The 54,504-nt window shown below is 44.2% G+C and overlaps 3 protein-coding genes across 3 annotated transcripts in view; 2 read left to right on the top strand and 1 right to left on the bottom strand.

The window, feature by feature from the left end:
• The first annotated feature begins 6,366 nt into the window (after window positions 1-6,366).
• TMEM37 (transmembrane protein 37) lies at window positions 6,367-10,530 on the top strand. The gene is made up of 2 exons (XM_063161654.1): window positions 6,367-6,393; window positions 7,222-10,530. Exons 1-2 carry the CDS (start codon window positions 6,373-6,375, stop codon window positions 7,792-7,794), a joined length of 594 nt encoding a protein of 197 aa, XP_063017724.1. The 5' UTR covers window positions 6,367-6,372; the 3' UTR covers window positions 7,795-10,530.
• Window positions 10,531-12,996: 2,466 nt separating this feature from the next.
• SCTR (secretin receptor) lies at window positions 12,997-34,568 on the bottom strand. Its single transcript, XM_063161354.1, is given in 15 exon segments — window positions 12,997-15,131; window positions 16,107-16,148; window positions 16,326-16,464; window positions 16,558-16,649; window positions 19,274-19,343; window positions 19,868-19,928; window positions 20,017-20,170; window positions 20,995-21,127; window positions 22,105-22,202; window positions 22,497-22,600; window positions 26,493-26,603; window positions 30,732-30,858; window positions 34,344-34,442; window positions 34,445-34,501; window positions 34,503-34,568. Coding segments are annotated over 15 exon segments (1,530 nt in total). The 3' UTR covers window positions 12,997-14,954.
• A 4,003-nt stretch (window positions 34,569-38,571) lies between these two features.
• The window catches only part of CFAP221 (cilia and flagella associated protein 221), a 19,558-nt gene continuing 3,625 nt past the window's right edge, over window positions 38,572-54,504 (top strand). The window contains exons 1-20 of the mRNA XM_063161355.1: window positions 38,572-38,702; window positions 40,209-40,390; window positions 40,813-40,913; window positions 41,903-41,989; window positions 42,095-42,190; window positions 43,075-43,175; window positions 44,112-44,215; window positions 45,114-45,273; window positions 45,727-45,847; window positions 45,934-46,045; window positions 46,265-46,373; window positions 47,076-47,163; window positions 47,664-47,753; window positions 48,614-48,709; window positions 49,925-50,015; window positions 51,589-51,716; window positions 52,171-52,251; window positions 52,656-52,763; window positions 52,877-53,038; window positions 54,498-54,504. The exon at window positions 54,498-54,504 is cut by the window's right edge and continues 152 nt beyond it. Coding sequence (XP_063017425.1) covers window positions 40,255-40,390; window positions 40,813-40,913; window positions 41,903-41,989; window positions 42,095-42,190; window positions 43,075-43,175; window positions 44,112-44,215; window positions 45,114-45,273; window positions 45,727-45,847; window positions 45,934-46,045; window positions 46,265-46,373; window positions 47,076-47,163; window positions 47,664-47,753; window positions 48,614-48,709; window positions 49,925-50,015; window positions 51,589-51,716; window positions 52,171-52,251; window positions 52,656-52,763; window positions 52,877-53,038; window positions 54,498-54,504 — 1,978 coding nt within the window. The 5' untranslated portion in view covers window positions 38,572-38,702; window positions 40,209-40,254. The remainder of the gene's footprint in view (window positions 38,703-40,208; window positions 40,391-40,812; window positions 40,914-41,902; window positions 41,990-42,094; window positions 42,191-43,074; window positions 43,176-44,111; window positions 44,216-45,113; window positions 45,274-45,726; window positions 45,848-45,933; window positions 46,046-46,264; window positions 46,374-47,075; window positions 47,164-47,663; window positions 47,754-48,613; window positions 48,710-49,924; window positions 50,016-51,588; window positions 51,717-52,170; window positions 52,252-52,655; window positions 52,764-52,876; window positions 53,039-54,497) is intronic.

The following is a 54,504-nucleotide window of genomic DNA, read 5'->3' on the forward strand; positions in this document are numbered from 1 at the left end:
GAAGCAGCAAGCCTCAAACCAAAATATAATCCAGAGCCATTGCTCAAGGTACTTGTGGAGGATCAGATGCTTTTGATGGCTGGGCAGTGCTGCAAAACAGGGGATTGTTCTGACACCCTCTCAGGGAGTTGCTGCTATTTCCTCTTGGTTAGATCAAAGAAAGGCCAGCTACATCCTGATGCTTGCAGAGCTGGGGAAGGAGGAGGGAAGGAGACGTGCACTGAAGCCAGCCCAGCAGGCAGGAGGTCAGAGGCCAGCTGGCACACACACACTCAGCCCTGCTCTGCTGAGTCTGCAGAGTGCAGGACAGAGCCTGGACTTTGGATGGGGCAATAATAAATGTTAACTCTGTGTGTGATAAGGCAGTGTTCCTTCTATCACGCTTCTATGATTAGCTCTTGCACAGAGCACCACAGAGCTGAATGGCACCCACTGCAGGTAGAGATAAGAAAGGGGATGATGTTTTCCTTGGAAATCGCTTTCTGATGGGTTTTGCTTGCTTTTAACAAACATGTGGAGATATAACGCTCATAGCACAGATTTAACAAATCAGTATTGGCGTGTTGCTTAAGGCCCATAACAGACTTTTCAACCCTGTGAGGTAAATTTTTCACTTTGGTTAAAAGGCCCTCCAAGGCTGACTGCAGTGTGCAACTGACTCAAAATTCTTCAGTACTCATCTGGAGTGATCCTGTTTCATGATGGAAGCATTTTAACCTTTGAACTTATATGACCCTGCTGATACTGCTAAAAATAAATGACAATTGCATTTGCTGCTGTTCAAAACATTTGCTCTTCCCCCAAGTGTTCAGAGAAAACAGTATTGGGCAATACTACTTTGGGGTGACTGACCATCATCTAAGCCATTTTGTGAGATTGATTATAAATTAGGGAAACAGAAAGTGTATTTTGGTTGGGACAGTTTTCTAAATGCCACAGCTGTCACCCCAGAAGTAGGTTACACAGTCTTCCAAGTTGTCAAAGCTGTGTAGAAGTAAGACAAGTTGATACCACATTGATAGAAGACATTTGAGTGCATTCACAGTAATAAACTCAGAAGGGTAAAAGTTAATGGAACAAAAATAGAATCTAATTTTTTTCTCCCCCTCACAAGTCTATAAAGTACCTTCCAATCTATGAATTAGCCAATCAGGGGCTCACTTAAAGTGCAAATACCATCAATCCATTTTAGATGGGTCTTCATCATTTATAGAATGAGCTTGTATTTCTTCTAGAATCAGGGTATCTGTGAAAGTTAAATGCAGCTTAGTTGTGTTATCTTTAGAATACAGAATTCACAGGGAACTTGTCTGCAGTGATCTTTTAACTTTCATTCCCAGCTAGTCCAGTACACATGAGCTGCATCAAAAGCAGCATCACCACTTTCTTTCTACACCCTGGAAAGAAAAACAATTACATTACTGGGCCAGTGCAGCCAGGCAGACACCTTGTTTGTCCCCTCCAGCTGTGCAAGGCACCAACTTGTGTTTCCCAAAAAACTGAGGCAATGGAATGTCCTCTCCTCCTAATAAACACTGTTCCTTTGAGTAAGTTCTGAGCTTGGGAGACAGGCTAACCAGTTCAATGTACTTGCTACTTTTAAATCTCCTGATATGACTTTTTACTGATAGAAAAAATATGTATGTGACAGCTGAGAAACGGAATTATTTCCCCCAACTTATGTAGTATTGAAATATGGAGCCAAGTTTTTCTAGTAGTGCTAAAGACTTAAAATTGGGTTGGGTTTTTTTTCAGTTTTGGATTTTTTGGGGTTGTTTTGTTTTGGTGGGTTTTTTTGGGGTTTTTTTGGGGTTTTTTTTTTTTTTGGTGGGTGTGGTTTTGGTTATTTTTGGTTGGTTTGGTTTTTATTTTTTTTTGTATTTATTGTGTATTTCAAAGGAGATTTGTCAGAATGGTCAGATGCAAATATTTTGAGGTATTTCCTAAGCCAGTGTAACATTAACAGACATCCCTGAGAAAGGCTGATTCTGAAGCAGAATGAGTGAGCACCCAGTGCTGGATCTCGGCAATGTGATCTAAGGTAGGTCCAAAAACTGATCAGAGGTGAAAACACAACATCTATTCCTTCAAGCCTGTCCCACTTAAAGTCTCTCTTCTTCTTAAACTGAACTGAGCTGGGGGATAAAATCACTAATGGAATCCCATATTATCAGCATGTTTCTAACCCAGCTCTGAGTCCCTCAGCAAGCGCTGCTTGGTGTAGGTGGGCAGTAGGACCTAGGGCTGGGGATAACTGGGTATTTCACCATGGGCAGCAGGACATAGGGCTGGCTGCTGGGTATAACTGGGTGTGATCACCATGGGCAGCAGGACCTAGGGCTGGGGATAACTGGGTGTGATCACCATGGGCAGCAGGACCTAGAGCTGGCTGCTGGGTATAACTGGGTGTTATAACCATGGGCAGCAGGACCTAGAGCTGGCTGCTGGCTATAACTGGGTATTTCACCATGGGCAGCAGGACCTAGAGCTGGCTGCTGGCTAAAACTGGGTATTTCACCATGGGCAGCAGGACCTAGGGCTGGGGATAACTGGGTATTTCACCATGGGCAGCAGCCCAGGGCTCTCATGCACAGCCAGCAGTGAGTGGGGCTGCAGGGACACCTGGTAGCCCCAGTCTGGTGGCCAGTCTGCCTTCCTGAGGCACAGCAGAGGTGTCCAGGCAGGAGGCAAAGTAAAACCATCTGGCCCAGGAGCTTTTTCCTCTTTAGTGCTTTTACATGCCAGGATGAGTTTGTCCGCTTGGCTGCAATAACTTGCAGGGATGGGAGGGAAATCCTGAGGTAAAGTAGTTGTGATAAGGGGCTGGTCTGAGCTCCGTGGGCCTTGGCACAAGCCAAACCCCGTTTTGGTAGATATGCTGCTGCCTGGGGCACCATTCACCTAGGATAACTGCCTGAGTTCCCAGAGGCTGCTGGGCTTGAGCAGCTTGCCAGCAGCTCACTGACTTTTTGCCCTGTTCCAGAAGCTCTGTTTTGGCCCAGCTAGGCTGAACCCAGCCTGAGCTGAATGCAGCTTCTTCAACCTGGATTTTCAGTCTACCACGGGGTAAAAGAGAAGGCAAGAGAACAGTGACAGGAGACAATTAGCCTCTTCCTTCCTATCATAACCCTTTCTACATGCTCACTGCTTTGGGAAGATACAAAAAAATAAGTAAAAAAAAAAAAAACATTTCCCCCCCCATACAGACCTTGGACACCTAAAGTCTCAGCCTGCAAGACACTCAAGATCTATTTGTTTCAAAGATCAGGTCCACATCTCTCTGCAGAGATACCTTGAACTGGGGATCTGACAAAAATGAGGGTTTAAATACCTCATCAGGTGAGTTGCTATGCCAAGAATTGAAGATGTGATCAGAGAGGATGTTATTAAATAGTAAAATGCATTTACAGAAGTAACTGGCTTCAAGGTCAGATGAAGCTGGACTGGTCACTTGTGTTCTGCTTCACTTTTAAGTGATTTCACTTAATTGGGCAATTGTTCCCTCAGCCCCTAGTGACACTCAGATTTCGGTCCTGAACCTTCTGCAGGAGAAAAGCTGGAACAGATTCTTCAGTGTTAAACTTTGCATAGTTTTAAATGAGCCAGATGAACCTATTTCTGTGTGGTACAACAGTCTCTGGTAATTTCCATTATTTATGAACACATTTCCCTGAAAACTTTCTCTCCAGGGATAGGATGTGAAATGCCTATTTAAACAATAGAGAAAAGGGACTTTCTAAACAAAATAATGAAACTGGCAAGATACCAAGAACTCTACATTAACACAACCAAAAATACTTCTACAGTGCTTTAAAGGTCATTTTTTTCTGTTGTTATTACACAGGTGATGTATTTTTCAGACAAAAAAATGTTTTTCTTTTACAGCACTGAGCTCTTCTTATTGCAAAATACCATTTTCACATATGATTTTCACAAATAGCATAGAGACATTTTCCCACTTTTTTTTTTTTTTTTTTTGTCTTTTGAAGTGACATAGTATGTTTGGCTTGTTTTGTAATGAGAAATGAAGATAAACTCATTAGATTTGAAAGAGGTGCAGAGTTCTCACAGGCTTTCTAAACCCAGACAGCTTTACCAGAAGCTATCTCCAGCCAGGCAAGAGCAGAAATGAAGCACTCACTGTTACAACCATCCTCTCGGGGTGACTTCAGGAAAGTGACTCTGAAAGTGCCTGTTCAATGCTCATTAAAATTCCAGATCCAGTTTCATTCTCATTTATATTTGGGGAAATTAAATTAAATACAAAACATTAAAGCAATTTCTCCTTTGTAGTTTTCTAGGGTTCCATCCCCTACCACCCTTTTTCCTCGAAGAACAGGCTTGGCACATAACTCTACATTTACTGAAGAATACAAATATGACAGGGGAGCAATTTTGGTTCCAAAAGTAACCACTTTAATTTCCTCATTCATCAAAGATTTTTATGCACGTGTTTACTCATGTGAGCCTTACCAAGGGCTTTTACAGGAAAAAAAAAAAAGATCTTGCCCAGCAGAATACCCCTCACCGTTAAAAGTTAAGATTTTTAACTGCTGAAGTCATTAGGATGACTCAGATGTTTTACATGCAGATCTATGCTTAATGATTTTGCTAATTGTGGGCCAAATTGCGTAATGCTTTGCAGCATCGAGCCAATGTTACAGAAAGCATAAGTTAGTGAGGTTTTTGCCAGATAAGAGGTGGTATATTTTGTCAGGTCCAAGTCTGCATTTGCTCAGCATGACTACATGCAAGCAGCATTTATTCAGCTCATGCAACAAGTGAGACAACAAGACCTGTTTGTGCTTTTTGAGCAAAAAAACCCATATATATTGTTGAATTTTGAAGGTTGAAGTGGAAGGGTATAACAGCAAATGCATGTAATCAGTCTGCACATGCAATGCAGAAATGCTGTTTAACATGTGGAATAAAGAGCTTAGGATGTTATAAGGATCTTCTATCAACTCATGAACCTAAGATGAAAGGGATGTGGCAAGCATCAAATTTTCTAGCTTGGATAACACATTCAGAAAACAAAACATGTTGTTGACCACAAACCCACAAAATAAGTTTTGACAACAGACCTTGCAAAGATTTGCCATGAGTTGCAAGAGGAGAAAATCTCAATTCTGTGTCGGATAGAAATATAATCTAACATTGTATACAACTTTGTAGAGAAACATTTAAACAAAAGATTCTGCAGGAGGAGAGAAATAAAAAGGTTAGCATTTATCCTTAAAATTAAAATTATGAAAACTAAAGTAAATGTTGTTGAGAACTCTCACTCTTGCTAGAAAATGTTACAGAAAACACCCCAGAACAGATCACAGCCGACATAAATGGTGTTTTAAAGGAAGCACAGCAAGCCCTTATGAAATTGCATAGACATTAAAATAACGAGACAATCTATATAGACAGATGATTAGTTCTAGATTTTTGGCTAGAAAGGGAACGGCCAAATTCTGACCCCTGTGAACATGAGGGAGAACAACGACCCGTGGGGCTGTCCACTGGACCTCAGACTCTCTGCTGGAGTCAGAATCAGATTTTGGCAGTAAAACACGACTTGCTGATGACACAGCAACACCCAGCTTTCTTGGGCTTCTTAAAAGCTGCATCAGACAAAAAAAAAAAAAAAAAAAAAAAAAGTAGAGAAGTAGAGTAGTCAGTAATTCATTAGAGGATGGCACAACATGAGTGAGAAAAAGAGCTAAGGCGTAAAACTTTATGAGCAGCGAGGTTTTTGCTGACAGTACAGGTAGAGATAGGTAAGGCAGAGCAGGCTGGTGGCGATAAGAGCCGCACACAGCCCAAGGTGCGAGGCCATCGCCGAGCGGCCCCGGGAACAAGCGAGAGCAGCGAGGGCAGCACGGGCTGCTCCTGCACCCACGGGGCCCTCCGGGGCCGGGTGTCACTCAGCCCATCGCTGCCGGGGCTCCGGGCCGGGGCAGCCTCCCCGTGCCCCAGCGCTCCTGGCGGCAGGGCACACACGCCGCGAGCCGCCGGTGACACGGGGGGACACGGGCCGGGGCGAGGCCGCAGCGCGGCACCGGCACCGCCCGGCGCACCTCCCGCCCGCCCGGAGCCGCGCTCTGCAGCGGGCTGGGGCAGCTCCGTGCCCGGCCAGAGCAGCGCTGTCCCCGCCGTGCCGGCTGTGGGGAGCACCCTCGCTCCGCTGCGCTTCGCTCGGCTCGGTTCGGCCCGGCCCGGCTCCGCCCGTCGGGGCCGCGCTGCTGACTCAGCCGCGGGGGGGCCCCGAGGGCGCCCCGGCCCCGCGGGCGTGGCGGGCGGGGGGGCTGCCCTCCCTCCGCCCTCCGGGAGATAAAGAGCGGCGGCCGCAGCCCGCCCGCGCCTCTCGGCGCCGCCGGCAGCATGACGGCCATCGGGGCGCAGGTACGTCCGCCGCTCTCCGCCGCGGGGCCGCTGCCCCAGCCCAGCCCGGCCCTGCGCGCCGGGGCAGCTCCCACCCTGCCCGGGGCAGCGGGGCGCAGCCGGCCCGGTTCCCTTTCCCGCCTTCGCCGGCCGGCGGCAGCTCCGCGGGGCCGCGGCTCCCCCTCCCCGCCGCACGTGGCTCTCCGAGGGGGCTGGGGGCTCTCGGCTCCGCTTTCCATCGCATCTCGGGTCACTCGGAGGGTGTCGGTGAGAAGGGGAAGTGCGCTGCCCAGGCGGCTCCGCGGGGGCTGCAGCCGAAGATTCCCCCCCGCTCTCCCCTCCCACCCCCCGGGGCAGCTGAGCCGTGAGACCCCGGGTGAGGAACGAGGTCCGGGCCGCCGCTGCTGCCGGCGGGAGGAGGAGAGACCGGCTGGCTGCAGCTCAGGAGGGCAGTGCTGGGAACCAGGAGCCCCCCCCAGCCCGCTGCTGCCGCCTCCCCCGTCCCAGCCACCGGGCTCCATCCTCCCAGGGGCCGGTGGCTTCCTCCAGCCCTGCCACAGCAGGAGGCTGTGCCGCAGGACCTGGGGCAGGGACCTGCTTCAGCCAAGATCTTTTGTGATCCCGGTCCCAAGCCTTGACGTGGGAGCATTGTTTGTGCAGCCAGGGAACTGGGAGAGCTTCACCCACCCTTCCTTTCTCCTGTGTACAGCCTTCCCCTGCGAGGAGTTTGATGTACACAAGTAAATATTTTCAAATACTGAATCCCACAGCTTTGTCCCGCTGGCTTCATTTCACCCCGAAGTAGCACTGTTAACTCTGTTACATTTTTTCCTCACGCTCTCCTTTCAGGTGCAGCAGCTGCTGGCACACCGGAGACCACAGAAATCCTTCTTTGAGACGCTCATCAGGAGCCTGATCATCCTGTGCGTGGCCATAGCCGTGGTCTTGTCGTCCATCTCCATCTGCGACGGCCGCTGGCTCTTTGCGAGGGGGCAGCTCTTCGGACTGTGGCACTTCTGCACCCTTGGCAACGACAGCGTCCTGAGGTGTGTCACGGACCTCAGGCTGGCCCAGGTGGAGGGGCTGAGCGTGGGGGTGATTCCCATCAGGAGCATGGTGTCCTTTGCTGTTGTGGTTGCCATATTTGGGTTGGAGCTGCTGATGGTGTCCCAAGTCTGCGATGATGCCAACGCAAGGCGGAAATGGGCGATGGGTTCCGTTCTCATCCTCGTCTCTTTTTTGCTGTCAGCCACCGGTGTTTTGAGCTTCTCCATCCTGGTGAAGGATCACCTCACCTTCACAGGCTTCACGCTGACATACTGGTGTGAGTTCATTGCTGCCTTCCTCTTCTTCCTTAACGGAATCAGCGGACTTCACATCAACAGCCTCACGCACCTCAGGAGTGGGGTAGGCAAAATCTAGGCACAAAGGATGTACCTCTGCCTTTGTGTAATCAGCTTTGCCAATTAGACTGGAAGAAAGAGAGTCTAATGAAGTTTGAAACGGATGCCCTGTCTTAATTTGTGTGCAAGGAGGGGAAGCGTGAGTCAGTCTTGGTGCCTGTAGAAGTTGTACCCACCCTCTGGTCAGCGTGGAGAGCTGAGCAGCACCAGCCAAGCAGAGACTGGGACTGGCTGCTCCTGCAGTATGGTTTTCTGGAGAAGTGGATCATAGCAGAGGGTGTCCTGCTAAACATGCAGAGATCTGGAAGACTGCACCCTATCCCACATATTGACCTGAGGCTTACACAACACCGGCACTGCTGTGGATTTGGTGTTGCTGTGCTTTTCCTCATATTCTGGAGCCTGTGAAGAGTGTGATACAGCTTTGGTGTGTCTCATGGGTTTGTTTTGCCTCAGGGACAGATGATTTCTGCCTGGCAGTGCTCACTGGTGTGGAGCACTGAAACTCTTCACTGCATCTTACTTCTTCATTTTTTTTTCAAAAGAGAAGGCACACAGAACTTGATCTGGTCACAGGTTTTGTTTCCTTCAGTCACGTTCCCTTTATCTGTTCTGTTCTTGGTCAGTTTTTTGGGGACACTTCAGGCAGAGTTGCTGACCTGGGACCAGGGGTAGGTGTTGGGTGATGCAGGTGTAGAGGGAAGGGATGTGCTGCTTTCCTCAGGCAGCAGTGCATGTCCCTGTGTTTGTGGCCTCTCCCCAGTGTCACCACTCTCCTGCCACCCCTGAAGGACATGTGTCAATTGGTCAACCAAACTGGCTGTCTCACAACCCTTGCACAGTTTACAGTAACAGGGCATTGCTGTTGGGTTTTTTGGGGCAAGAGGGACAAGCTCTGCTGAGGTTTCATGGGCTGTGGTGGTTGGGCACACCAGGCAGAGACCACCACAGCTTCTGAGATGTGTTTTGGTTATCACGGTTTCCAGTGCTTATCCTGTAGCTGTCTCTTGTAGCATTTCTTGTGGGAGGAGAAAGCCCTAGATTCTCCTGAGCAGATCAGGTCCTTTTCTTCCTCTAACAGTGAGCCTGGGAGGAGAAGCAGCCGTGATTGCCTAAGGAGGGGCTGATGGGTGCAGCTCTAATCTGTCACCACTGGTAGAAACGTTGAGAGACCTGGCCAAAATGATTATACTAAGGCTGGCCTTCCTCCTGCCAATGTCTGAGTCAAGATCCCTAAAATTGCTACAGCTTTTAAGTTCTCCATGGTGTCTTATGTAAAAGGAGACCTAATTTGTAGAGAAGGTTGCCCTACATGTGTTCTCCCTGTCCAACACACAGCACTGAGTTGCTCACAGTTAAAAATGTCTTCAGAGTATTTCAGGGTTTCTGGTTTACTGTTTGCTTTGTATCCACTGGTAAAGCTGCTCATATCCTTGTTTTAGAACAAATGTTTCTACATGTTTCATCCCTGTACCTTGTCTATTGAGCAAGGCTTTAGTTTCCTGTGCAACAAGTTTGACACAGTTTTTCACCTGAAACAAATGCATCATAGCACAGAGGTCAAAAAGCCTGTGTATGTGAGCCATGAGTAAACAGCTTTGTCTGTGAAAGCTAAGACTCTCAAGCTGTGCCTGAGCTGGAATGTATCACGCTGATAAATGTGCTCCTGTGCTTGCATTCAGGACAGTCTCCATTCCTCCTTGGACTTCTGTAACTTCTTAAGACAACACTCCTGAGCCCATTTTGCAGTGCAGGTTCAGACTTGGCCTGCTGTGGACAGTGCCAGTTGTACTTTTGCACATCAATCTGCCCATCTTTCTGTCAGCGTGATGCAGAGCTGTGCTACCCAGACAGCTCTGAAGCTCTCGTGAGGTTTGGGGCTTTGATGGGGTTCCTTGGCCCATTCTCAAGGAGAAGGACTTGTGCCCTGTCTCTGGAAAACCTCACTGTGACTGTGTCTGTGTGTGAAGGTGCCTTTGATTTGCTGAATGGCACTGTTGAAGACATTCTGCTGGGCTGAACTTGCACCTGCTTGTGTGAGCTGGTGCTGTTGGCTTCAGCAGAGCCATTTAGGCCAAAGAGACCCTGCAAGTTCTGGTGCCAAGCTGTTGCACTTTGGTGTTCCCAGGTGTACCAGGAGTACCTTAACTAGCCAATGATTCAGCTGTGGTGCCTGGGGGTGCCCATGTCAGGCAGGGCAGTTCCCCTGCATGTAAGGGTGTTTTTGGCTTGTCTAGAAACACGAGTGTAACTTCAGAGTGACACTGTGGTGACATCCAGACTTGGAAATCACTTCTGAGTGTGCATTCCCTCATGGTAGCAGGAGGCTGTGCCTCCATCCCTTTCCTTGGAAGGCAGCCACAGCCAGACTGGGTTCCAGGCTGGTGCCTCCTGCTCTGGTTAGAGGGACACTGGACAATTGGCCATTGAGTTCACCCTGGACGTGGTGCAATTGTGAAGGATTTTTAGGATGCCCTCTGCCAGCTGAAGAAGAGGCCCTTTTGTTGGGGGTAGGGAATCCTCTGGGGAAAATGGAGTGACTTTTTTTTCCAACTGTTTTTTTGTATAGTACTGCTCAATTATGCTGGGAAAAGATGCATTTTGACAGCTAAATATTACAAAACAGAGTTGATTGTCTTGGAGATTCTTATATAGAGCAACCTGTGCAGCAGTGGGTCACTGTTCATTTTCTGAAACGTTTAGAAAGTGTCAAGCAATATTCCTGAAGTTTGTTAAATAAATTGATTTGAAATAAGAGCTGTAATTCACTCTTTTTATCTTTCGATATTGGGGTGCAGATTTAAGGGGATGAGGGAGGTTTAACATAATCTCTCAGGCACCATTCTATGTGTTTACCCAGCTAAACGGATGAAGAAATGACTGCTTGGTGCTCTGCCAAGCTCTGACCGAGGAACTGCGGCCACTGCACACTCCCCTCTCCTTTTCCCTCCAGTGTCTGCGCCAGCCCCAGAAGCCAGCACTGCTTTCTTCTCTTGCAAAACAAGAAGGGCAGTCAGCTGTGTTTCTTCGTGGGAATTTGAGATAACCTTGTAGGCGCTTTAATGACTTCCTGCTGTTGCATGTGCTCTGTTTACCAGCTAAAGAGCTCTTTCCTGTGTCCTTCACCTTCCTGTTCCCACACTGCGCCCCGTGCCTGAAGCATCCTTGCTCTTTTCCTCAGCTCTGATTGTTTGGCCTGCAAGGAGTGGTATCTGAGTACAAATGTATTTGTTTTTCTCAGAGCTCACTGCATTAGCAGGTTTGGTTCAGTGTCAGGAAAAGAGCTTCCCAGCTACACCACTGAATTAGTTTATGTAATCTCGAGTTAATTAGCACCTGCTGTTCTCTTTCCAACAGGAGAGGTCGTTGGCCTGTCTCAGTTTAACATCTCTTAAAAGCAGGGTAATGAACATCACTTCTTGTTAATGAGCCGTTTAGACTTAGCTACTAACTTTAATTGGACACTTGTACACAAGCCATTGCCTGTGGGTAGGAATAAGGAAATGTTGATACAGGGCATGCCAGCTAGGGAAATTTCCTGCCTGGACTGTGTTTTTCCAGAATCACAGAATGGTTGAGGTTGGAAGGGTGCACTGGAGGTCACCTAGTCCAGCCTCCCTGCTCCAGCAGGGTCCCCTAGAGCGTGTTATTTTGATTTTAAGTCTCCAAGACATTCATCAGCTGTGCTTGTAGGGACACCAGGAATGGGGTTGAGCCTTGCTTGTTTTGCAAGCCACAGGAAGGGGATTACAAAGATATATTACATGACTGTCCTCACCTGCTTTCTCTTTCCCTCTGCTGGGGCCTATGGTAAGCTGATAATAGCCCTTTTTCTCAACCTTGTAGCACAGCTGGCATATGCAAGAAGGGCCTCATTTCTGGGTAAAACAAGGTCTGCCCCAGGCAGTGTCCTGGAAGGGATGTTGCCCGAATTCCTGAGGCCTCTCACCTTCACTGGACCCAACTCCACAAAATCAGTACCAACCCTTCTGAAACAGCCCATTTCAGCTCCCCTGGCATTGCACAATGTAATTATTCACTGAACAACTATTGGTTTTTGCTTCTGACAGTTTTGCTGGGAACTTCCTTGTTGCCAGTGTTGGAAAGAAAATCCATTAATGACTTCCTCTTAAATTCACCAGCACTTAGGCTGCTGATGCTCCGGCTGGCTGGCAGAAGGACAGCTGGCTCCTCGGGGCATCTGGGCTGAATAGCCAGAGGCTGTCACCAGCGTCCCTGAACAATGACAACTGCTTGTGTGAAAGGTGGTGCTCAGGCCCTGTTTACTGGTAAAGCCACCCTACCACATTGAATACCCAGGAGCAATTGCAATGAAAGGAAAGTGGATGGGCTCTGTGAATATGCAGTTTGTGTTCGCCCTCTGTGCCTTCATCTGCTTTTGCATTCCTCCCTGGGATCTGCTTTCCTGCTCCTCTTCATCTGCTTACAAACACGTCCGTGTCCCCAGAGGGAAGCAGCTCTTCCCTCCAGCATCCCTCAGCACAGATAAACAAGCAAGATCCCCAGCAGGGCAGGGAGCCTTTGTGGTGCTTGCCCAGGAGATGGGGGAGGTAGGAACCCATTCCCCTGGGGTGCTGGTTGGCAGCAGCTTTTCTTCCAGGACAGAAGAAGTTTTCTTGCCAGCAGAAACCAGGACAAGGTCACAGCATCTTAACTCCAGGGGCTGCCTGCTCCTGGTATCTTCCAGAGTGGATGTGCTCTTCCCTAAGAGCTGAGGACTCCAAATTCCAGCTGACATCCAGGAGTTTTTATGGAGTTGTTTAGCTCTATATGCAAACAAAGCTTGTGCTTGATGCCTGAAGTGAACACGTTTTACAGAATCTGGGAATAATTCATTTTTCTTGGTAATTTCAGGCAAGATTAATAAAACCAAAATGGCCATGTAAAACCAAAATGGCCATGTAAAACAATAATTTATGCTAGAACTGGGGGGTTTTAAATATAAAAACCAGCAGTATTTTTTTCTGGGGCATGTGGCATGCCCCTTTACAGATAGGGGTGTCATGCTCAGCCTGGCCTCCTCCCAATCTTATGCTGGTCCTAACTATGCACTGCAGGGCTGAGCTCCCACAGTGGCTCATGTGAGAGCCAATAATTGCATCAGATCTAATTAATTACATGTTATTGTATCTCTGAATCTGTATTTCTTCATTTATGCTGGATGGAGGCACTTGCATTTAAAGCAAACAGCTGCTTTGGCTTGAAGGATGAATGTTTAATTCTCAGAGAGGGAACATACAAGTTGTTTCACCCTCCTTGGTCTCATTCTTAGGCCAGAGAGAAAATTTAAGGTTACATTTTTTCGGAAGTATCTGACTTGCTAAATGCACTGGGACAGAGTGAACCCCTGACAAGTTTGGAGGCTCTGCTTGGCTTGGTGAGTCAGCAAAAAGTGAGATCTTCAATTCCAACCTTCAGGGAGGGGCTTTCACTTCTCCTTTGGTCATGGGACTGATCCTGCTCCTGTTCTTCCTTCTACTTGTTCTGGTTGATTTTTAGAGGACAAAGCCAACTTGAAATCCTGCTATTTCCAAAAATATAAGTTTAAAGTAATTCCTTGCCAGTTTACAGCTTTACATCTCGTTGTTTTTTTCCTGTTTGTGAAGAGGCTCAGCTCTCCTGCTGCTGGGTGACCTGCACGAGCCAAGAAAGCCAAGCAGGCAGGAGCACCCACCAAGCTCTCCCTGCTGCTGAGTGCCCTTCCTCCCCTGGCTGCCCTCTCTGGCTGTGGGATAACTGTCAGCTCTGCCAGTGAAAAAAAACCACTTTTTTCCTGACTCTCAGAGTTTCAGAGAGAGCTAACATCGCTCAAAAACCTCCTTCAGTGCAGGTAATTTAGGCTTGAATGTATCCTTTGAACTTCTCTGCATGTTTGTCTTCTGATAAAATGGCAGAAGCCTGCCGTGTAGGCATTTGGTGTGATTAAAAGCTCGTCGGAGCAGTTTTGGCAGAGGGGGTTGGGGAATGCTGCTCAGGCAGCATTTGACATGCCATGCATGTTTTGCCAGTGTCTTGGAGGTGATCGGAAGGAGGGAGAAGTGATAAACACCATTTGCTTTCAGTTCAAGCATCTTTGCCCTTGAAGAAACCCAGCCAAAAATCACCCCAGCTAGGGAGATGTGGATACAAAATCAAGTAGGAGATTTGATTTCATTTGTCAGATGAATTATTTTATCCCTTTCCCACTCAAAACAAGGAAATCTGCTTAATTATGTTCTTAAGAGCATAAAGCTGTGATAGCTCAGATACTTTTTGACAGCTTATTACAGTGCACAGCCTTGCAGATTTCGGTACACAGAGGGACTGTAGACTCTAAAGAAATTTTTGGTAGCCACTATGGTATGTTTTTTCCCCAGATAGTTTCTACTGTCCAGTTCAATTGACCTTCAGATGTCTCAAGAGCTTTCATTTCTTCCTTTCAAGTACAAGCTGGTCAAGTCTCCGAGGTACAGACACAATAGGGATGAGCTATTTTACTGAAGTTTTTTTGGTCACTCTTGGACTATGTTGTAATAGCTTTGTTACCATTTCAAAATACAAATATCCAAACTGGACCACCGTTGCTAAAAGAGGCAAAGGCACAAACCTGCCTGAGCCTGCCACTGTCACTGGAGCAATGGATATGAAGAGGATATGAGTGCAAACTAGAGCTCAGCTGTGCCTTGTGTTCTCAGTGTCCATCATCCATTCATCCATCACCACAACAGAGAGGCTTTGAACCTTGATAAATGCTAGGGATTAATTAATTGTGCATTTCAAACCCATGGAAGCTGGCATGTAACCTTCATCATACAAAATTCAACGTCCTCCCAGCTTCTGCAGCAGTAAAAATAAAGAACATTAAAAAAAACCCCAACCTGACTTAGCCTGGAACATGCTGGAGAGCCACATGGAAAAATGGAAGGTCACATTTAAGGTAGAACTAGCAGCAGGTGTGGAAAGAAACACAAATTACTGTGAGCAGAAACTCAAGGAAGAGCATAATATTCGGGCCCATTTTGCTTTGCAGAATAGCCATGGTGCTGCACAGGATATACACGAAGAGATGTGCTCCAAGAACCGCTGATCCACAGCCAAGGCCCGCTTTGGACATGGACACAGGGCTCCCAGCTCAGCCCGTGTGTATCTGAGCGTGGGGGCACCCTCAGGTGCACAGAGTTACAGCACACTTGACCTTTGGAGGGTTCCTCTCCTGTGCTCTGCGGGGCTGCACCTCACCATGTGCATCTCCTGGGTCAAGCCGCTGCCTCCGTTAGTCGCCGAGGTGCTGAGGTGCTGTCGCCAGTGCTTGCTTAAATGCCACTGCCTCCACTTTCTCTGAACTTCCAGCTGAACCTAGGTAGGAAGGCCACAAAATACTTAGCTCAGCTAGTTTATGTTGGAGCCCTGCAGTGCAGAGAGCAGCGTAACAGGGAAATGAGAGTGGGTTACCTTTGGCAAGGTTTGGGCTTAGTTATTTAAACCCCAGGGTTAAGGTAGGGCTGTTTCTTGACACTTCTAGTGATACTGTTGTTCCAGCCAAACTTTCTATTTAATTGCAGGTGAAACTGTTCACAGAATCTAGCAGGCCTTAGGAAGGCTTTGGTTTACGTTTTTCCAGAATTTTAATTTTAGATATAAAACCAGGACATTTTGGCACTCTAAAGTAAAAAAAATTAAACATGTAGATTTCTTTTCAAAACCACTTTTTTTTCCTGAACCCTGTTGACAGATCAGTCAGAGTATTTCAAAACACTCCTTTATTTCAAAGTGACTTTTTCTTAGGCACTGGCTTCCTTTTTTTTCCCCTTCCAATTAGCTCTACATCTTTCAGGTTTGTATGTTTCCCCCCACCTCTACCAGCAGCAGCATTTCAGAGTGCCAGTTCTGGCCCAGAAGCCTGGGAGCTGTCATGCAACTACAATGGAAACAATCCCTCTACCAAAAGCTTTACCTTATAAGAATCCTAATAAACTTGGACTGGGCCTAGCTTTTGATAAATTCCCTCCTAAGGACTGAGTAAATAAAGCAGCCATGGATGGGGTGGCAGATAATGGTGTCATATGTGAGGGACAGGGCTCCCACCCTCAGTTCCCAGACACTAATAATGTTATCTGATTTATGAAAGGGTTGCAGTAGTTGAGAGGTGAAGTTTGCATCTGGCATACAATTACCTAGGCTTGCCTGGTCTAGGAGGAATTTCAAGAGTGATGTTAGGTAGCTGGGAAGAGAACCCTCAGACAAAACATGTAATTCTTTGGGGGATGTATCCCACTGATTAATGAGGCATGCTTCAACAATAAAAAAGAATGTTATACACATGAAACTCACCTCACCATTAAGAAAACAATAAAGTACAGCCACAACAAAGCCCTAAAAGATAAAAGAACCGTGGTCACAGATTGCAGTTTCAGCTTTTGAATGGGGATGAGGCATCTCAAGGGAAATCAGACAGCTTGGCTTTGCCATTGGAAACCCAAGTCTGCTGCAGAGTTGTATGTTCTACCTCTTTTTCTTATTTTAAAGAAATAATAACTTGTCAAATATTACCTGGAATGATCCAAGAGCCAATTCAAAAAAGAGCTGAATTTCCATTGTGCCGCTGCTTGCATCCTCAGGGAAAAAAGCAAAGATGATATAGTGGACTCCAAAGAGAGGGATGAGAAGGAGTGTTGACTTTGCAAGTCTCCTGAGAATGAAAATAGAGGGAAAAGCTGGTGTAGAAGGAGCAAGAAATGCTCAGGTGGCCTTGAATGTCTTATAAGGGATGTAAGGGACATACTTGTATTGGTTGAAATCACTGCTCCGTTTTTCAGGGGAGCTGAGCTTCCTCATCAGGATTCTTAAAATGTTGACAAAGAGAATGAAATTAATCTGAAAAAAAAACAAAAAACAAAAAACAAAAAAACCCAAAGTAAGAATACAAAAGCAACCCACCAAACAACAAACCTGTTATCCACTTAAACTGGCAGGTATCAGCCGAGCCACTTTGGGGAGAAAGAATAGAGGGGTTGGGTCTGGCCTGCCTCAGTCCATGTTCCCATCCCAGCCTCTGTTCCTGCTTCTCCACCCTGAGCTTGGACGCTGGCTGCTTTCCCTGCTGGTTTGCTGCAGCTTTAGTTATGGAGATGGTCAGGGCTTGTTATCCACGCAAATCACCAAAGTGCAGCGAAACGAGGAGCATGGGTTTGGTTCCACCTGGCTGTGGGGTTCTGACAGCCTCTGCACAGTCTGGCCCCACTTTGGATGCCAGCAAAGGGCAGCCCTGGAGCTGTCACTATCACTTGCTAACTGGGACTACGAGTGCTCTTTGTTCCCTGCTCAAAACACTCCCTGTGGTTTGGGATCACGAGGCAGAGTAGTTCAAAGTGGGGAGAGGAGAGAGTCGACACTGGAGTTCTTCCTTTTGCATTTTCCCCCTCTCGAAGGGTGGATATCAGATAAAAATGCTGATCTGCTCAGTTTGGGTGCAGATGAGGCAATAGCTGTTGCTGCTCGTTGGACCCTCAGGCAAAGAGTGGGAGTTGCAGGGGAGGTAGAGCCGCCTGAGCGTGTCTGTCTGTCTGTCCGTCCCGTGGGGAGCGCCCTGGGGCTGATCTGCCCTCGGCTTGCACAGCCTGCAGAGCTGTACCCCTTCTGCAGCACCCTGCTCTGTGGCTGGCCCTTAGCCCTTCCCTGGGCCGGCAAACACCATTGCAGAGGTGCATCCTCTTCATGGTGGGTGCAGCGTGCTGGGGGCATGGCAGCAGGGCCTGGGGTATGGGTCCTAAAAAACCTGGGTCTCCTGGAGATGGGACAGACACAGCAGGTCCCTAAGTCCCTGAGCTCTTTAAAGTTACCGGATGGAAAGGGGGCAGCTGTGGCCGCTGAGGGTGTCTGGAGAGGGATGGAAGTTTGGGGAGGCTGGGAGGGAGGAGGAAAGCAGAGCTGGGGGGAGCTAGAGGTGGGGAGCACGAAGGAAGGAAATACTTCAGGGGTGGTGGGGAGAAAAGGGGGTTCAGGTCAGGGTATGCTGGGACTTTTAACGCATTAGGCCAGGGAAGAGCCGTGTAGGTTGAGCAGGGCTGTTCCCTGATAAAACCACAGGGGAAGGGGGAGCGTTGGGATTCCTGGCCGGAGGAATTGCCCGCGGGCAGCGCAGGAATGAGCGAGAGCCTGGGAGCACAAAGGTGTTTATCGGTGCTGGTTTTCTGCCCTTTCAACTGCTGAAGGCTGTGAGGAATACAGAGATTAGATCTGGGTTTTTGAGATCTGGCTGTTTGTTTGGTTATGGGCTTGAGTAAAGCCTCTTTTGAGGAAAACCTGCAGAGTCATGCAGGCGGCTTCTGCCCTCAGTAGCTAAACAAGGCAGGATCAGCATTCTGAGGACACTTGGGAGGCGATAGCGGGTGGGGGCTGCCATAAGATAAACTAAGATTGTGCTTTTTGTCTTGCCTGGGTCTCCTTGGCTTTTATATGTAACTCAGTGGTTCCTAGAATGAGGGCTGTTTCATAAAGAAAAATAAATGCCATGACCCCAAATCACTTGTGCGGTCTGCTGCGTGTCTTGTGGGGATGCAGGGCTGCTCACTGGTCAATAGGAGCAGAACTTTAACCCACCATCTCTGCTGCCTGGGTTTCTGAGAAGAGTGCAAGTGTTGCAGTTTGTGTTTTGCAAACAAAATGCTTCTTACTGGAAACGTGAAAACCTCAACCAGCCCTTGGGGTTTCACTTGGGGTGTCAGTAGGTTACTTGGGAAAACCCAATTTCTGTTCTAGGGTTTCAGACAGGTCATTGCAGCATGGTCTGACCCAGACCATTTTCATCGGGCAGAACTATCCCAAGCAGCAGCTCCAGCCCCCTGGTACCTAAGGCTCTGAAGGAGAGTACCAGCAAATGCTCAAAACACAGGTGCTGAGTATTATACACACCAAACCACTCTTGTCGTCACTGCTGCCTTGCACTGGGCAGGCTCACTCTGAGTTCCAATGCCTGTGCCTTAATGCACTGAGCAGTGCCTCAGTGCTGTCCACTAATATGTGATGCGTGCAGCCTGTGAACTGTTTTCATTCCTGAAAACAAAAGCCAATGGTCATGTAAAGCAAGTTGGTTTTGGCTTTGCTGAGAGAGGCATTGACCAGAAAAGTAATTGAAACTGAAATGTACAGCCACTCATTTCTCCTCCGGAGCTTTCCTTGAAACAGTCCAAAACAAGCTTCCACAAAACAGCCAAGTTCATGTGAAATCAACAGGATGTGGAAACCTGATCTTCTTCAGGCACTTGCTTCTTGGGAGGACACTCTAGCTTTTTTTGTGAATTTAGCTTTGGGGCATTAGTTACTGACTAAGTCCTGCTGAGCAGAAGTTGCTTAAGCAGTAACTCATGGGTCACACCAGTTCAGACACATGCCTAAGATCAGTTCATTAACACACTTCTAAAGCATGTTGAGTAGATGAGCTGTGACTTCACAGTATTTGAAAACACAGTTTGAATCTGCTTGTCTCAGAAAAGACTTACAAATATAGACACAACTATGGGGCCTCTAATGATCCACCAGGTATTGGCATCAGTGTTAATGTCCCAACACCTGTAAAAATAGAAGGTGCAGTCAGTTATCAAAATATTGGTATCTTTTCGAACAGGTTTAGTCTGTTTTGCACCTTAGATAGGCCCCTATTCTCTTTTCTACAAAACTAATTTCTTGTTCTCACTGAGTGGTACAACATGTCTGACAGAAAACTGCCCACCTGCACGGGACAGAAACAAGTCCTTCCCTTAAGGCACAAACACTGTTCAAAATTTTGAAAGGGAGAAGGGAAAGAAACAAAGTTTAACTGTTCAGAAAGTTAAATACAGATTCTGAAAACATGTGGTCTGAATTCATACCTCCTAGCCTTGAAAATGCTCAAATGGAATTGGAAGGTTTTCCTCAGGTTGCTCAGCTGTACCTCTACTCACACCCACACTAGGATGCAGGCTCCCACCACAGCAGGGTGTTGATTGATTTACTTGCTCCCAGCAATCAGAAATGAGCAGGACCCCATGGAACAGCCTGCACAGGGCCTGCATGCTCCCCTGGCATGCCAGCTTCCCCCACTCCACACCACTTACCCAATATTTTCATGGAGCTGCCGAGCAGCCGCCCATGCCGCCACAAACACCGCTGGGGCACCTGCAATTGCAAAAAGCAGTTACTGCTTCACAAGTCCATGCCAAAGGCAGAAAAAACCCAGTTGTCCTCACTGAGGGAGAACCAGTACCCCATCCAAGGGCGATGAACCACAAGAGGAACTTCCTTTCCGAGAAGAAGGAGATCACCAGGAGAGTGTGGAGGTACAGTCCTTCCACCAGGAGCCAGCTGTAGTTAGACATGATGCAATACTGGAAGAAGACCATGGTGAGCTTGCAGCCAGCCTGAGGAAAGAGAGCATAATTAGCTCCTGCCTGGGTTTGTTCCTACCTTCTAGCAGAGACAGGGAGCTGTAAATTAATCTTGGCAAATAGAGATTTCATAGCAATTAGGGGACTAAATGGGTGTCCTCGAGACAGGGGTTCACATGACAAGAAAGCAGAGCTGGCATTCCTAAATGCATTAAATCAACTGCCTCACTAGAAGAACTGAAAGTGTCATGGACGCTTGGATTTAGGTTACTGCCTCAGGGGAATTTCACTATTACTATCTTCCTAGTACCAGCAACACAAACATCACCTTAGAGAAGGGTATGAATGTATTGTCAATCCTTTTTTACCCCCAAGAAAAGCAGTTGATAAAGACAAATTAAAATGTTCTCAAAATGTAGTTTTTTCTGCAACAAATATGCAGAAAAACCAGTGGGATAAAACAAAACAGAACAAGCCTATTTTTGTTCCTCTCCCTTATGCTTATCTTTTCGTTTAAACCATTGACCATCATCTTCAGTGTTGCTCACCCCTCCTCACACCCAAATTTTCGAAATAGTTTGCTGCCAATAAAAAGAAAAAGGCAAAAACATTTCAAAATTTGGGAGGTCCCAGACTGTCTGAGTGCAAGCCATATCTTACTATCAGGCCTCACACTGGAGTGTAAGTCAGCAATATTTAATGTGTTCTCAGAGAAGGGGCAGAGCATACCTCTTCCCCCATAACCTCTCATAATGAACATAAAGCTGGGATGAAGAATTCCTTCCCTGTACACTAAATCCTGCTAGGATCCTGCTGGGAAATTGAGGGGTGGAGCAAGCTGGTGAACAGAAGGTTACCGTGTATGCCCCACAGTAATTTGTGTCCTCAGAGGAAAACAAGACTGCATCCTTGATGAAGTTGGATGAGGCTCTCAGAATGAACGAGGTGAAGAGATGCATGTGGATGTAGTTCCTTGTGCAGCGAAGCCTTCTGCAAAAACAAGAGAGAGAGATCCAGTGAAGTGACATTTCTCACCAATGTAAGGAACCCGTGGCTGTAAACAACAGGTTTCAACCCTTAGTAGTGATAAACTGACAAATGAAGAACAGTGTTGTTCTGTCTGTGAAAGGAAGACTAATGCATTTCCCAAGAGGGATATCCTAGAGAAGACCTTAAAAAGCTACAGTCATATCTGCTCCACTCAGGTACTAAAACAAGCTGAATGTTGCCAGGAAAATTGGGATTTCATGCCAATATGCTTGTTCTAGCATCCCTCCCTCCTTTCTGTAGCAACATGAACCCAAGGTGTTTATTCACACCTGGATGAATCTATTTATTCTGCCAGTGCAGTGCACTTGTGCCTGCAGTGTTTTCTGTATGAAATCTTCACATAGTCTGTGTCCAGAGGCTGTGCAGCCTGAATATAAATCTGCGAAGTAGTTTGGTTTCCTTTGCCCAGAGGTGCCGCCCTGACATTTACTGTAAGGGAAATTATTTCACTGAATAAGCAGCACAGTACAAATTCCAGGTTACAGGGATGAGTGAAGATAAGCTGCATGTCAGATTGCTAATAGAAACCTGAAACACTTTACCACAAGTCCGTGCAGTGGCACTTAGAACAAAGTTTTAGCCACAGCCTCAAGTGGGGAAAAGAGCAGCAGGGAGAAAGAAACTCTGCCCAAGGGACACTGAAATCAGGGGAAGACCTCATCAGAGAGTTGGTGCAAATGCCATTTGCAACATGCATCCAGCTATGATTTGGAAAGAAAAGGAAAGCACAATATAATCAGCAGCCCTGACATTTTCTGGGAGACCAGGTTCAGAGATAAATTTTGTCACTGATTTCTGTAAAGGTTTTTCAGACATACTTCAATTTTTAGCTTGTCCACAAAGTCAATAGAAGGATTTTGTCAGCTGTGATGATCAGAAGTCCCAACCAAACACAAACCAGAGATGGTTCTCCTCACCTGAAGGAGGCCAGGACCGCCAAGGCTATCATCAGTGTCACAAGGGAGGTGCAGTATCCGATGGTGTACATGGTCTTCAGGGTCATGAAATAGGAACGCTGCAGGGGAACGTGTAATCACACCTTTACCTTGCCTGCCTGCTAGAGATCAGCCCATGCCAAATGAAGGACCCCTCCTCCTATTTAATGAATACATTTTCTTGTAAAATCAGCTACTGAAATTTTACCCTGAGCAACCACTTCCAATCATTTGCAGGAAGTATTCATGCTGAAAACCACCAATAGGAATAACCCCACCTGGGTTAAATCACAACATCAATCAGTGTCTCCTAAAACTGTTTCTCCCCAGGGCCCCAGAGCAGCAGATCTGTGCTGACGGGCACTCAGACTCACTCTGGCCTCGTTGGTGGTGTCGTTGACATTGTAGCCACAAGCAATGTCAGGTCTCGGGTACGGCTCTGACCAGCCCTCACTTGTGCAGTTTCGGTACACAAAACCTGTGTGGCAACAATAAAAAACACAGAATGGGTTATGACCATTTCCAGTTTTATCTTTGCTGTCCTCAGGGCTCAGTCACCTTGTAGGGTTGCCCCAAGAGCCAGGAGAGTGTGCTGCCCCAGGCAGTGCTCTCTGCATAGCTGGAGGCAAAATGCAGCTGAGCTGATTCTCTTGATACTTGCCCAGTGTGCTTGTGTGGGTCATAATATTGTTTGCCCACTCAGGGATGACTGTGATGGATGTGTTTTTATTAATTGCAACATAAATAATACTGCTCGGTACATCTGGTGTTTCTTGGCCACTATTCCAAGATCAGCAAACATATGACTTGTTCAGCCACAGATTCAAGCTCCATGCAAACCTGATACTCTGCTGAATGCTCCCACCTCCTTACTGTGGTTTGTCATGCTCCAAATAGAACACAAAACTGTAGATGGTCACAGATTTTCAGTAAGATTTAAATGAATACTAAAAGTCTTTTCCCCACACTGGGCATTATTTTACACAGTTGATTTCCTTGTTTACTTGCAAATTAAAGGTTAGGAAGAAATTCCCCTCTTAAGCTCAACTTCTGGAAAGCTGAGTACTCGAGTCCAACTGTGTCCCTTGGGGCTGTCTTCAGAGAAAAATAGACATTTGCAGAATGCAACTCCTTTTTCATACTGGTATCCACAAAGGACAGTTTGTCTGACCCTTTTCTGCTGGGATGTCTGACTTTTAGACTCCTAATGCTGAGTGAGATGAATGCCCAGCAAGCTGCACATGGCTGAACAGGATAGTTTTGAACTTATCCACATTAATGTTTGGCTCTAAAGTGGAAGTGGGAAGTCCTGCCCAACACCACTTACAATGTCACTGGAAGAAAACGACCCTAGCAGGCATGTTATGTACTGAAGACAAACTTTCACAAAGAAGTAAAACAACTTCCCACTGTCCTAATCACATTGATCTGCCTGGTAAGAATCATACTTCAGAAACATGGAGTGAAATCCTGGCTTTGTTGCAGTGATGGCAATGCTTGCAGGTATTTAAAGGGGACGTGAAGCCAGCAGTAGTTCTTAGTACAAGCCTTGCCAGAGGGCACCATAAAAAGAGGGCACCATAAAAGTCCATTTTTTTCCCACACATTTAGCCATGAGGACTTTAGGGTGCGTGTCTGACTCTTGCAAAACACCCCTGCAGTGCTTAGGAAACTGAGGGAGATGCGTATCCAGCAGTGTTTGGCAATGGTTAATCCTCTTTGGAGCCCTGCTGGAATTGTCAGGACAGAGTTGGGGCTCCTGCTACCTCTGGGCTAATGCTGGTGACCTGACAGCATGTCTGCACTTGATTTGAACTCACCTCTGTAAACCTGCAAGGCACAGCAAACAGGCTTAGAACCCTGAGTGGAAAGAGCTCTGGGTGTGTCCTTATCAGACTATTATTCTGATGCTCTTTTGAACATCTTGTTCCAACTTTGCATCTTTGCAAGGGCCAGGCTTGCTTTATAAGCCAGGTTTTCTATGTTTTGCTGCAGTGCAGCAACAACAGGAAAAGAAGCAGCTCTCCCAAAAGGTTCTCCCCAGCCTGTCTTGGGACCCAGCAAGGGGGTGGTGTGGTGGCAGATTCTCTACTTCAGCATCAGCTATTAAGACACACTTACTTAACTTGGAGCAAAGCACTGTGCTTGTAAACATGCCTGTGACTGTTTGGTGCTGGAGGCTGTCAAAGCAGATCAGACAAGAGGAGGTGAAGTTCTGTGTGGGTGTGCACGTGCTATTGCACAAGAGATTGTGCCAGGCACATCACATGGATGGGCACAAGGAAAGTTTTCACAATGCACTTGAGTTATAGGTTATTATACACACACACTGGGGAAACTGCAGCATGCCCCACTCAGAGCAAAACAGGAGTCTGCAGTCTGTCTAAGGATTTGGCTTGGTGTTTACTGGTACTTTGGAATTGCCTAGGCAAGAAGGAACTCTGGCTAAAGGGATGGCTGTGGAACTGGGGCTATCTGATGTGGCCTTTGCCCCTGAATCCTCACGATTGTCACACCTTCCTTCATTCCTTGCCTAAGACACCGTGCTCCGTTCTGTTACTCGGTTCCAGACAATTTTGTTTCTTTGGTCTGCTATGTAGAAAGGGACCAGACACTCTGGGCTGCAAATCCAAGTCTAGAAGTGAGCACAGAGACCAGGGTTTGGGCAGAGCTCAGAGCCATCCACATGGCTTAACACATGGGCCTTTGGCATTTGTGGCTGCCCATCTGCTTTGTGAGTGGTGAGGAGAGAAAACCTTTGCTTTTCTTTTGAAGCAAGCAGATCTTTGATTTTCTTTTTCAAAATTGTTCCAAAGAGGGCAATGACTGTAGCAGTCAATAAACCCTGGAGTCACAAGCCAACCACAGTATAAAACCAAAGAAGAAGGTGGCCATGAGAATGAGGTTAAACTATTGCTGACTTTGACCCAAAATGCCAGATGCAGAGACTGAAATAAGATGCTAATGATGATGGACCAGGTCTTGGGTCTCTGTTTTGAACACTGTCACTCTGATTACTGTTTATCAGCTTCTCGATAAAGAGGGCAACTAAAGTTTAAGCTGACTATCTCCAAGATAAGGGAGCGAACATCTGAGATGTAATTATGACCTTTGGATGTACAAATTCCTGCTCTCTTCCCCGGTGAGCAGCCAGAGGCAGGGAGCAGTTCCCTCTAGTGGCTGGACCAGCGGGGATTTCAGTTCCTGCATTTCAGGGCCGGGATCGCTGCGCTGATGTGGATGCCAGACGGATGGTTTCCTCAGCGATCTAAGCCTTTGTGTAGTTTATCCTCTGGCTTTAAACCAGCTTAAAGGGCTCAAAGGGCAGATAATGTTCGTGTGTACAGAAAGTAGCAAGGTTTTTATTTTAATCTGAGTGGCTCATGTCTGATTTCATTTAAAGAGCACTAAGTGCTTCTCCTTTGAGTTATGTAATCTTTATTAGACAATCTAATACTTTGTCTCCTGTTCCTCCCTCCATAAAATGAATCTGTCTGCTTTTCTGTGAGTACTGGACATCATTAATCTGTGCCCTATAACTGAAGAATGCAAAACCCTCTTCTCATTTGAATCATTAACTCCTGAAAGAGAAACATAAACACATTTCTGAGGCATTACTGAAAAGCAGTAAGAAATGAACAGAAAGCAGGCTTACTTAATAGCTGATGATTACTGTAGTCTACAGGGAGTAAATTTCACTTCATTTCTAGCTTAGATATCCCAGAAAAAAAGGACAAAAAACATTGCTTGAGCTCACCTCTGTCTGAGTGAATTGTTTGGTGAGCCATGAAACCTGAATTTCCATGAGATTATGTGACTTGTATGGATCCTGTCACAGGCAAGAGAGAAATCCCCAGAGCAGTTTCCTCTTAATGAAAGCAAAAAAAGGGGATTTTTTCTGCCTGCCTAGCTGGATGTTTTGCCAAAACTCATGTGAACCTAATGCTGTGTGAAGTTTTGTCCCCATCAAGCTCCTCTGGGACCAGCCACTGGCTCTAGGAGTTATTAAAAGGGAAGGACAGAAATAAACACAGAGCCTGAGTGGAGAAAACCCTTTTCCTTGAGAAACCATGCTGAAAACCTGATTTTCAGGATAGCATTTAATTCCTGCACTTTTTTTTCCATCTGGCTAGAAAACACAAACACTTAAAAGATCTTGTTACTTTAATTCAGGCTTTTTCATGTTCACCTTAGAGGGGGAAACAGACCTGCTAAGTATCTATTGTTCTTCAAAAGAAGGAGGGGAAAATATTCATTTGAAGTTCAGACCTGAGTGTGGCATCTTTATAAAGAAATAAAAAATAAAGTGTTTAATAAATAAATATTTAATAAAAACTATCTGGGTGAGAAAAGCATCATTTTAGCATTACCTTTTTTCCCAGTCAGCATCTGAAAGAATTCAGGGCAGTGTGCATTGACAGTCTGTCCCACAGAGGATGAAGGCCAGCAGCTCATGTTGTCCCACATTCCAGCACATCTGCCTGGGGGGACAACAAGGGAATACCATAGAGCATCTTCCAGTGACACAACACCATGAAACTTCTTCCAGCAATGAGACACTGGGACACATCTCCAAGCATCTCCCACGGACCAAGGCAGCTACAGGAACAAAGATGCTCAGTGCTCTGAAAAGCAAGCTGGATGAGACAGAGCAAGTCCTGCCGAGACCTGGATAGCACAGAGCAGGTCCTGATTGCTTCAAACCAGCCCCAGCAAGTTCCCAGACTTGTCCCAGTCTTGTCATTGATCCCACTGGTCTCTACTAGACACACAAATAGCAATTAGAGTCATTCTGAACTTCACATCAGGCCTTTTGCTACCTAACTGTTTGCTGGTAACTACTGAGTGGCCCTGGAAAGATGAAGGAAATCAGATGGGAATTTTTAAACTTATTTTCACTCTTTCTAAAGCTTTCACTTTGAGTCATTCTAATGTTTTCCTTACATAATATTTTTGTAAATATGAAAAAATGCAACTAGATGACCTGCTTGAGCAGGGAGGTTGGAGCAGATGATCCATTGGTGCCTTCCAGCCTCACCCATTCAGTGATTCTGTGACTAAAAAGCTCCAGGTTGATACTTAAACCACAGATCACTTAAATCACAGACTATTCTGAGTTGCAAGGGACCCACAAAGAGAGCACAACTCTTCAGTGAATGGCCCATTTGGGGGTCACACCCGTGTAGACGTTTTAGGACTATGCTCTAACCAGCTGAGCTAATCTCATCATACTGGGGAAAGGACAGAGAGGAGCAGCATCAATGTCCTCCTTTTGTTACCATAAATACTTCTCTCTTTCTGCGCTTGGCTGCCCGGACTCACCCCATTTCAGTTAGGTGCTTATTTTAAGGATAGACTTGTCATGGTCCTCTCTCACAGTCAGGGAGGGAGGGAGACTTTTCCAGCTGCACCCTCAGCTTGACTGCATTGCCTTCTGGCAGGGCTGGTAGAGATGCATCAGGGAGCTCATCTGGGGGCCAATGGAGCAGAGTATGATGGTGATCTCTACTTAGACATCTTGCTTAGGTGCTGGATGGTGGCATGGATTAATTTTGGCCTGAGGTGCAGAGTGTTAGTGGAGAAGACCTACATTTGATCTCTTTGTACCAGAGAAACTGCAATCCTACCATTTCTTATTTTGCTCTTCTCCAGGTACAAGCTGAACTCATTCAGATTCGTTCCCTTTTGCTTCCAGTCCCTGCCAATGGTTTTATCACAGCCTGCTTTGAGGTTTCTGCAACAAATCAGGGGGGAAAAGGCCACTGGAGCATGTTAGGACTACCCTGTGCCTGCTGTATCCGGGCGTGTGTTGTCTGCCCTGCATGCTCCCTGAAAGCCAAGGGAAGGAAGTGCTTACCAAGCACTCTCCTCAAACTTCATGCTTTATAAGGCTGGCCTCCATTAGCCTGACAAAAATATTTACATTTCTAGAAATGTATTGATTTCCTTCTGTGCGACAGTCCTAGTGCCTGAAAATACAGAGCTGTTCACAGCCAGGGCAGCTCCTCAGCCCTGGTGTCCTCCCTGTGCCAATGTTTATAAGTCTTGGAAAGGATTTACTTCAAAGCAAAAGCTTAAAGGCAAGCAAAGCTTCACCTTGGGTGATATATACGATCTAACGTGCTGCATTGTTTGGTTTATTGAACCTTCATGCCAACACTACAGGCACAAAACCCCAAAATCAGACCAAATTTACAGAAAAACCTGGAAAAATTATGATGCTGGGTGATTTCCATCCAGGAAGAGAAAACAAAAACCAGCCAAGCTCTTTCTTCTGCAGGTGGGCTTCTTGCCACTCCTCATAGCTAAACGCTGGAGTCTCCCACCCTCGGCTGGATAAAGAGCCTCAGGGTGGAGACAAAGCACAGCAACATCTCCCTCACAGAGCCCTGTGCTCTTTGGGATGTGCCTCAAGCAGCACTCAGAGCTTTCTCCCAGCAGCAATACACAGTGTCACCATGATCAGGGGTGCCAGCAGCTTCCCTGCCCTGCTCCTTGCTCCCAAGAGAACTTCCTTGTCCTCACTCATGCACTAAAAAGAGCATAACTGTGACTTGGGTTGTGTTAATATTACACTGCTCCCTTTCCCAAGCTAATGTTATCATAAGGGCAGAGACCCTTTTCCTTTTACTGCAGGAGCATAAGAAACACTCACTGCTCAGGTACGTGGTGCCTGATTCCCCAGCAAAGAATTCCTTTGTTTGTGCCATCTTCACAGAGATGTGAGCCCTGCAGCAGAGATGGCATGGTGGGAGCTTGTCCCCTGCTTTGTCCATTTTCCTGCCTGTGCCAGTCAAAGCTTCTGGGGCAGCTGCAGGAAGGACGAGGTGTGGAAGGTGCCCCACACCCTGCAAAGCCACCTTTATTCCTCTCTGCATGACCCACTAAGGGTATGCACTGAATTCCTCAGCTTTGTTTCTCTCTTCTTCAAACTGAAATCCTTGTATGGGGTTTTCTCCACATGGACTTCAGGCCTTCAAATTCCTTAAAGGCTGGAAGTATTTTCAGGTGTGTTTTTTCCCAGAATAGAAGCATTACTCCCTAATTTACCAAGGTAACAAACCTCTCTTAGAGTTTGGTAGAATTCTGGTAGAATTACCTCATTTAAAAATTCCAATAATGAAAGGCCTTGGGTGAATTTTAAGGTGTGGATCCAGTTTAAAATTGGATTAAGTCTCTGCTGAAAAGCTACTATTTGCCTGAGATAAAACAAGACCATCTGTAAAATGCTACTGCCTGCTAATGCTAGTGCAGGTCCACACTGGCAAGGTCCTGTGGAGTTTTACTTGTCTGCATCTGCTGTGGAGCTTTGGTGCCAAGGAAACACAGAGCTGAACATTAGAGCCATATCACAGGATCAAAGCAGAAAAAGAAATAGGCTGACAAACCAACCTGCTCTTCACTGAAGGAAACAAACTATACTGAGTTATTAATATCATCAAGCTTCTTACGTGCAATGGGACAGATCTGCCTTGTGGAGTACCTGGAAGCCTGCCATAAGGTATCCTGTCACTGCCATGTGGCTGTACTGCCCTGAAGCTGTGCTCACACCCATCAGTCTGCAAGAGACAGGCATAAAACAGTAACAGAGAAAAACGCAAGGCATCCTAAGAAACCAGGCAATGGATCTTCCTCTGAGTTCTGTCCTTGGGCCAGGTCATAGTGAGACTACTGTTCTATGTCTCCAACATTCTCTGATAGAGAGGAAGGCTTTGAAACTAAGAAAACACCTTAACTAACTCTAGCTCCACATGGTAGCCTATCTGAGGGCAGGACAGCCTGCACACAGCACATCTATGGGAGCTCCTTCCCTTCTCAGGCTGGTAAGAACCTTGCCCATGTTACAGTGCACAAAAGTCCCCCAGAATCAGTTCAGTGTGTGGGATTCTGTGAGTGACACAACCCCATCCTGGCTGGTCACACACTAAAAATAGTCACATGTGTTGTCTACACCCAGTGTTCTCTCTGAGATGCTGACCCAGCAGCTGCCTGGGGGAAATAACACGCAGTTCACAGGCAAGGTTTAATAATCCCTTGCACATGACCCCAGTTGCTCAGCTGTGAAAGCAAAGCAGTCTACATGATGAGGACTCAGTACCACAACTTTCCCAGGCCAAAAATCTCCTTTGTATGATGATAAATCCTCGCTGAAATTCAAGAACTCTGTTAGGTGACTGTAACTTGGAACAGGGAGGAAGCAATGAGGACCTTCAAGCCACGTGATCAAAATGCTGGCTGTTGGTCTTCATTGATTTTTAAGGTAAATACAGTTAAGTAAATTTGCAGTTGCCAGGGTGACTTTTCAAATTATCCTTTTCCAAGAAGACACAATTGCAATTTGCAAGATTTTGTTGCTGGTGTGTTCCCTAGTTGTGAGGATTGCAGTCAAGCAACGGGGTTACAAAGTTCCCACAATTCTTCCTGTCACAGTAAGGTCAAAATCCCACTCTCAAAGACTTGTAACAGATCTTACCTGGTTTTCTGCTCTTAAAGGAGAGATGTATTCTAAATGCATACCTCCTATGGGAAGGGATGCCAGGGTATCTGAGTTTGAGGCACCCAGTTCATGTGATAGCAGCTTTTATCATGTGCATTTGTTCAGCCTTTACCTGAGCTCAGGAGCAGATCATTCTCAGTCGTTCTGTTCCTTGCCTCCAGGGAAAGAGTCTCCACACACTTTTCTTCCTCCCTTTTCAGGACACTCAGAAGGTCACAGACAGGTGGAATAGCTTTGATCTACAAATTTTAAAAGCAGTGGAATCACTTTTCCTCTTAAAACTTATAAAATCTTGGCAGAATTTATCCTTTTTATGCTCATATTCCCCATGCAAATTTACCACTTGATTGTGAGCAATATTTCCTTGAAATACAGACAATTTTCCCAGCTAAGTCTGCATTTTGGTAGTAGCAGCAGGCGAACACAGACTGAGTTTATGTCTTCTCCGTTTTGCTGACATTACTGACATTGAGAAAAATGTGTTATTCCGCTAAATTAAGTACATGAACAGGATGCTCTTCCAAAATACTGCAGAAACATCCAGGACACTGCTGGAGTCTCCTAGAGCAACAGAGAATTAATCACTCACCCATGGCTGTGTTAAACCATACACCTGGCAGGTCATTTTCCTGGGCACAAGTGATCCAAATATGCCCACTGGTGGCAGACCCCCCCAGCCTGTTTCCCTGCTACCATCTGGTAGCTGCAGGAGCCCACCTGAAAGCAGAATCTCACCCAGATTTTCGTGAGAATCTAGATGGCAATTTATCCTAAGGTCATTTTCATATCTTCCCAGCCTCCTTTCTCATAAAACCATGTGGGAATGTTAATATTCACTTAATCCTGATGTAGCAATTTATGTGTGTTTATGTTTTATGCAGCTGGACCAAAATCAGTGAAAAAAACAAATAGCTACAGACCATTAAAATGACAAATATTGAAAATCATTACAAAATTATTTGCAAGACAAGGTCTTAACAGTTATGTTGTTCAGAAAAAAGTATTTTTACCCTTTTCAGGGTAAAAGTTATTTTTACCAGTGTCTACTCTTTTTGACACAAGAAACCTGAATGCAAGTGGATGCCCATTATAATGAATTAGATAAATTCTCTCTAATTGATAAACCCAAAATCTCTATAAATTCTCACTATGGAACTTTTATGTACATATACATAAATGCATATGTATGTACATGCACCATGAAGAGATTAGAAGCCAGTCATCAGGCTCTATTTGTTGAAAATTATCAGATAGACTTTGTTTAGGTTCTTTGTTCAAGAAAGTTAACCCTGCAGCATCATATTACTGCTCAACCTAATAAATCTTGTAGTATTGCTGATCACTTTCAGATTAGATTTCGGAGAAAGAACAATCCCTGAAAACCTTGTAATGAGAACTATTACTTTTCTACAATTAAATTTTAGCTATCAGACAGTAGAGACAATATTCCCACTATATTGGCTGGAAATTTTTTTGAGTATTGTATTTCTGAACAACATTGATCTTTTCAGCAGTGTTGTCATACCTCACCTAATTGGTCTGGTGTGTAAACTTGGGTTTAACTTCAATATCCTCCTCCCTTGTCTTTGTGTGTCATGAAATAAATGAACTAGAAATCACCTGGTTTTGCACAATGTAATAAATTTTCTGGAATCACACATGCAAAGACTTTATATGAAACTAACTCTCTTCTGATGCCAGGATTTGAATGCTGAGCATTTGAAGTGGTCAATACAACCAGTCTGGGTTGATAAGATGATACTGAACATATGTAAAACTAAATGCTAGGAATCATATTAACAATGATCTCAGAAACAGGGGAATACTCCATCTTAAAAAAGCCTTTACATTGTGTGGGCACTGTTTTCCTTTAAGAAATACGGGTCCTAAGAAAGTTTTTGTTTTACAAAAATTTAAATTCTGTGTTATTTCTTTATGACTAGAGTGAGGCCACACACTTTTAGCACTCACAGTTGTGGAGAACACTCTGATGATCCAATACAGCATTACTATCTTACACTAAATGTGTTGTTCAAGCAGAGTACAGCATAGGTAGTGCCTTACAATTACAATAGGTAGTGCCTGCACAAAGCGATGCCCACCCCATTCTTCTAATCAGCTGGATACCCCTTCCTGGGAATAGAAGTGCAGCTAACAGGATTTTTACCCAGGGAAAGCAGCGAGCTTGCAGGTGTGGGTTTGAAGCCCTTGTTTCCCACCAGGCCTGTCCCTGAGCCGCTCCGTGCCAACGCAGGCATCCGGGGCAGCGGGCGGGGTGCGCGCTCGGATGTTTGCGGAGCGATGCGAGCGCCGCTTCCCATGGCGCGGCCGGATAACCCCGCTCTGCCGGCAGCTGGGCTCAGTCTCACTCGTGTTTACCCTCCACAAGTGGGAGCGAACAGCCTGCCCCCGCTGCTGGAGAGCGAGGAGGGAAAGGGGCTCCTCTACGTGCTGTTTCTATGTCTCTTCCTAAACAGTTCCCTTAAACAGTTGTGATCTCCTTGACACTTCCACCAGCTACTAAATTAACTCTATCCCAGCTGAAACCAGGACAGAGAGAAAACCCTCTTCATATTTTGTTAAAGGACAAGATACCAATCCCATTCCAAACAGAGATAACTGTGATTAATAGATCTCTAGAACAGGCAGAATTCTGCAACATTGACAGCAACGGCTAACACAGTTTTTAAAGTGTGAAATGAGTGAATCTAAACATTATCCAGAATTCACAGCCATTTCATTTTAAAATAAGTGGATTTAGTATAATAAGAGGATTTAAGGAGCAAAAGATGCCTGGCAAAACCAAACAGGTATTTTCAATCACTAGAAGAACCAATGGAAATAGGTGCTCTTGGGGACACTCCGAGCAATGACATCTATTTACAAAGTCCTTTAGGTAGTACTAAGAACAAGAAACCAAAATTACAAGAAAACAATCACAGTCACAATTTTTATTGCAGAAAATCATCAAAAGGCAAAAGGTTTGAAGACTCTGCAATTAAAATGTCTAGGCAGAGCTCAGGTTTTCTCACAGTTGGAGCCAAATTCCCTACTGGGACAAATAAATTGATTTTTCCATTTGTTGCAATGAAACTGTGATTTGATCCTGTCCTAACTTCTCACACCCAAGCTAGACATATTTCACCCCTTGTTTTATATGCATTCAAAATCTGAATAACCTGAGCAGCACCTGGAGATCACAACCCAGGTTCCACTCTCCTTTCTAACTGGTCCAAGCACCTGGAGCTCAGCAGTGACAATTTGCCACATAAATCTCAGTAAAGTGATAAAGCTAAAAAAAAAAAGACAAACTTTGTGGTATGAACATCACTTCACATTCCTTCAATCTGAGTCCAGGGAGGCACTGCTAGATGTGGGCATTGACCCTCAAGGGGTTGATTGCTGGTGTAAATCAGTAAAGCTTCTCTGAATGGAGTTAAATCTTTTCTCCTTCAACACAGTACCTGCTGTGTTTGTCAAAGTGTGCTAGTAACACTTCTGTCTTTATAAAGGTGAGGAAACTGAGGCATCCAGCATCTAGTCATCTGGCCACTGTCAGTTAGTGCAGGAAGAAGCAGAAGCAAGAAGAAAATTAAAAAATCCCAGGTTCTACACAGAACTTTTTAAACAGAGACACCACAACTTCATGAAATAGAGGTGCTCAGCATTACTCAGATAACATGTGATTCCATGCAAACGGGAATAAATAGATCTGAGCACCTACCGGGACAGTTGAAATCCAGAAGATCACCCAGATGGTCCACATAGTCAATCACAGTCTGTTTTCTTCATGCCTCATGCATCAGAGGTCAGCAGGCTGTTTGCATGCTCTCCAGCGTGGCTCCTAGCTCTTTTCACTTCATCCTTTTCCCTCCTTGCCTTTTTCCCTTCCCAGCTTTGACCATCCTTAGCCAATGTTTCTCTCCAGCTGCTGAGCTCTAGAGAGCATCAGCAGTGACAGGATCCCCCCCTCCTCCTCTGCAACTCTCCTCCTCCTTTGCAGAAGCGTCCCAAGAATTGCAGCACTTCTCTTGAGCACATGTTCCTACTGCTGTCTGCCTCCCTTCCTGGCTATTATTCACTGTTATCGATGGGTGTCGCTGGGCAATGATCGTTCCTCATGCTCCCACAATGAGGGACCAAGCAGCACTCCCCTGTGGGATGTCAGCCCCATAGTGGCAGGGGCAAAGAGACAAGGGGAAGGACAGCCCTGGAATAAGTGCTCTGCTGAGAAACTGGGTTGGAGGAACGTGCTTCAGGCTGCCTGCGCTGCTTTCTGCTCCCGATAGCTCTGCACATGCTTCCCACGGGGAGCACACGTCCCTGAGAGGCAGAAAGCAGGAAGCTGGCAGAGCCTGCTGCAGGTGAGCCAGCTGCCTGCGTGTCCCACCAAGCCCAGCTGAGCACAGCTGCCAGAGCCAAAGACAACTTCTAGTCTGGGATAAACAGGGAATCTGCTCTTCCCTTCCAGAGAGGACTGCAAATATTCCCTAGATTTCATCCTCTTATCCAGCATCTGAAGAAACAGCCAGTCTGCATTTCATCCAAATGCTATAGGCAGCAAGGTATCATTGCATTTGGATCCCACTGGCACCTTGTTTCAGACATCCTGGCTTTCCCGAAGATGGTTCCTTGGGAAGTCCCCTCACCTGTCAGCAGAGTTATTCCTGGTTTTGTTTCTGTGGCAAAACTATTGTAAAGGGGCTGTGTGCTTAGCTGGGTGTGAGCTCCCAGCTGCCAAGGCAGGCACTCCAAACCCTTGCTGGTCACATTCACTTCTAGCACAATACTGAATACAGCTTCAAAAAAGAGCCAGAGTTTGCACTGTGTATCAGAGCTCTTTCTGAAAGCACAACAGTTCTCAGCTTGTCTTGTGGTAAACATCGTTTACCACCTATTCCAATTTGCCAGACAGGTCAAATTTAATGAAGTGCTTCCCAGAACACAGATGTGCTCCAGGTATATGAGTAAAGTCAATGACTAGGAAAAATATATGGCTAATTGCCTGTGCACTGAAAATCCTGCCATTGCATTAAATGAGTTATCCACTGAGCAGCACAAAAAATGAAGGAATTTGGGCTGCCTATCAAGTGCTGCCCTTTCCATGCCCATCCTGACTCCAGCTCATCTCTATATGTGCTCATGAAGATCACTGAGTTGCAATGCTCCCTCTTTCCCTGCACACCAGCCTCATCTCTCCCCACAGTCCCAGAGCAGCAGTCAGGCAAGCAGCAGCATTTGCTGAACCCCACACTGGCTCTGTCCTGCTCATCCAGCACACTCACTCAGCATCCTTTCCCCCTCAAATGGCAAATGTTTCAGTCTCCTTTCCCCCAGTCCACACTTGTAGTGATTTTCATTTCTCAAAGACATCGGCTTCCCCAGAGTTTGGTTGAAAATATCAAAGGGTTAAACAAACTGTTGAGAGGAGGTCTGAGAGGCAGACAGACAATGGTCGCTGTATAGTCTGAAGAAACCACACTGACAACGCTGCATCATCTCGCTGGGGTGCCAAGTCCTTCTCTCTCTTCCTTTGGCTGAAGGAATATTTTATTATTCCATTCATATTGAAGCATCTTCCCCTGAAAGCCAGCACTCTTTCTTGCATTTATGTAATTGAGAGAGCTTTGCTTCTGAATGTACTTTGGAGTGTGGCACTTTTTCCAAAATAGGCCCAGGAGTGTGGAGAGTCAATGTTGGATTTAAACACCAACAGTGTGAATTAATATTTTGTGATCCCCCCCACTTTATTCATGTGCAGGGTGAGTGTTTGAAAGAAGATAGATGCAAAATAAAACCTGGGAGATTGTCACCTGTTCAAACCATTGCTTGACTCATAGCAAATGTCAGCCCAGTGGGACAGACAGGGAGAGCTGGGAAACCTAACAGCAGCAGCAGACTACAAAGAATTATTACCAAGATTTCACAGAGCCCCAAATGAGATGATTGTTTAATGAAGCAATAGCTGTGCGCATTTGCTTTTATACCTACTATGTATACCCCTCATAAATTTGTCACAGCTGGAATTTCTTTCAAGTCTCTATCTGAACCAGGAAAGAAACATCTGAATTTGCTCGCACCATTTCAAAAGACTTTTCACTTTAACTTTAGGAGTAAATAAAAGAAATTGCTTTGTACTATTCTGATTGTAGGACTGTTTACTTATCAAACACTAACCAACTTTGATTGTAAATATTTATTTATTAATACTTAAAAATTCCAGTAGTGCTTGAAACAACTAAATTTTTTCCTCCCTTTGCTAAATAATTAAATTGTTTGCAATGACTTTACTACAGCTTGACAATCAGGTCAAACATTTTTCATCTGACATTTGGAATAGAGAGAAACTGATGCAAGAATCACCTATTTAAACCCTGCTTAACATTCTTTATTTATATCAGCCTTCCCAAGGAAATCTGAAGGTTTGTTGACTGATAACTCACTCTTTTCCCACTTAATTGCTGTTCCAGGAAACTTTACAGAGTGCCTCTCCAGAGGTGCATCATGTTCAGACCCTCTGATGCGGAAGCAGACAGGGTTTTTGGTTTGCACTCAGCTATCACTGTCCAAACAGACTGATGTACATGTGAATTGTGAGGAGAAATATGCTCTATTTTACCTCTATGTTAGAAAAACTGAAAGTGAACAATTTTATTCTTAGAATATGAAAGAAAAATACTCATTGTGGAAACAATTCTGGCTTTCTATATTAAGCCTATATTTAAGATATCATGTCAAGGGTATAGGAATAGTTTTTTTCTAACCATAAGCAATTACATCTTACTAAGTATGGGAACTGTGTTCTGGGATCTGAACTTTCTGATCTGAAGCTTTTCTTGCTTACGTTTTTATCCAAAATGAATGCACCACTTTTGGACACATTTTACCCCTGTGTTAGAAAAACTGAAAATAAATTATTTTGTTCTTAATCCAGATCACCTCTCTGAAGGGGAAAGGAAAAAAAAAAAGGAAGAAAACTTTGTTTTCTTTGCTTTCCCTTCTCCCTTGTACCCATTTAGGGGAAAACCCTCATAATTTCTGGGTGGTATGAAAAATACACTGAACAAAGGTTTCCAGGAGCATTTTCCAAGGGATGGTCCTTTAATGCTGAAAGCAAGAACACAAAAGTGAGGAAGAGAAAGGAGATGGGAGGGAAAGTGAAAAAGAGGGTTTTTTAAAAAAACAATATTGTAGTAAAACTTTCAAAATCTGTTTTGAACCAAGTAAGAACAATTTAGGTGTTAATAGATGAGAGTTTTTAAAGGGAAAGAAGTTCCTCTGCTCTGTCTGTAGCCGCACTGGGAATACTGAAAACGATGCTTACTGGGGAGAAGAGGGGAAAGAAAAAAAAAAAAAAAAAAAAAGAAAAAAAAAAAAAAAGAGAGAGAGAGAGAAGGAGGGGGTGTTTTTTACTCTTTTTTTTTTTTTTTTTTTTTTTTTTTTTTTTTTTTTTGGACTTTTCGCCGTCAGAGGACCCAGAGTGCCGCTGTTGGGATCCAGCCGCGAGTGGTGCGGCCCAGCGCGGCTGCCCCGTTGCCGAGCGACCGAGCGACCGCCGCGGGGCCGCCGTGAGGGCAGGGCCGGGCCGGGCCGGGCCGCGGGGCTCCGGGTGGGCTGACAGGGGAAACCGGGCTGTGCCGGGGCTCCGGGTGGGCTGACAGGGAAAACCGGGCTGTGCCGGGGCTCCGGGTGGGCTGACAGGGGAAACCGGGCTGTGCCGGGGCTCCGGGTGGGCTGACAGGGAAAACCGGGCTGTGCCGGGGCTCCGGATGGACTGATAGGGAAAACCGGGCTGTGCCGGGGCTCCGGGTGGGCTGACAGGGAAAACCAGGCGGTGCCGGGACTCCGGGAGGGCCGGCTGGGACAGCCGGGCAGTGCCGGGGCTCCCTCGGGCTGGGGGCTGTGGCGGCGGCAGGTACGGGCTGTGCACAGCGATGCCTTTTGCAGCCTCTCGCAGCTGTAATGGCTTTGCACCGCGTCCTTCGGTGTGGTGAGGTGTGCGAGGAGCTCCGAGACGCGATAAGGCATTAGAAAGCCCGAGCGCTGGCAAGAAGGGCGATAACCTGGTCTGAGGGCGTTTGGGGTGAGTTTTGCCATGGGCTCCCAAGGTTTCACATTTCTACTCACACACACACACAAAGTCTTGAAAGACACAGGTGGAAAATTTAAGAACATCAGGTCTTCCGTTATTCCAGGACCTGAAGGATTTGTCCTGTGTTAGCCCTTTGAGCAACACGCAGTGTGTTATTGAAGTTGGTGAGCCGTGATGGCACCGTCACTGTAAATTACTCAAAAGGTTATACCAGGAATCCTTTGAGGAGACTTATGTCTGCCTACACCTTTTCCAACCTTGCATTCCTGAGGCGGAATGCTGACCAGGAGAAGGAGGGCGGCAGTGGTGTAAATTAAAGTTGGAGAACACAAGTGGAAAAAATGTAAGCTTTATCCTTATGTTTAGAAATTTTTTTGCAGTGTTTTTTGTCTGAGTTTGGTCTTGCTACATCAGAAGGAATTTACTGTTGTGCACAATAATGCAGCCCCTCTTGCAGGTTTTCTGTTGTGAGTGGAAAATTTGTGCTTGGTGTTATTGAGTGGAAAATGTTATGAAGGCCAAGGTCCTAGCAGCACATTATTTTAAGCTTCTTGCTTATTTATTATTTAGTACTGTACAAAACCATAAATCAAAACAGCACTTTATGAGCTTGAAGCACCTCTCAAGTTGTGCTTGAAAGATCTAAAGCAGACTGGAAAATCAAACAAATACCAGAGATGAGACCATAAAATGTAATGGGGGAGGTGGAGTAATGATTCCACTTCGAAATTGTTGAGTGCTGCCTACTTGAGGGCTGAAAATCCCAGCATGGCTTTTGAATTCAGTATTTGTTCCAAAAGTGTTGTGTCTTTGTCTCCATGCAGTTCTTCAGTTCATACAAGAGCCAAGGGCTCTGTGTGCTCTGTTTATGAAGATAGTTGCTGGTGGATTGTTCATGCTTGGTGTCTTTATTATGTAAAATTTGCACTTGTCATTAGAGAAGTTTATGTTCTGATAACTCTGCATACTTAACACAGGGTCTGTAATGTCCGTGGCTTTCTGTGTTTACAGTTATCTTCCCTGAACAAATGACCCAGATGATGCTATCCAAATGAAATATTCAAATGCCAGATTTCTTATCCCTCATATTAATATTTAAAAATTAAAAGTTAATCTGCAAGTTAACAACTCAAACACCCAGGAGAGATTGAAAGAACACATCTGCAGAAATCAGTTGAGATAGTGGAATTATCAGAACCTGCTCCCTTCCTCTCTGCTGGGGAACATGAAGGAAGACAGAGATGTTATGTACAGACCTGAAAGGGAAAAAAACCCAGCAAGCCTTAGGACAGATGCCCCCCAAAAGGCCTTGAAGTGGGAGCAAGGTTTCCTGGAATCCTTCTCTCCTTGTGCTTAGCACACACAGAGTCATCTACTTCAGCAGGGAAAAAAAAAGTAGCTGCCTCTCCTAAATGTTTTTAGGCAGTTTTAGGCAACAGATAGTACCAGTGTGAAAGAAGATATATTGATCATTATGTTGTTTTCATTTGACCACAGACACTGAGGAATTTTAGTGCCATTGAGAGCCTGTTTCTGTCCTAACATGGACCTGGTTCAGTCAGCCTCCCCAGACATCACAGTCACTCGGGGGTCCTTGAAGAAAGTTCCCAGTGTCCTGAGCAGCCTCGTGGAGGAACCTAAAAAAAGACCTGCTGTCCCCCATCACCTGCTGGAATCAAGTAAGTTCCTGCTCTCTGACTGTTCCCAACCTTGTGGCAATTCTAGGACACACTTGGTGTTTTTTTTTTTTTTTGGAACTCCCATCCTGTTGCTTAAATTGCAGCTTCCTGAGAGCCTAAATCACGGGAGGGGTAGCGAGGAAAAAAACAGTGGCTGTGCTGATCCTGGTTGGCCCTAAAGTTTTGGGTGGCTTGTTGAAGCCATGATGCCAAGAGATGAACTGGTGGCAAGATCATGGATCTGCTGGGGTAGGGGATGGTGCCATAACTTTCCATTTATAAATTCATGCCTTTTTAAATGAAGAAATAATCTCTTTTTTTCCCTTGCTAATAAATCAGTATACAATAACTAGACTGCTTCAATGCAAGTACCACTCATGTGTGTTTCTGGTCTTTTTTTCTCCCTGTTTTGTGATCTGTAGAGATTTATTCAGAGGGTCAGAGGAGCAGGGTTGTGCAGCCTGAGCCTGCCGTGTTACACTATGGAGGGTATGAAATTGGAAAACATCATCAACAGACACTGGTAAGTTCTGGAGCAGAGATCCCCTTGGGGCTTATTAAAGGACAGCAGAATCTGAGTTGACTCCTTGTGGTCATGAGGCCTTTGCCCTGTGGAGTGCTCTTAAAAGCAGCACTTAAATTCAGTGGTCCTGTGGTAACAAAGAGATGAGTACCAGGCTGTGAGCATCACCCTCCTTTATACTCCCTGTCTGTATCAGTCTGTGTGATATGTGACTTGCACATCATGAATAGAGGATTTGGGCTTTAACTCCTCAAGAGACTTGCTTTCAAAATGTCCTTGGACTGTCACTGTGCCTGCAAACATGTTTACTGGTGGGAAAGTTTTGAAAGCACCTCTGGTCTTTTGCCAAGAACAATTTATTCTGAGAAAGGAAATTCAGTGCATAGATTTGATTGCCTTTCCTTGTGAATGGTTTGGGTATTTCCTTTTCTACTCTCTGCTTTCCCTTTGTGAGCCTTTGTTATTCATGTTTTAAGTGTATTGAGACTGAGGTTGGTAGTTATATTGGACTAGGTTCTCTGAATGCAATGAAAGTAAACAAGTGCAGGAGGCTTTGCAGGCTGAACTATCACTGTCCAAAAGTCAGTTGGTTATACACCAAAACAGAACCATGAAGTATTATGTAATTCTTTTTGGTTCAGATGTCCCTAAAAGTGATCAATAAGTTGTTTGTTGCAAATAAAATATTTGTTCCTTTTGCATATAAGCAAAACAGCATCTGAATTTGATTCAATAGTAGCATCATTCTAGCAAAACTAACTGTTACTCCTTGGTTAAAAATTGGGACTTGTTTCCAAAGAATAAAAATGCAGGATGTAAGTTTTGCATAGTTTTATTTTAAATTCAGAGCATATTTAGAATTGTTTCTGCTAAAGTAAAAATTGTTACTTCTTGCTATGGAAGGTTTTACAAAAAGTTTAGTTGGTATTCTTAACTGACCTCTTATATTGTAAAGTGTTTTGTGGTTTTTGTTTTCTTTTGTTCTGCAGAAGCTGATAAATATTTCTACCAATGCAGTAAACCTTCACATAATACCACCCCAGTCAATGTATTTTCAGATCAAATACAACAAAGCAGTAAGTGCCAGAAAGTCCTCACTCTGCTCTTTGCATGCAGCACAGGTTTTGTGCAATATAAGCAGCTTTTACATGGCTTTTCTCTTGTTTTGGGTCATTTTCTAGCACCGGCTTGTCCCTGGTTTGTCCCTTGTGGTCACTGTTGATTTTTGCCCTGATGAGTGGAGGTATTACTATGACTGCATCCGAATTCACTGTGAGGTGAGCATTCATTGCAAAACGTGGTTAGAGTTGTAATGGAATAAAACAAATATTAGAGCATAATGATAAAGGTTTAGTTAATCCTCTAGAGACACATAGGTTTATTCCCAGTGAGTCTTGATTGGAGTATTTAACTTAAAGCATTAAAAATTTTTCTCTGCAAACATCCCAGAGCAGTAGGCAAGATTATATGACTTATTCTGCTATTCTTTGCCAGTAGATCAGTCTTTGTGGCACATTGATGTAATGACTTAGATAAGCAGCTCAGAGGAGCTCTAGAAATTTGTATAAAATATGGAAAGACAGAAAGATACTGAAAGCAGGTGGAATATTAATGGTCTGAGGCACAACACAATGATAATTTTGAAGATGTTTTATGCCCACTTACTGGCCAACTACTAGAGAAACTTTTTATTTCCATAACAGGCTGAGAAAGTTGGGGCTGTTCAGCTTGGGGAAGAGAAGGTTACATGAAGACCTCATAGCAGCCTTCCAGTATCTGAAAGGGACTACAAGGAAGCTAGAGAGGGACTTCTTCATCAGGAACTGTAGTGATAGAACAAGGAGTAATGGGTACAAACTGAAAGACAGGAAATTTAGGTTAGATATTGGGAAGAAATTCTTTATTATGAGGGTGATGAGACCCTGGAACAGTTGCCCAGGAGGGCTGTGGTTGCCCCAAGCCTGGCAGTGTTCAAGGCCAGGTTGGATAAGGCCTTGGTCAGCCCAATCTAGTGTGAGGTGTCCCTGCCAATGACAGGGGGTGTTGGGACTGGATGATCCTTAAGGTTGCTTCCAACCCATAACATTATATGATTCTATGATTTACTAATTGCAAGATTTAAATATTTGCCCTTGTTTGTTTTTTGTTTGTTTGTTTGCAGGGAGATGATACCTTAGTTATTCCCATGCATGCTTACCCTACTGTGAATGTTGTAGAATTTCCATCATTTATAAATCTGTCTGATGTATCAATTGGTGAGAGGTGAGTTAAGGACAGACATTTGTCTACATTTTGCAAGACATGCCCAAACCCATTTTCCTCTATTCATACAACATAATGTTGAAAGCCTTAAGAAACTCAACTACCACCTGGACTGCAAAATAATTCTGTATATGAACAGTTTCAGGTGCACGTTCACCATAACATAAATGCTGTGCAAGCTAAACATATATGAAGATGGGCTGGTTATTTTTGCTTCTTGTATTTAAAAGTATTTAATGAGCTAGACTTCATTTTACTTTGTCTATTGCATGGATATAGCACTGACTGTTCTCATAAACTAATCTGTAAGAGATGTTAATAGGAACTGAGAAGGGGGAAAGGAGAAGGCAGATTCTGTTTATTAGGGCCTAGTTGTGCAGTATATTTGCTGTGTTAGTTGTAATTATGATGATTTCTGAAAATTAGGCCCCAGCACCATTATTTCTACAGTGGTTGAAGTTCAGTCATTCTGATGTGTTGGAGTTTTGAAAGTTTTCAACACTTGCTTTTCTCATTGTCTTTCATGAGGAGGGCCATGGCAAAAGGCTGATTTCTGGTTCTGTACTCATTGTTGCTCCAGTTTGCATTGTTTGTACTTGCTAGATGTTACAGTCTGTAAGAATTTGAGGATGGGCATAAATAACCTTTAAAAAGTAATTTTTAAAAAAAATTCCATAATCAAATTCTGTATGAGTAGGAGAAAGTAATGTCCAACATTCAAATCAAGATTTAACTCTTATTTCCTGGGGGGATGAAAGATCTGAAATATTTTGCTATTTTGAAACAGTGAGAAATTATGATTTTTACATTAATAAGTAACATACCCCTCGGAATGCAGGTAAATTAGTGCATGGTGTGTATAATACAATTTCCCAGCTTGTAATTGATGAACAACTGTACTTTGATTAACATGATTTTTCCTTTCTCTCTTTTCAGTAAGGAGTATGTTATCCCCCTGCAGTGCAGCTGTCCCATAGATTTTGAATTCCACATTGATATTATTCAGCCTCACAGAGCCTTCACTGTCCAGCCAACATTTGGTAGACTGACTTTAAAATTCTAAATGTTAAATCTGTATTTATTAGGTGTAATTACTTTGACAGTGTATTCAGTGCTGTACAGAAAAAACCTTTTCCTCAGGCAAAGCTTTTGCAGGTAAATGCTGCCAGTCATTTTCAGCCTCATGGCAAATAGCCATCTTAGCTGTAAGTTTCTTTAGGCAATGCCCAGCTTTGACAAAATCCAAAATGTTCCAAATGGTCCATGCAGCTTTTATTTTCCCAGAAGAATATCCCTGAAATAGGGTCATCCCAGTAAAACTTAAGTCAGAAATTTTGGTAGCCTGAAACTAAAGCTGAAGGCCATCTGAAAAGCACTAAAATGTTTCAGCTCCTACTCAAAGCCATTGTGCTCAGAGTAATCATAGTATCATAGAGTCACTTAGGTTGGGAAAGGCCCTGAATGTTTAGGGATCTGAATGGTGATTAAAGTGTTTGAGAAAATATTGGAATAAGTAGTAAGGAAATAAGGTCAAGCAGAGACAGGTAATGCATCAAATCCAGATGAGTCCTCTAGCTTGGAAAAGCTCAGAGGAATATGTTTATAAATGCTTTGCCCATGAAAGCAGAAAGTGCCAAAGACTTAAGACTAGCAGATGCAAGTGCAGAATTTCTACATATAAACAGGCAGTCATTTTCACAGCAGTATGAAATATTATAGCCCTACCGTCAAACCTCTCTGCTATTGCAAAATATCTTCTATTATCTGGCAGCAAGACATAGTTTTTGGAAGATGCTTTGAGACCAGAAAGATTTTCCATGCCTACTGCCACCATTCAAACAATTAAGTTGTTTTTAAAAAGTGGCCCAGAATGAGTTCCAGTACACTTAAGTGGGCTCATGTTATATGGACTCTTACTGTTTTTTCCTCTAATCACAGGAATCATTCCAGCCAATGGAAAAGTCAAAGTAACTGTGAAGTATTCCCCACTGGAGTATGGAACAGCACAAATGGCAATGCAGTTACAAATTTCAGAGTTTCACTCAAAACCCTATGTGTGTGTATTCACAGGAACATCAATACCACATGTGGCTCTGATGTATGTGTGGCTGACTGGTCTTGGAGTGGTTTTGCCCAGTTCTAAAAGATATTAATGTTATAGGATTTAATACAATTTTACTAAGATCTTTTTAAACAAAGTCTTAAAAAGAAAACCAAAATCTTTTTGGTTTCTTTAGAGACTTACAATGCACTGAAGTAATTCTACTGTTGTTACATGTACCTGCTCTTTTACACTGTTTGATTAGAACATCCTTCATTTACATTAAATAAAAAAAACCAAAATAAATATAATGAGAAGTTACATATCCTTAAAGAAATGTGAGCATCCTCAGCTTCTATCGTTCCCACTTGTTATTCTTATTGTTGAGGCCTTGCAAGATGCAGGGGGCTTTGAGCCTTTTGGACTGTACTTAATTTTTGTGAAAAAATTAGACTCATATGTCATTTAGAGAATGCTTATGAAAGGAATATGTGTCCTTCTGACATCTAGAAAAGAATATATTGATGAACAACAAAGTCATCCAGAGAAAAAAGCTGTGTCTGGAAAACCTGTGTTGTGGAGAAGAGACCGGTTGAGCCAACTACAGTCGAAGCCTGTTCAAAAACTAAAGGTGTGAAAAGATAATAATTACAAGTACTTTTCTGGGCTGGAAATCTTCCATGATTCTGTTTCTTCCTATTAATTTATATCTCATAGGAAATTGAATACCAGAACCTCAGATTCCCCACAGACTTGTCAAATCCGTATTCTGTAGCTACTGTTTTGATTCAGGAACCAGGCAAATTGAAGTTAAAGGACGTAAAAGAAGGTAAAGTAATTAAGCAGCATAAACTTGGTCTTAGCATTATTTGTAGCTCTGATGAGGAGCTTGGCTTCAGAACTGCTGATGTGATGTGACTGTTGTTTCTGTGAGAACTCTCTCCTTAGCTTTATGTATTGATGGGTTCAGTTATCTTAAGGGATGTTTTTCACAATTAAAAATCCAGTCTAGACTGAGGTGTGATTTGGCTTTCTGATGTTCCTGCAGCCCTGTCCCAAGGCAAAGAAGGAAAGAAAACAAGGCAGATGAAGGATGCTATATTTCAACTAAAAGTCAAACAAAATGTTCAGGAAGAGGAAGCAAATCATCTAAAGCGGTAAGTGCTAGTAAACCATGTGAATTAACCATGTTAACAAGACTGGGATTTGCTTAACCAAGGCCTTTATGAATGATGTATACAATGTCCACTAGTGCAGAATGCTGCCATTTTGTGTCTCAATACATTTGGTTTAAGCCTTAATTACTGATGTTTTATTTATTTTTTTCTCTCCTGCTTAAGAGCAGACTCAGTAGCATCCATAGTAGTACCCAATGAGGACTTTGATTGCCTTATTGTTCCATTCAAAAAGAAAGCTGCTGAAAACCTGGTTTGCCTAACCTTGTTCTCAGGCATCTCATCTTGTGCCCTTAAGGCCAAAGGAAGATTTTGTCATGGCTGTCAATAAATTGAGGATAAAATGAATAATGGAGTAAGAGCAGAATTACACTTGGAAGTGTTCAAAAAACATGTAGATGTAGTGCTGATAGATGTGGATATAGTTTAGCGAAGTGTTAGGCAGTTAGAGGATTTTTCCAGCCTTAATGATTTTATTATTCTGTTGTACATCAACTGGTGCAAAGCAGATCACAGTTGGATCTTTAAGCACATGATGGTTTCATTTGAAATCCACAGATCATCTCATATGAATGTCATGGACACCTAGGCACCTCAGGAAGAGGGGAGTAAGTCTGCTTGCCTTTGAATAAAGCAAACTGTGCATTCAGTGAAGTATTTTTCTTGTCTCCACTGTAAATGCAGGCAAGTTCACAAGGGAAGTGATCCAATCTCTGCAGAGCTTAAAAAAGAGATTATTGAAAGCCGACAAAGGGAAGAAGAGCAATACAGGGTTAGTCTTTGATGGTTTTTTTCTGTTAATTTAAAAATCACACTTATACTTTCATATTATGCAGTGCACTGTGACTGTATCAAGCTCTCTACATGTTCAGTTTTTCTTCATTAATTAATGCAAACCTGGGGTAGTTGTGCTTGTAACTGCAGTCATATCTTTATTGTGCCTGTGCATCACTGTTTCAGGGGTGTTTTTGTCTTGAAGGTAGACAGATAAAAGGGTAAGGTATTATGAGAAATGTAACAATATTTGCCCAAGTGAGCAGATTTGCACCCATGTTTCATTAGGACAGAGATTTGATTGAAACTCAGACCTGAAAAGACATTATTTTACTTTGTTTGACTAGCTTAAGAGTTGCAATAATCACACCCTAAAAGGGAATGAAGTCTGTGTTTCATTAAACACCTCCAGAATGTTGCATTGTGAGTTTCCCTAATTGTAATGGAGGAAATAATTCACTGCATGCTTTGTGCTAATGTGATTTTTCTTTAAATTAGCTCCAAAGAGGAGATCCTATCATAGAACAGGAGTTTCAGAGGGGTGAAGTAGAAGTTTCCTCCAGACGTGTTACCCGGCATGTTGACCAGGTTTGTTCATATGTTTCTAGAGCCTGCTATATGCATGCTAAATTATCACCTCCCAAGCTAACAAATAGCCATAGATGTTTGACACTGAATACTTTTCCTCCTGATATTGCTGTTTCTGTGTCAGTGCCTTATTTCCCATTTTACTTTTAGGTAGGGCAAGCACCATGCTATGTGCACAGCTCATCTTCTAATCTGCTCTGAGAGTCAAGTGGAAATCTGCAGGCCTAATCTAAGATTTATATGGCTTGTTTCTGAAAGATCTCTCAGGAGCTTTCTCATGCCTCATTGTAAGGTTGAGCATATCACAAGATTTCCAACTTTTACCTGCAGGTCAGATTGACAGGAGCCTTTCTGGTACTTAGATTTTTTTGCCCTTCTCTTTGGCATCTTTCACTCTTCTTTGGGTATGTGCCATTATTGGAGAAAGGATACTGGTTTTGCTGGGTGCCTAATTTGAGTCCTTACAGCTGTTTCAACTTCATGTCTGTACAAGATAAAGTGTGTTTTTGTTAGAGCCCCTGTCCATTGTCTTTGCTGTCCAACTGCCCATGGAGTGCACTGCAGTCCTGGTCTGTGTTGGTCATTTGTGTGGAGGCAGACCATGCCACACTATCTCTGCATTCCCCATACTCCATCTGCAAATACCTGGTGATTACCTCCCACTAAGCCCTGCAGTGAAGGTTTCTGGTTAGATGCCAGTGCTGCAAATATTTTCACTGGACCAATTTCAATATTTAGAAATAACATACGTATTCAGGTCAAAGTGTGACTTGGGATGGAGAAAAATTCTACCTTATCTAGTTGTAAAAAGGATTGTCCTTTCTCTTTTCTGTTTCCTTTTTAAAAAATACACTGTGCAGCAACCAAGTGTCCATCCCACATTCGACTTGCTCCATAATGACCCTTGGGACAGCAGAAAGAGGATGTTCAGGAAATTCCAGCAAGCAGCATACAAGGTAAAGTGAACAACCAGAATGCAGGGTGAGGGCATGACACCTGGGAAACGGCATAAAAGAACAAGCAACCAGCATGGGAGGACTGTTCACATCTAGCTAGGGATTAGGTAACTTGATAAATGTGCCCCTACCTCACCAGGAAATAAGGATCTGAAGTAAGTTTTGTATTCAATTCATCTTTCATATTGCAATTGATACTAAACAAATGCAGATAAATTCAGAATTTTTTTTGAAGGAAAAAAAATACTTCTGTACAAAAAAGATTTAAAAATGCATATAGAGTACTGCACTGTTTTGGGCCCCTCGTACAAGAAAGAATTTAACAAGCTGGAATGAGTTCCATGTAGAGCCACCAAGATGTCCAGCCTTAGAGCAATTTCTCTGTAAGGAGACACTTAATCTGGAGAAGGAAAGTAGAGGGAGAAAACAGCACCTCCCAACTCCTCTGAGGTTACTGATGATGGAGGATCTTTGCAATGGTGCATGATGGGAACATGGGAAGCAACAGATAGAAATTCAAATAAGGGAGGTATAGAGCTGGAAACTAAAGGCTAATCAGTAAAACCACTTATTTCATTTGGTTTCAGTATTATCTAACATCACCACTGCTCTTTCCTCAGTAAATCTTAATGGAACAAGCAAGAGGGAAGTATTCTGCTCTTCTAGTGTCCGGTTTGGATATTCTTCAATCTATTAATAATACTGAGGTCTTGAAATTAAATACTCTCTTTTATTGTACAAATAAAGAGGTGACCAAATGGCCCCATCTGGTATTAAAACTGAGGATTCTTTATTTTTACCATGTAGGGTACGGACAAAAACACAGTGCAGGTTGTTGTTTACTCTCCTCATTTTCAGAGCTACAAAAATTAATATGGCCCTGGTTAACTGATTGTATAGTTATATGACTGTAAACACCAAGCTAGTTATATGACTGTAAACACCAAGCAAAAGACATAGCAAAAAAAAATCTGATTAACCTGTAAGACTAAATTTAAAAATTTAACTGTATTTTTTGTGTAATGTGATTATAGAGTTGAGATCCGTTCTACATCTTTCCTTCCCACTTTCTCTGAACAGAAAACTATATTAAAAATTCTCAAATAGAGATGTCTGAGTGAGCTCTGGAGAATAAATACAGGTGTAACATATACAGTATTTCTATGGCTGCAAATCTTAGGGTGTTTGACTTCAATTTAAAAATCATTCTCTCAGATTTTGGTTCAGATTCGTCTAAAACGTTTGTTGCTTCTGTTGCGTGGACTGCCCAGGGAGGCCAGAGGTCTGGAGGAAGGCTCTGGGTCTGGTAAGGATTAGAAGAACAAGTTGATATTTTGTCCATGGGCTATGATAATTCAGGTTGTGCTGCAGTGTGTCTAGTGCATTACCTGTCTGGTGCAGTGTGTCTGGTGCAGAGTTCTTATAAAGGAGTGTTCCAGAAAGAAATAGAAGTTTGACAAGGTAGAGGCATAGAGTGGATTGGATGGCATTTAAAGGCCATCCAGTCCAACCTCCCTGCAAGAAGCAGGGACATCTTCAATGAGAGCAGGTTGCTCAGAGCCCTGCCCAGCCCGACCTTAAATGTTTTCAGGGATGGGACATCCACCACCTCTTTGGGCAACTTGTTCCAGTGTTTTACCATCCTTGTTGCAAAAAACTTCTTCCTTATATCTAATCTGAAACTGCCTTATTTTAGTTCAAAACCATTACTTCTTGTCCAATGGCAACAGACCCTGCTAAAATGTGGAAGTGGCTGTAGTCAAGATACATCTATTTTCCATACACATTATTTGCCATGTTTAAGAAATGTGATTAACTATTCTTAGGAACCTTGCAGTTTATCTACTTAATAACAGGGCAGAAGCTGTGGATACTCCATCACTGGAACTGTTCAAGGCCAGGCTGGGTGGGGCTTTGGGCAACCTGATGTGATGATAGATGTCCCTGCCCCTGGCAGAAGGGTTGGACAAGGTGGTCTTTAAAGGTCCCTTCTAACCCAAACCATTCTGTGGTTCTGTGTGTAGGCCTGAGGAGCAATGAAAGGACAGATGGGACTGTGTGAGAGACAGGGAGATGAACAGATCAGGTGGAGCCCAAGAGGTGAGAGTCACAGGATGACAGGAGCTTACTGCAGGGGGGATGGAAGGGGGAAAGACACCTGAATGTGATGAAGGCAAGGGTCTGAACTCAGTGAAATGAGACAGTAGGAACCATGAGACACATTGCCAGGTAGCCAGTACTGGGTTGAGTTTTTGTCCTCATTGTTTTCTCATAGAAGTGTGTTTAATCGGTTGGGGTTTTTTACATGGGAATGAAAGTGCTGGTCTGGAAAAGTGACTTGTTATTTAACATCATAGAAGAAAACTGGCTTTGGATGGGAGTCACTGTTGGGTAAATAGGAGACAGAGAAGATTTTGAGTCTCCTATTTCCCACTCCCCTCTAGACACACACAATTTGAAAGCTCCTGAGACACACTGTTCCATATTAGGTCTTTTCCTGCTTCTGCAGTAGGGACTTTTAATTCCCAGGATGCAGGAGATGCAGAAATGCTGCAAATAGAAGGTGTAATGACATTTAGTGTAAGAGAGGCCTCTGACTTGTCTCAGCCTTGCTGTGAGCCATGCTGGAAGGAGTGGGCTGTGATGTCTTTTTAGGAAAGGGGAAATTAAATCTGTCTGCTATTCAAGGTATTGTGCTCATATTTTATAGATGTGACATTTAAAGTCTTTAGGAAGTATTACTTTACTTTTTATATTTAAATTTCTAGACATCCTGGTTTAGGAAAATGTTAAATACATTTTGTGGCTTGATTCTATTTCTGAAACAGTGTATTAAGATACATTACAAAATGTTAATATTTGGTTTCCACTCATGACAGAAAACAGGAGTTTCAGCAAAGCAGAGAAGAGTGAAGAACATAAGGACTTTTCTTCCAGAATATCTGAAGATGATATATTGCCTTTTGAATTCCCCTTTTACAGGTCCCATGAACTACACAATTATTTGGTAGGTGCAGTGACTTAGATATTAGTCAGCACTCTAGAATTTTTAGAATAGAATTTTGTTGAAAACATTGGCCCCAGGGCTGATAGTACTTTTATTAAAATTTTACAGTGTAACTGGTGTTCTGGGGTTCTGGCAAATTAATTCAGGACCTCAGATTTACTAAGGGTTCTGCTGAAAACAGTAAAATTTTTTTTTTCATTCTCTTAATTGTATCCTAGAATTGTGAGCAATACATTAATGCTCAGAGTTAGTTAACATCCATTTTTCAGAAGCAAAGACAAACATAACTGAAATGGTGGAGTCCAAGAAAGAACAACAGAAATATCAAACTGTAACAAGTAAATATTTGCATAATTATTTCCATATGTTTTCAATTAGCTGTGTTCATGGATTGCTGCCAATACAAAACAAAATGCCCACCATATTACTTGTTTTAAATATTGTTCTGTTTCAGGCACCTGATGCTCTTGGCCCTGTTCCTATTGAATCTGTAGACGTGAAAGTTGAAAACATTCTTCCATTTTATGACTTGAAGGTGAGTCAGTACACCTGCCTCATGTTTCTCTTTCCTGTGCAGTTAAATGGCCTCTGCACAGCCCAGTAAAAATGTTGCTTTAATAAGGCTGTATGATTTTTAGCATGCTTTTATTAAAACCAAATCTCACCAGTTTCCATGAGTAACCAATTTACAGCCAGCAATATTCCCCTCTCTCCATTCAGAGATGAATCACCTTAGCTGAAATTATTGTATCTCAAAGATCAAATTCCTGGTGAAGTATGGCTTCTCAAAGTTTTGGTTGTGTACCATGTCCTGGGAGTGTCTTTTACCATGGAGATGTGATGCATCCATGATAAAGCCAAATGTTCCACTCCATTTATGAGTTAACTGGAAGTGATTATTGTCACTTTCTGCAGCACATCTTTTTTCTTTGCACTTAGGTTCCTCAGCATTGCAAGATTATGAAGTATCAGCCCTTTAGTACACACTATGCAGCCACAAGTTACAAACCTGTAAAACTTTCCCGACCACTGAGGCAGGGGGCCCAGGTAAAAAAGTCACTCCCAACCCCACATTTCCACATTTGATTATTTTTGCACCAACATTTTATACTGAAAGATTTACTACACACTAAAAATCTTTGATGTCTGTGTTTTTCAAGGATGAATTGATTCAAGTGACTCCTTCTCCTTCTCCTGAGGGGCAGCTCTCCCAGAGGAGAGATTTTGACAAAGAAGCAGCAGAAGGAGATATCAGCTTGTTAAGCCTGGTTCCTCCCCAAGCTTTAGTCCACCCAAGGGAGAGCAACCCACTTCGCATTTTTGTGAGTAGGAGTTGGCTTCCATAAAGAACCTAAGAAATGAGCAGAAGTGTGCTTATTTCATCAGAAGCCTGATGTGGAATTTGTGGGCAGTTTTCTTACTCAGATTGGTTTTAAAGCTATCCAGAGTGAGAGTAATCCTTCATGGTGCAAGCTCTGATATAGAGGAATCACAGAGCTCTGATAGGAATCCCAGAGTTCATCCCACTGAGAGGGACACTATTTCAGTTTAGAGTGGATTTTGATCAGTTCAGGGGAGGGATGATAAGACAAAATTGCAGTGAAAGCAGGGAACTGGAGACTCCTCCAGTCTGACACTCCACAAAGGATCAATGAACACAGGATTTCTGGGAGCACCATGGAACCCCTCCCTTCTTCTCCATTTGTTTCCCCATTTGGATGTTAGAGGAAAGGCCATGATCTTGGCATCTCAGTCCATCTGTAACCTCACATTCTTTCCCAGGTAGGTAGGATAGGTGCAGTCTTTTCCTGCTGTTCAGCTAGGTGACTACAGATCTGCCTAATCTTTGGGTAAACAGAAAAGTGAAGTCAAACTCTACTCACATTGCATCCTGCTTACAGTTTCTAAGAGTTCTCACAGCATCCCAAACCACATTCCCAAGCTGTTAGGCACAGAGATTCAAAAAATCACTGCCTCTTGACTGGGAGGGTTTTCTGTTACAGTTGTCAGGTAGATTGTGCTGCAGCTGCAGGAGGTATTTCCCCCAGTGCAGCCCAGCCTGGAGCTCTGCAGGTGCCTCTGAGCAGGCAGAGACAGCTGTAGGGCTCAGTGCAGGGCTGTGCATGGGCACAGGCAGATCTCCCACCCAGCATGGCACTGTGCCTGCTGGGGGTGGCTCTGGCTCCCAGCCCTGCCTGCTCTGCTGGCCTGGTGACCTTGGCACAACATCTCTGATGCAGATTTGTCCCCCTCACACACAGCCAGGACTCCAGTGGACGTGCTGATGAGATCCTCTGAGCATCTCTTTCATCCCTCTGTCACAGCAGTGTGAGAGCCAGGCACAGCTTGATCCCACACTGCCCAGCACTGGGCTTTGTCCAGAAACAGATGCTAATGCAGGGAAATGGATGGCAAAATGTGAAGCCATGTGTGCTGTGGCTTCCACCAGAGCAAGACCATTTTCCCTTCTTGGATTCTGAACTATTCAGAGAATCAGCAATGGATTTCAGAATAATTAGGCAATGGTTTTTTCTTCCAGACTGGGAGACAACAGCTAAATTGCTCTATTTTAGACAGTTGGGAGCATGAATAAATCAGACAAGACTGTAGGATGAGGGGAAGATACAGAAAGTGAAGGATCATACTAAACAGAGCAGTCAGAGTAAGACAAAGCTGTGAATCTGAGGAGACTACATTAGTTGTAAGAACTGAAAGTTCATTAATTAGATTTGTTATGGTACTCAGAGCAATTTATTAAAATAATCTCTTCATTGTTTTTAGAACCCCA

The sequence above is a fragment of the Melospiza melodia genome, chromosome 8 (genome assembly GCF_035770615.1).
Source record: "Melospiza melodia melodia isolate bMelMel2 chromosome 8, bMelMel2.pri, whole genome shotgun sequence".
In the NCBI taxonomy this organism is placed as follows: domain Eukaryota; kingdom Metazoa; phylum Chordata; class Aves; order Passeriformes; family Passerellidae; genus Melospiza; species Melospiza melodia.

Excerpts from the sequence above, each read along its gene's own strand:
- TMEM37 (XM_063161654.1), top strand. The coding sequence starts at position 6,373 with ATGACGGCCATCGGGGCGCAG. Across the intron at positions 6,394-7,221 it reads TGACGGCCATCGGGGCGCAG|GTGCAGCAGCTGCTGGCACA; the intron begins GTACGTCCGCCG and ends CTCTCCTTTCAG.